Genomic DNA, 72,089 nt, shown 5'->3' on the forward strand with positions numbered 1-72,089 from the left:
TTGATATACCCCTGGAAAACTAAAGATTAAAAAACTTTATTTACAATATGGACAAGATTACTACAATCCATCAAAAATCCTTCTGTTGATATAACATCATCAATTTCATCATTTACTACTGCCATCAGAAAACTTCCCTCAATCCCCCTTCCTTTTACCGTCTCTTCCTAAATTAAAAAAAAACCGGGTGAGTCGATTAAATGCTATAATATTATAAATGAAATAATGCATGATGCCCCAGGGTAATTTGTAGATGTAGATGTAGATGTATTCGATGTGTTCTTATCATTGCTGTTGTTATTTCTTTTCGGACTATATCATTTTAACCTTTTTTACTAATCCCATGTAAAAGTTCTTCCACACTATTTTTTGATTTAATACAAATAAATAATAGACTGCAGAACGAATAGATTTAGAATGTCGTATATTCTGCGTACAATAGGAAACCATAATACTTGCGATAGCTCTAGGACAGCTATCTTCGTACTGGAAAATTTTTTTTAGATTTTAAATTAAATCGATTTTTCCATCACTAATTCGAGTGGAAGATTTAATCCCTTCACTGCCCATGCTCTCTACAGAATTATAGAGTGGGTATTTTGCACACAAAAAACTCTTAACAAGAAAAATAATAGTCGTAGATAGCCTATTCTACGAATGCATTTAGAGTAGCGATTTGACAAATGAACTCGTGAACATCTATCATTCAAGGGTAGGAAGATTCAAGATAGCTAAAACGAAACAAACAAGTCAAATGGTGGAATACCGTAAATCAATCTCAGCATCATCTCGGCAATGTTGACAGATGACACTTGAATTCCGGCCAAGCAAATTTTTTTCAAGACAAATTTCGCTTTTGGCATAGATGAGATAGGAACTGGTAAGATATTTATTTGCTCGAACGCTCTCAAAAACGGATACTTTTCTCATTGCAGCTGTAATAATAATTAAGGAAAATATATTCTAAAATTCATATTTAGCGATAAATGTGTACAATAGATTCTACATCTAAATAATATCGTGCGAGTCATCTCTAGGGTTTGTGACGAGTTGTTTCGAAAAAATGTTCAGCGTTTCCAGTATGTTACTCGAGTTAGGACGGGAATCTTTACAGGAGCGTAGATCGAAGTATAGGCTTTATTTACTTAGTAAATTTGAAGAACATATTTTCTCAGACGAAGTGAATCATATCCTTCGTTAATCGTCGAGCTATGGTAGGCGTGATCACGAGAGGAAAATAAAGGAAATAGACTACAAAATACAGAGAATTACAATGCCATTCTTTCCTCGTACTGATAAGGATAGCAACGATGTTTCGATGAATGAAATTAATAGCGTCACTCCCCGTGACGACTGATTGTATGTTTTCATTATTCCATTGTTCTAACCTTGGATGGATTTACTACGAGAATTAATAACCGTTGGCAAGTTTGCCATAAAATAAATTTCCACGTAATTTTTTCTCGTTGAGCGTAATATTTCGTTGATCGTGTGGCGTGCACGTGGAGATCTTTTTGCATGCTGCATGCTGGTGATATATCACCCCCTGCCAAACACCATACAGGTTGCTCCCAGGATATTACGCATATATATATGTAGATGAATTACGAAGGGCAAAGTTGTGACGATCCAGAGGATGCCGAAAATTAAGGGGGGAAAAAAATGAAATACCAAAATCAGTGGCTTCGTAGCCTTTCATAGCGATATTAACCCTTCCTGAACCGGAGTTGTTTGTTTTCCCGAGAGCCATATTTAGTGACATGCAATGGACTCTTTTTCTCATTCACTGACGTATTTTTGCCACTTCTCCAAATTTCGACCCCCTCCCGAGTCCAAACTTGTGAGAGGGAGAGGTTTCCATCGGCGCATGCCTGTAGCGTGTGACCCCTTTTATGGCCCCTTGCCGACTTTGGAAGCGAGCGTGTTATCCACACATGGGCAACCAGTTGAATTCACACAAGCAAACACACACACACACAAACAAAATTCACCAGCGTCTTTCCCTGCAACTATTCTTACTGGCACTGCGTTCTTATATTTCTATCGACACAATATCGCCTTTATACTTTAGCACCTGTCTTTTATATGAACTTGTCACTAGCATACTAAAGATAGGTTTATATTTAAAAAATAGAAATAAACTAGCCTATAGAAGTAGTTATCTAGGGAATCTATATTTTACGGACGCCTCCATACTGCGGTACATCAGATCATGAAAATAAAATAAGAGAGATAGATCGTAGAACAGATATATTTAGAAAGTATTTTTTCCGTTATCGATGGGACTCTACATCGGCAGCGTTAGGAGCTACAAGTAGATTAGTTGACTTGTAGTATAGCTTACTAGCGTGCATGCGTGCTCCTTGCTCACATTACGTGCTCCTTGATGCACGTTTCTGAATTTTCCTAGTATTTCTAACAGTACGTTTTGTATGTTCTAGCTTCATAGGCCTTATGGTAGGATGGTAGGATATCGATTAATCCCATAATAGCATACGTGCCATATTTAGCTTATATATTTCGTATTTCATATTCGTGGAAGTAAATTTTAATCTTCTGGTGCAAGTTTGTGATGCTACTCTCCTTGCCAAACACCTCTATATGTGACTTACAGGTTAATACGTAACTGTAGATGTACCATGATAACGGCGGCATTCGTGGAAAAAATATTGTGCGTAATCTGATAACATTAACGAGAAAATTAGAGCGGGGCGTGACCGATTCTGAATTAGCGCGAGATTGTTTTCTTCGCGCAGTATAATGTCAATTGTTTCCTTCGCTAGTATTTCGTATTTTTCAAAACTCAAACCGACATCTCGAGAATGAAAATTACACGTATATATTTATGGAATGGAGGAATTATCTCCGGAAATGTATCTAGGCAGCTACTCAACTCAAATTTATAGCGTGTGTGCGGAAGTTTGGTGTTCGTGCTTGGAAAAATGATCGACGACGTTCATTACGCGTATATTTTGTAATATTAACATCCCAGAGCTACGAAATTTGCATTTTAGAAAGATTTTCTTTTCATCTTTTTTTTTCTAAAAAATAACGGCCAATAAGCCTGAATCATACTATAAATTTCACGTCACAATTAGGATGGCTCCAGCTATTGCTTCGCAAGTACTGAGTAGGAGCATAATAATTTTCTGGATTACACGGTTATCCTTTACACGCCCGCGTTTTTTTATATAATGCGTAATATTTTCATAAATTTATTTATATTATGTGTGCGGGAATTGTCTTTTAAGCTGCATGCTGGTGTTTGGCCACACCGTGTTAAACATGCTAGAGGTGATAGATTTGCAAGGTATACTGCAGATAAGCAAACTTATTACATTTTCATAAACAATTTTCAAGTTGGGGTTCCCATGATGGATTCTGCTTTTGGTATTGCGTAGCCACCTATAGTGTTCTTGTACATAAATTCACTTTGAGTATTATATTATGCATTTTTTTGAGACGGAAGGAATGGGTGTAGCAAGTACTTAGCGAGGAGGGGATGTTGATAACAGTGTAAGAGGGTAGAAAGATGGTTAAACGAGGGAGAGGAAGGAAGAGAATAGCATTTTTAGATGGGAGGAAAGGGAGTAGGACTTATTGTGAATTCAATTATTGTCGATGAAGGGAGATGAGGCTACTAGAATACTTCTAACTACTCCACGTAAACCTACCATAATCGGTAAAATATTATACATAATAATTTGTTTCGTATTATTCAAGAGAACTAATTTCTCTTTCTCAACCGCTCTTATTTTGTCTTTTTTTTGTTACCTATTACGTTTTAAGCATATGCAACATTCTTAGAACTTTAGGGTACATAGAGTAAGCCACTATCGACAATTAACTGTACCTCAAATATGAATATTACACTATTCCACCACTCCATGGAAACCAACCTGAATCGGTAGAATACTTAAATACTTTTCACTTCACATTCCCACCCGCTCCTTCCGTAATAACCACCTACTACACCAACCTAAATTCCGTCTTCCTGTCTCTCAGAGATCACTTTTTCACAGACTCCCTACCTCCTTCAATGCCATTTCGAGTACTCACCCTTCCCTGGATCTTTCAATGCCCATGAGATTATTCAAGAGGCAGCTTCGAAAAGCCATCCTCTAAACCCCTTTTTTTCTTTTTTTTATATCCTTTTTATAGTTTATATTTGTTAAAGCTTCAGATTTTATGTTTTGTATTCAATGTAAAGGCCATTTTGGCTGCGTTTGAATAATTTAATAAATAAATAAATGCACCGTAAAAGGTCGTAGTCTTTTCCGGCGACAGATAAAACCTTCTCGGATTTGGTAACGGGTAAGTCTTTTTAAGTCACCGACATGTCTTAGCCCTTACTTCGATGAAGGGGTTTCTCATCGAAACGTTGGCCTGTATTTTAATAGCCCAACCGGTGTCAAACCCGAGGATATTTTGTCTAATGCACCGTAGCTTGGCTCATATCAGGGGCTCAGCTAGGAATCAAGGCTTGGAGGGGGGGGGCGGTGTTGTCCTTGCGGGTTTAGGCGCAACTAATACTTACGGGTATGGGGGTATTCCATACCCACCAGGGTAAGTGGGCGTTGCGGGGGCCCTTCTCCAGAAAATTTTAAGATTAATGGTTCAAAATGACTAGTTTTACCGCTTCATGAGAGATATTTGATTAATCCTTACGCTGTTCTATAGGTAATACTAATCCATTAAGTAAAATGGATGAAACTTATAAATTTCTCTGAGCTCTGGGGGGGGGTTTCTCCCAAAACCCCCCGCTCTCTGCGCCACTGGCTCGTATTGCATCGCTGTTTGATTCATCCCCGTCGAGACCTCAGTGGGCCTTTGGGGACGGTGGGAAGAGGAGGACCTTGTCGCGTCGTCGCACAGACGGTCGTGCCTGGCGAACCACGTGAGACTGCACAATGGATCAAGGGAACAACTGACACAGACGAATATGGCGCCTCCCCCCACAGCTGTTGCCTCTCCCCCTCCCCTCAAAACCCCCCCTAAAAGAACGCCAGCCGCCACTACCTCCCCCCCCCCCCGTACTCCTCAATACAAAACTCGACCTCCACTTCCCGCCGGGCAAGAGCAGACATTCGTTCCCTCCCCCAACTCCAATACGCGTCCTTCCCCGACCTTCCCTCCTCCCATAGCCCTTCCCGCCCTATGAGGTTCGTGGGTCCACGGTTGCCAACGCTACGGGGTCCTTCCGGATCCGTACAATTTTCACTGTGATCTCCCGCCGGAGAACTTCGTCGCTCTGCAAGGCCTTCGAGATCTTCCGGGTGGTGCGACCAGGTTAACGACACCTCATTACATCATCGATTATATCAGCGGTCATTCGACGGAGTTCCTTAACATTAAGATACCTAATAAAGAAAATATTTCGCAATATCCACTTAGAATTTTAAGTGATCACAACGCGTTTCAACGCTACTGCGTTATGAACAGGTACACTGGTTTTACAAGGTACAGTGAACCTGATGGTGAGGCAGTAGCGTTTAAATGCGTTGCAAACAATTAAAAGCCTTATTGACATTTCAAAATCTTTTCTTCATTAATACTCTTAACATGTTCCATAACATCTCGACTGAATATATAGAGATACCTCTCATTTCAGACGAATAAACAAATAATTTTTTTAAGGAAAATAAAAGACACCATATTCCTAGTAGATGAATAACCGAGCATTTGTTGTGAGGAATACGGGATATATATTTAATTAAAGAAATCACGGAAGGCCATCGATTAGCAGTCAACTAAAGCTTACGTCAACGTACTACTGAATATTTTATTAAGTGTCTGACGACAACGTTTTAACGAGTTATCCACACCCCAAATAAATATATCTTTTAAAAAACAATAACTGAACAGAAAATAGTTACTAGCAAAGGGTTCTGACTGAAATACGCAAAAATATTTCAGTTGAAATGTTCATGTACACCGACAGTATGAAATAATGAAATTCCTTGACCAGAAACGAATATTTGGTGAGTTTTCCCCAAAAAGGGCATCAAAAAGCAAAAAAAAAAAAATACGGCATCAAAATGGCTTGAAAAATCTCAATCTCATACTTTACATCTACAAAGACAGAAATTTCAATAGCACAGCTGTTGAAGCGAAATTTTCCGAAGTTTGTTGACAGCATCAAATTGAATTGTTGCTAAGGCAAAGAATACAGCAGATTTATCGAGATCAATCGGCGAAGAAAACGCAAATATATTGCTAAAACTTGAAAGATTACGTATTGTTGCTGGTTGAAGTGAATACGCGAATGTATAGATAAAAATAACTTCGACGGGTTGTACAAAATTATAAATTATATACGAAGATTCACGCAGGATATAGTGGAATTTTTCCATAGGGAAATAAATACTTGCAATATTCCAGGATTATGAAATTTAATCCGACCTAAGTTTCAACGTTATTTCATCATCTTCGACGTGATGTAGTAACATTGAAATGTAATTTGGAATGAATTTTATAATCGTGAGAATTGCAAGTGCTTGTTTCAATATGTATTCATAAAATTATATTACAAATCAAAGGAACATATATAGAACGTGGGGAAAAACGCCGTTTTCATTGATATATCCAAGGACGGTCAAGGATGTCACAATGATATTATGGTTGCGTCACTAATGTAAACATTGAATATCCCCATATTTTTCTCCTCCCTAAAAGAGCAACCAGTAGAATGAATCCTCGAGTGGTTGGCAGCCCTTACTCCGCGGTCCTCCTGGTTCATCCTCATCTTACCCATCCTCCGGCTGCCGTGCGCGGCCGAGAAAGCCGCTGCCAGGCTATTCTACCCTCAATTGCTCATCCCTGTATAACCCAACCACTCTCTTCTCCTTCAAACACTTTCAACCAGACTCCTCCTGAACCTACCCTCTACCCAGGGTCCTATTCTAAAAGGTTCCCAACCCCCATTTTTTCCACCACCCATCCGAACCAAAGGTAGGTACCCAACTGTGCACCGACTTGAGCCCTCTGGGGAACGGAATGACCATTCACAGCGAGAGCACGTTTTTCTCGCTCGGTCTGAGAATTATCTGGCTGCCGCGTGCTCTGATACAGCCGCAGATGAACCACATACCCCTCCCCTCCCACCGCACCTCACCCCCTGCCGTACACGAAGCATTATCACCACGCCTCGCCAGCAGCGTGGCTATTGAGTTCAGCCGAGCGGAGATCGAGTCCCGGGAAAGCGAGGAGAGACGATTACCTGTTTTTTGCATAATGTATTGATCTCGGTCCGCATCCGAAAGAGATGCATGCGATCAAAAAAAAACTTGCTGAACCGCAGAGAAAGCTAAAAAGAGCAATTCGATATTACCGATGGCAGAACTTATCGATCAAATTCGGAACAGAACATTTTCATTATTTTAAATATCTGTTTTTGCGGGTACATATTCAAGGGCGTACCCAGGATCATAACTAGGGGAGGCAAGCCATGGTCTACGGGATAGGGGCAAGCCAAGTTGTGACATGTGTAAAAATAGTTTTATTTTAGTTACATACCTTGTACTAATACATATCATTTTTCGTGGATTTAAAGAAAATTTGTTGAATACTTTCATTTCAATTCAGTACTGATTTTGGTTAAAGACTTTTGCGATTTTTGCTTCTAGGGGGGGCAGCTGCACCCCCCCCCCTCCTGCCCCTCGCTGGGTACGCCCATGTACTTATTAACTTTGAGCTAGCGATTCTTCAAACCATAACAACAAATTAAAAGAAAACTGTGCATTTACCCACCAATTAATTCTTGCGGTACAACTAGTTTCGACGCAGCGGCGTCATCATCAGATAAAAGATGTCTTGTACCTGATGATAACGCCGCTGCGGCGATTGTACCGCGAGAATAAATTGGTGGATAAATACATAGTTTTCTTATCATTTTTTAGAATGAACTTCCGCAAATTTGCGGCATAGACTGTAGAGATTATTCTTCAAACCATTTTTAATACTCCAGATTTTTATGCAACTTTTGATGATTAGATTTATGAAAAAACTCACGGAAAGTTCGCTTCTGCTCGAGAAACTTAATTACCCCCCACGCTGTTCGCATGAATGAATATTTGCTTAGAGATGTTTTTGCACATCTCAGACAATTTTTTTCACTTCCTCGTCATTCCTCTCCAGGAAATTGAATAATTCACCCGTTTCATTTTATTGCCAAAATAGAACGTTGTTTTTGTAGTTTTGTGTAGTTTTTCATTTTATTGCTCTGTAGTGCTTAATCTGTATTCAAACTTTAGTTATCAAAACAAAGATGACTTATAAAACTTAAGCACCACGGCAGAAAATATCACGAGGGAAAGTTAAAAACTAATGGGCAGTCAGACGTATCTCTTATTTCCTTGAGTTCTACGGGGAATAACATCTGCGATATCAATTCGTCGAAATGCTGTCCTTCCTAGACCAATATCAGACGCATACGTTAAAAGTCAGTGCTATATTTCAATACATATGAAGCCTTATCTGTTGATATTTCTATATATTTCTACCCTCGTGAAATTAAAATATTTATCTATCTGAAGATGGCCTTTGTTCCCTAGTTATTTTGTGGAATATATAAAGGCAGAAGCCTAGTGTGTACTTGCATGGGCCGTATTTAATTTCATGTGTTTGCTTTATTATTTTACATAACAATTGAATATTGATATCCTGAGGAAAATAAAAATGTAAACAGCAAATGGCAACTTTTTCTTTTAAAATCATTGGTATAACATTCCCACTTTCACCAACGGCGCAATTCGACGACGTCGCTTGAACGACGATTTTCCGGCGGAGTAGAACATCAGCGGGATAAGTACCTCATAAAAATTGTTGAAAGCTAATACATTCCAATTATTGAAGCCTCATTTCGATTCTTCAAACAACTACATCTACATCTACATAATACCCTGCGAGCCACCTCTAGGGTGTTTGGCAGGGGGTGATCAATCACCAGCATACAGCATGGTGGTGATTGATCACCACCATGCTGCATGTACGATGTAGTATCAATTTTAATACTAATAAACATAGGTGGATCTAGGGGAGGCACGGGGGAAAGGGGCCCCTCCAGAACCTTAAAAATATAGGGAAGATTTTAATGAAGTCCCATTATATTTGCGTTCGTTTTGTACTACGAGGTAACCTTGTGCCCCCCAGAACAAAATCCTGGACACGGCCTTGCGTGTGCCCCCCAAGAAAGAAATCCTGGGTCCACCCCTGCCAATAAATGCAATAGTCATTAAGGATTTCATCATCTCGTACTTGTACTGCACACTTCCTCCAGACTTTTAGCGGATTAAAAACATTATCATCTAAAATTATTCTCTAATATAAACAATGACTAGAATCAAGACAAAATGATTACTTAACAATTTCTTGCTCACGTCGCGTCGACCGTTAAAAAAGCCAAACTCCAATATATTGCCATGTTATAAAGGGATTAATTGGAATATTGTTCATTCCCTAGATCTCCTTTGCTGATGAGCTTGTTCAACGCATAATTCATTAAATAAGATACAAACAGTTGTAGTCCTTACAGTTGTAGGCTTGACACATATCTTGATAATGGCGTGTAAACGCTGAAACCGGCTGAGCGAATGAAATAGTGTGGATTCATCTACATCTACATAATACCCTGCGAACCACTTCTAGGGTGTTTGGCAGGGGGTGATCAATCACATGCAGCATGCAATTGGACTCCCAAATGCACACCACATTAATACTATTAATATATATTATTACTATACTATACCTATTGGTATCTTGTTACTCTGAATTTTCATGAAGTGAACTCGTCAACAATCGATATATAATTCATTAAAATTTGCAAAGTAAAGAAAAACTGGGCAAAATGACCCCACATAGATGGCAACCGCAAATGACGAAGACTGATCCCTTTCAAAAACCAGAACCAATAGCTCGCGGATCATGTAAAAGTTATTGCTCAACGGCTCGCCCATTTTCACAGCGACTTCCGTCTCAAAATTCCAGATATTTCAGCCCCCCACCCTCCCGGGCCATTTCGATTAGTCTCGAGCGAGCGCGGTCTGATTTCAAAACATCTCGCGATCAAAATCACACGTCTCGAGATCTGGGCACGGGGTTGCGTCAGCCGATTTTTCGTCCCCTTGACGACGAACCGTTCACCCCCCACGTCGCACAACCCCTGACACGCCAAGGGGGGGACATCTCATCCGCCCCGGAACATTTTTTAGGCACCCCAACTAAGGTTAAAAGGTTCTAACCCTGTCAGACGCTGAAACTCCCGTTGAAATATTTTTAACGTAAAATATAGGAGCATATTTGCATCAGCGTAATAACCTGCGATCCACAAATAAGGGTTTTTGGTCGGAAACTTTTGATAGCTTTTATATTATTTCCATTTATATTCTGAGAAAATATGAGATAAAATGCACTTTCAACAAAATTGATTACTCCAAGGGGTGATTCTAGAAATATATCAATAAATAGCACTAAACATCGAACCCACGATCCTGATATGTAGAATCTCTTCTGACTTAAGTATCCGAACACAGAAGAAAAAAGCTATTATTTTTACTGACAACGAAAATTAAAAATTTCTGCTTGATGATTCTAAAGATAAAAAATTATCCAAATCAAGAAAATACGAAGACCCAATCCAGAAATGAATATTTTTACCAAATTCCATGGAAAGATGGAACGAAATCGCAACAAAATAAGCTACATGAGAGCTACAGACTGAGGGCTTATTTACTGCATGAATTATGCCGGAACGTTTATCTGCAATTTTACATTTCAATAGATCATACGAGTAGCTATCAAAAGCAAGGTATTCCTTTTCAAATGCTTAGCATCTCAAAATCCATTTATGAGTGAGGTCAACCCATTAATTCTACATCTAAATAATACCCTGCGAGCCACCTCTAGGGTGTTTGGCAGGGGGTGACCAATCACCAACATGCAGCATGCAAGAGGACCGACACATACACACTGCACGGTCATAGAAATATTACGCATGTGTTTATTTATACGGGACGTTTTCTGGACGGTGTGGTATGCATGTGGGAGTCCAAATGCATGCTGCATGCTGGTGATGGATCACCCCCTGCCAAACACCCTAGAGGTGGCTCGCAGGGTATTATGTAGGTGTAGATTTATTTAATTCAACCCAAAACAGCACGAGACCAATTACTGAGGGGAGAGAATAGCTAGAGAATAATTTACTAATATTAAGCAAAACGTAACCAACAATGAACAAAACAATGTTCAACAGTATTTACAAATAAATAGCAAAGAATGGTAGACTTCATCGGGTGGTGCGAAATATACATGCATAGACATAACTTGCCAATGGTTAGTTAGTCCTATAGCTAATCCATGTAAGGTTAGAACTACGGAAGAAAAACAAAACGTGCCGTGAGTCGTCGTAGCGAGTGACGCCATTAATTCTATTTATTGAGACACCTTTGCTATCCTTAATAGTACGAGGGAAGAATGACATTTTAAATCTCCCTGTTTTGCAGTCTATTTTTCAAATGAGTAGGATATATTTCATGTCGTCTGTGAAAACATTATCTCCGAATTTAGTGAGTAAATTTAGCCTTTACGTCGCACTATTCACCCGATTGACATTCGAAACCATGTAAATATCCTACTTAAAACACTGGTGGCATGTAATGGAGTGCACGTGATCGGACACATTTCCACTGCTTGACGTGACAAGCAGGACACCGTGCACTGGAAAGGTCTAGGTCATTAAAAACACGCTCCAGTGAACGTGAAAAATCCCCCCAGAAATACAAAAATCCCGACTGGTGACTCTGCTTTATGAGGGTTCTCTCCGAGAAGTCTTCACTCGGCACCTCCAGGCATTCTCCCATCCGTCCCCACTTCTCCTGTTTCAAGCCGCTCTTCCCCTACCCTCAGTTACTTACTTCCTCTCCTTACTTGCTCCCCACGCCACTTCTCCGAAAACATCCCTCAACCAAGCAACCCCTCCGGAGCGGACCACCGCCACGGCAAGTGGAGTGCTTCCGTCTGGTCTCTCTGTAAGATCCCTCGACCGATTCCGCATAGCGAGGAAGGGTGGAAGAAAGAACTCGAGGCCTGTTTCAGGAGGCTTACGAAGATATTATTTTGAAGCGACGAATTATGGTGAACTCGCCGAGAACAGACGTAAAGAAATTATGTTAGAGAGTACTTAGCGGGGAGGAGATGTTGAAAACAGTGTTAGAGGGAAGAATGCTATGTAAACGAAGGAGAGGAAGGAAAAGAATAGGAATTTTAGATGGAATGAAGGGGAGTAGGTGTTATTGTGAATTGAATAGGGAAGTGCATGATGGAATTGGAGGCTCCCGGAATTCTTCTTAAGCTCTTCATAGGAACCTACCTTAATCGGTAGAGTAATAATAATATCAAAATATCAAAGGAATTTATCCATTGTTTCTGAAAACAATCGTAATCGTAAGATCCTCCGAAGTAGCGACAAACAGGTCGCGAAGCGTCGGGATATAATGTGAACTACTCATTAAGACCTGAAAAAGTTCATTTTTATCAACCATGAACGAGCGAGAGTCTTTGGAGAATGTGTGCGACGGTTAACCCCCTGCCAAACACAAACTGTAGGTGGCTTGCCGGATAATATGTGGACGTAATATACTCTCCCCAACCAACCAACAAGCCTTGGCGAAAAGCTTCCATTTAGTACGCAAGGGTACAAAGTATATAAGGTAATACTAAAATGGGACATAGCAAACCAAAATTTGTGTAACTGAGGAATTTTCAGGAATTCGATTTTAATGGAAGTACGCAAAAGGTACATTAATGATCCATAACAGGGAGACGTGAGGGCGATCCCTCCTCACGCATACTCATCTATTTCTAAATATTACCCTGCAAGCCACCTAAAGTGGGGATGAATCATCATCAACATACACCAGACGATTAAAATTTACTTCCACCAATAAGCCCTGCGTAACATGCACGTTGCATAACCTACTATATCCTACTTATGAAGTCAATCTCACCATGAAGCTAGGAGATGCAAAACATGCTGATAGAAACACAAGGAAAATTCAGAGACATGCATCAAGGAATATGTAAGTTAGTAGGCTGACTAACAATAAAATAACCTATTTTCATAAGTCCTAATACTGCCGTTAGAGACTACTAAATCTCGGAAAAAAGGTATTCTCCTTCTATCTGTTCTACAGTCAATCTCTCTTAGTTTGTTTTATGATCTTACCTACCGTAGAATGGGAAAATAGTAAACATGAAGTTGGTGTTAAAACGCACGTTTATATATCATCATGTCAGCTTAAAATGTCATTACATTCCATGGAAATTATCTTTTTTCTGAAGAGATTCTACGAAATCCCCATTAGATGAGAGGTATTACATGTCCTCCAGGCATCATTACAAGTCGTGAAACTCTCCCTTCCCCAAAAAATAACGAATTTAATGCGTTCTGACTAGTGTTCCGTAGCGGAGAAAGGTTATCAGACGCATCGAAGTTGCATTGTGGGCAAGGTTGGAGCGCCAGCTGCTGGTAAGAAAAATTTTCCGACGTGGAAGTCGGTCGGTCGCCGGTCGGCTCATAAAACCGATCCGCTGCCGCTTGGGTTGTGTCTGTGAGTGAGGTTCCGGGTGGAGCAGGGGAGAGGAGCAGAAGCCTACGTGACCGAATCTGTGAGACGTGTTTAAAAGGATTTCATTCAACTCCGTCTTCGTTCGCGCAAATGCTAGGCAACATAAACATCTCCACAACTAAGAAACATGCACTTTAGAGAAATTTTAGTTTGTTGCGATTAATCTAGGTAGCATGATTAATAGTCTCCATTGTGGAATTTTAAAAAATAATTAATTATGTATATAATTTTAATTAGTGATGAATTAAATCACCGCATAATTATTTTTAAAATTAAGTGATTAAAATCAAATCAACCGAGGTAGCTTTATGTATGTGCAAACTACTAGAAATGCATAACTGGTGATTTCAGGCTTAACTTTGTGAATATTCCCTTATGGAAAATGAAATAATAAACTTTGTCGCGTTCACTAATATATTTAAAAAGCACGACCTGAGTTTTTAAAAATATGGTTACCAGAAGATGAAGCCATGTTACGAAACCCGGTTCGTACTTTTCAAATATATCAGTGAACCTTACAAATTTCATTCTTTTATTTTCCTGCGAAAAATGCACTCTGACGTCAAAAACAAGGTATCATGAGTTCTTTGTTTCTAGAATACAGTCCTTGCTGAACGTGCAAAAAGATAAAACTATCTATTATTAAAATCTTAATTCTATGAATACAAACACCATACCACTATTTTTTTAATACCAATAATTATTTGTACACAGGAACATTATAGAGGTACTGAATACAACGAGGAAATCAATAAAGGAAATTATAAAAAATAATCATTCGTCGTTAAACCGCTCTCGAAAGGACAAGTAAGATCAGCCTCCTGATTCCATCGAGCCCAAAGTAGATAACAGCACTCCCTCTTTCAGCTATCCATCAATGTAAAAGCTTGATTTCCCAATTGACAACGATAAATGCATACATGGTGAATCATTTATGACATTTCTGCATTTATTTATATCCACACCTCCGAAAACAGCACAATTCGGCCTTTATATCGGGGCTTCAGATAACATTTAACAATCAAACGTGCACAAACATCACTGCCCTGGATAAGGGTAACTTAACCAGGCGGGAATCGAACGCGCGACCTTTGGGTTGGCAGGCGAGGACTTTACCCCTCTGCCCCCCAGGCCGGCTGTTTCAATCAAAAGGCTTGTTTAGAAGGCGAGGGTCGAGATCATCCTGAAGTAACTCACTACGCAGCATACTTCCTTAATAGGGGGTTGGAGAATCACAGTATTTCCCTGGCTTATTTGGGATCAGCCACGAAATTGCAAGCATCGAAATATTACGCCACATACATTTTCGTAGGGGCGCGCCAACAAGAAGAACGCAGGTAGACTTCACCCGAGTCAAAATCCAGGAGCCTCTACAAGTCAGGCGACTATAAACCAGTTCATTCAACAGCTGAGGGGGCATTCGCTTGCTGGCAGAAGAGAGATTTTAAAAAGTGAAACCACCTCTCGAAGCAAGGGCGCCGTGGCTTAGTTGGCTAAAGCGCCTGTCTAGTAAACAGGAGATCGTGAGTTCGAATCTCGCCGGTGCCTGAATTTTTTCCACCCCCTGATCGATCTCATAACCAAAAATTCTTAACGGGAACTTACACTGAATATATAATTTGGCACATGAAATTCTGTAGCACATTTTGAAACATTTTTATAAATCAATGCAAGACCTACCCAGGAATAAAATTAGAGGGGAGTAGGCCGTGGTTGTACAAGTTGTAACACAGAGAAGGTTACGAAACCAAAATTTCAAGAAAATTATTGCAGTGCTTTATTATCTTTCAACATTATTTGCTTGGCAAAAATATTGTTTTAATTGCATGTTCAATACTACAATCACTTTTCAAGGATTTAAAGAAAATTTGCTCAAAAATTTCGTTTTCAACTAAATTAAATATTGCTAAGTCAATATCTGAGGGAGGGGGACGGCTGCCTCCTCCTGACCTCCGCAGGGTACACTTATGCGAGCACCTACATCTACATGTTACCCTACGTACAACCTCTAGGGTGTTTGGCAGAGGAATGCCCGCAGGTGAAAATTGAAATTATTTTAAATGATGGATATAGTGTTTTCTCATTTCTCTTTGAAACCGTAAGGCATGTTTATGTAATTCACCTTTCCATATCTCACATCTCTTTGCCAATCATTTACTTCTCAGAGCTAAAATTCGTATCTTTTTCTCGTAAAATATTAATGCATTCCCATTTGTAGCAGAAAAATACGTAAAGTGTTACAGATATTATATTTGATAACAAGAAATTTTTATTTTTCCACACCTTCATCTCGTCCCCTTACGGCCGATTTCCGAATTCTACAATTACACAAATATATGAATATTTTCATCGTGAAAATGATCACCTGAGGAAAAATTGAGCTGGCTGGGAAAAAAATTAAAATATGAACATTGAACAAAATTATCTTGAAATGCATAGTGCCTAAGGGGAGCCTACATCCGATCACGAGAAGCTTTTGTCATTATTCGCATCGGATCAAATTTTGCTAATTAAACCGTTCATCGAACTCTAACAAAGATAATCGTTCAATTTAGAAAATCTTCCCGTTGTATGTCAGCAAAAGTGTTTTTTTACAGTATGATTTGGAAGACAGTCCTTCGTAAGAGAAAGCGACCAAGAGCTCCTCATCTAAAATAATTAACGATTGTAATAGTATATTCCACATATAACAAGAAGAATGGCTGAAAACCGAGACATTTTTAAAGCCGTAGCTACAAGTATACACCTAAAGTAGATGAATTGAAGGAAACTGTTCACAGAAATGCAGACGTTGCACTTGGTTACGCAGACGCTTTAGTACAGCATTGCTACTCATGACACAAGAATAGTCTCCATGCTGTCACGTAAATATGTTTTTATCCGAATATGCGCATAGGGTTAATTTAATTAATATCAGTCACCGCTCTCCGCGTTTCTTTATCCGAGAGGTAAGGTTTAAACCTAATGAACCTCAACTCGACAAAAAGCAGCTTACGTTCCTTGTATCTCGGAAACTGCTCCCTCGACAGTCGTTTTTGCTGACACATGTCTCCTCCGGAGCTATGGTGAGACAGCCATGCCTTGGTGCGCAAGCGTGTAAATGCAAACGATGCATGAAAAATACTCACTCGACGTCTCAAGATGATTCACTGTCGAGTGTTTTCTTTTCTTGATCTTATCTCGCATAAAAGCTTTGAAGCGAGCACATATCATCTCTCGAGTTCCGTGATTCGATCATGCCTCATAACACGACAAAATCAAAGCAGTTCGAGTGGATTCAACATTACCACTCTGTCGGCAGAGAGTAATTAAATCTTTTCTGTCTATATTTTGCAAAGACATACATTTTTTATGGATGTAAAACCATTTCCATTTCAATCTGTGAGCAACTCCTTAAATAAATAAATTATATTCATTTTATTAAAATGTATTATGACAAAAAATTAAATAAATACTCATGACACGAGAATAGTCTTCATGCTGGCACGTAAGTATGTTTTTATCCGAGTATGCGCATGCGCTGAATTTAATAAATAGCAGTCACCGCTCACCGCGTTTCTTTATTCAAGACGTAAGGTTTGAATACAATCGTTGAAGGACAGGTGGAAGGGAAAAAGGGCAAGGGACGGCCCCGAATGAGTTATATAGGACAGGTTATAAAGGATGTAAAAGAGAATAAATATGTAGCTATGATGAGATTAGCGGATAGGAGAGAGAAATGGAGAGCTGCGTCAAACCAATCTTAGGATTGTTGACTAATGATGATGATGAAGGTTTTACCCTAATCAACCTCAACTCGACACAAGACAGCTTACTTTCCTTGTATCTTGGAAACTGTAAATGAAAATTTATTTATATTTATTTTATTTTTATGTATTTAGCTGGCCGATGCTTCAAGGATTAAATTAATAATATACTTGATAGTTAAAAATTCAACATACGATTGTGAGCGCTCTGGCTAATTCAATACGCTTAATCCTCTACCATTGCGCAGCCTTAAGATATTCAACAATGTCCTTATGAAATGAGTTAACTTTCGTTTTCGCATCCGACCGTCACGGATAATAAAAATGTTTTTCAGACTCGTGGACAGTCCATTCCGGGGGAGTAAAACATTTTTACATCAGCTTTTTGTTACTGCCGCAGAGGAAAGGGTCAAAATAGATATTAAAGATCGGTGCCCTTGTGAGTGGCCTCCATTGCTAACGGTAGGTTTATTCTCCCGGAAGATAATTCTTCCAAAATGAGTTTTTGCTACAACATCATAGAAACGCACTATATAACAGTTTATAAATAAAATAAACCAAAAATCACATTCACCTCCAATAGCTGTCACTAAGACCTCTGTTGAATTATAATCTCAAATGTAATGACTATGTATTTGAATATCCCCCGCCATTACGCTTATATTATTACGTTGTTCTTTTTGTCCTTGTTTTGATGCATGTATTCCCTTCCAGTGTGTTTGTGATTTCATGATAATAGTGGAATAAAGCTTCTTGAGAGTAAGAGTCCGTTAATCCGTTTACAATGGCCTAATCCAACCACTACGCGACTCCAGCTACAACAACCTCATTTGCAATGGATACACTTGATGGTGTAAAGACAGAACGACATGAGAGATTAAATCGTTTGAAAAGACTATGACCATAAGTTGAGACCGTTTCCTCAAGTAGCAAAAAACTTGCAAACAAAGCTGTAAAGGCAATATTAAGCTATGAGCTAAATCAAAACACAGTAATAATAACGGTAGTTTATAAAAAATCAGCAATTAACCAAGTCAACAATTAACCAATTCGATAGCTGAAGGAACCGCATTAGAGAGTGCTAGAACGCTGAGGATTTTTTTTCCTTATATAGAACTAGAAACAGATCCGTTAACCCTCACATCTATTTGAAAACCCAAGTAACAGGGTAGAAATAAAATGTTTCCTCTAAAAATTTCTGCTCCTATTTACTGCTCCAGGTGCACACCTTTATAATCTGAGCCTTATTAGCAGAACAGTTTCAGGTCTCCTCTTTATGGAAGATGGCAAAATGACCTCCTCTTCAGCGCTCCACAGTGGAAGTAATTTTCGGAGGAGGCCCAAAACTAAATTAATTGATGATATGGAGCCAGTTTATCGTCCCATCCGATGGACTTAGTGCTTTATCTGAAGTTTCCCAAATTTAGTGTTCACTCTGAAAATCCCCCAGGATATGAACTCAAGTCCCCAAGATAGAAAGTAAGAACTGAAACCACCCCGCTCCTCCGTTGTAGATTAACTTTCCACAGACTCGCGTCATATGTATCATAATCTACCATCCCCATATCATTATCCTCGATTAACACATACGAATAGCCAAATCAGCATTGAAAATCTAATGGTAATACCTCTTTTATAATCAAGGTTATACAAAGTCGAGCGACTAAGGCTTCTTTTGAAGGTAACACATAACACTCTAAGTCCATAAAAAAACAAGCAGGTTAAATAATCTTTCAACGAGATCGAAGCACTGAGGATAGGAGATTTTAGTGGGAAGATTAATCTGAATCTAAATTCGGGCAATAAAATGATAAAATACTCATGCGTGCGTATATAAACCTACAAGCGCATGGAAAGTTAAGAGTAGGGTGCTATAATACCTCCATTGAAAATTTACACACATCTTGAAATTATATTCGACAAATTTTGACTTTTGTTTCGGCCAAACCGAGCAGAAATAATAAAGTCCCCCTTGTAACGGAGATAGAAACAAATAAAACCACTATTACGAATGAATTTTTTAGAAAATACATTTTTCAAATATGAAATTCTTTGATATAAAAATTAAAATGAATATAGCTACTACGCGCAATACATAACAGATTAACTTTATCCATGCATTAGATCTGAGTGTACCACTGCTTAGACTTAACACGATTGCTAATTTCGACATCAACTTTAAAAACAAAGTTAGAGTTCGTACAGACAAGAGCCGCCAGGTATGTGAAAATTCGGGTCTTGTTTCAATTCGAGTACAGTTTATTTTCCGACATCCGAAGTTATCCATATCGTACGGACGTCAAGTAGATTACGGTAGATAAGATCACGAAAATAAAATAAGAGAGATCTATAAGAGGGTATAATGGAAGCTTTAGTATTTACTTAAACTTATGCCAGTATTCCTTGCACGTTTCTGAAATTACCTTGTATTTCTAACAGCATTTTTTTCATGCACTACATTCATATGCAGATTGTCTTCAAAAGTAGGATAGCAATTAATCCCATAGCTTATGTGTCATATGAAGTGCACATGTTGCATAGTGCACACTAGTGGGATTAAATTTGAATCCTCCGGTGCAAGTTAGTGATTGTTCAACCCCTGACAGACACCCTAGGGGTGGTTCGCAGGGTATTATGGATATTTAGATATTATCAGAGAGAATATTTGCATTTGAAGAGAGAAAACATTCAAGTTCTTCTGCGATTGATTCGCTCTAATGAGAAATGCATCTCACTGCCCACCCCTAAACTCCGTCCTGCGAGACTTTTTCGATTCCATGAATCGGGTAAGTATATGCAGTGCCATTTTCCTCCGCCGTTGACGCATAAAATTCTGGCCCGCGCGTGCAGTCACTTTCGAAATATGTACCTCCTTTCCAATGATTGGAGCGTGGAGGAGCAAATGACTCCTTCATCTCACTGCCTTTTCCAGGGCGATCGCCGAAGAAGATGGAGGAGGAGAAGGAAAAAAAAGTGCTTCGAGTTCTTATAAAACGTGAGTGCGACGGCCTCAATTCGCGAAAAATGAAAGTTCGCTGGGAGTTCGTTCCTTGCAGCGCGGGCCACAGCGAAAGACGGAGCTGAAAAATCGCTCCGTATACCGAGACACGCCCAAGCGATAAAGCTATGAGAGAAATATTCCAATGGCAGGTTCAAAATGAAGTTAATATTTCCATCGCAGAAGACTCTACATGGCGCATATAGCTGCGACGACACATGAAACTCAAACTTAAACGTTGCATATACACATAGGGGGTAACTATGGGCGGGGATGTATCCCCCCCCTTCCCCCAAATCCTCAGAGAAATCAAAAATTATTTTAAAATCTTGTCTGGATTTGATATACAATAACTGCATTTAATAATGAAGGAGCAGGAGCAATTTTCACATTTTTAAATTTATTGGTACTACCGGTTTCGCTTTACAGCATCATCAGGTACAATACATCAAAGTGTACAACGTCTTAAATAGGAAAGGCAGGATGGGGGTGGTAAGACGGGAATAAATTTAAAATTGTGGAAATTGCTCCTGCTTCTTCATTATGTTCCGTTTCCACTCCATCTCGCCTGAAACCTCAGGTTATATAACTGCATCTGCTTTAAGTTAAATTTTAAGAGCCAAAATGATGTGAAATGCATTTTCAGGGATGTTATTTTTCAATTTTTTTCCTGGACTCACCGTTTCCAGAGGGATTAGCCCCCACTAACCCCCCTCCAACCCCCCAAAGCCCCCACATCCCCCCCAAAGCATATTTCTAGCTTACGCCACAGCATCTAAATCTACATTAATGCACCAGTGCAATTCAAAAAGTAAGGAATGCTTTCGTTTGCCGTCACTAGGCACCAACCAGTCGCGTATGTTTTGGTGTCCGTGAGCTTGGCACATAAGTCAGCGTCCAGCTGTCAGCAGCTTGCTACCCGTTTTTTCGATAAACAAAATTGAAAATGTGAGCTGCAATTGAAAATCCCGCCAGTTGCGAGGTGCGGTCAGTGATATCGTTTTTGTCGGCCAAAAACTTCAAACCGATAGAAAATTATCGTCATGTGTACGGATAAAATGTAATGAATTAAATTTCTGTCCAGAAATGGTGCATTCTGTTCAAAAATGGCCAAAATAACATTCACAACGAAGAGAAGAGCGGACATCCCTGCATTGTGACTGACGAACTGGTCGCTAAAGTTGATGATACAGTTCGTGAAAAAATCGTATTATCCTGCAAGACACTAAAAGAGGCGTTTGGCAGTGGGTGAGCCATCACCGACATGCATCAGAGGATTAAAATTTACTTCCGCTAACATGCACTACGCGTCATTGACGCTGCATACGACTTGATTCGACGCGTAGTAATTGATTCATGCATGTAATACGTGGCCCAAAAAAAATATGTCGTATAAATTCTGCGGTCGTGTACTGGGAAGTCCACATTCACATTTTTGAATGGCCTTTGTGCTTGAATGAAAGTGACCGAAAATGTTAAAGCACTGGTATTAAACAACGCAATGAGGGGAAAGAAATGAGGAAAGAAAGTGAAAGAATGGCCAATGAACTTCACTGAGCGAAGACCGTTCCGCTTGACAATCGTCTCGCTCTGGTTCTTCCGTGAAGCTAAATGGTGCGTTGAAAACAATTTTGCCGAATTAATGGAAAGTCTTTTTTCAATATACACATTATCGTTTACGCCATGCTGGCAAATTTCGCTTTCAATTCTTTTCCTGGATAAAATCAGACATGTGTTAGGGCATGACCGCATGTCTAGCCAAAGACATTCCATTTCAATTTTTTGCATTTCATAAAAATAAAATCGATCTAGCACATATTTAAATTTTGACACGTGATCAGATTCATATTCGATTACGATTAACCTGGAGGAAAATAAAATTTCCATAAAAATGGGTATATTCAAAGATACAGGGTAGAAATCCATCACAAAACCGCAAAATATAAGAATACATACTTGAGTGAATGGAACATATGTGTCCCTACACTCATGAATAAAATCCAACCGTCTCATGCATCGAGAAAAGGTCTTCAATAAATGAATGTCTTCCGAGGAAAAACATGATTTGCCAGCCAGGCCATGATTGCTCTCCGGACAGAAGGCATGCGTATCATCATTACCGGTCATCAACCTAAGAGGTCGGTTTGTCGCGGCTTCCTAGATCATTTTTTTACCGTCTTATCTCTTCAACTCTGCAGATTTACTCTTTGTACACCTCTTATTACTTTTTCTACGCGTTATGCCTCATTTTGAAGCTTTTTATTGCGTTTTTCCCTATGATACAACGCATCACTTCCGTTTGACCATCTGTTTTCGTAGGTAACGGGTAAATGCCTGGAAATGTAAGCTATCACTTTGAAACTTGCAAGGAGTGTGTAGAGTGGACCGTTGTATACATTTTCCTGCATGTAAAATTCGAAAATTTTACCTTGGAATTTTCTCAGATGTAATAATTTTAAGGTTTGAGATAAAGGAAAACGTTGACAAGGGCGGAGGTGATGCTACCTCTGACCTCTACCGGAAAAACTGTTTTCGTTTTATCGTGGTCTCTAGCTTGCGTTGAGATGTCTTGAACCTCCTTTCCGGAACGTTTCATTGTACATTTCAGCGGCCCTGATCTTCTCAGCAAGTCTTCCCTGGAAATGCGATCGATCCACTGTGTCGTCAATGTTCTGGTGATAAATTTTGGCATTCCAGTATTGTTAGTTGGTTGGTTGGTCAGTTGGTCGGGTGATACTATCCAGAAAAAAGAAATCTCCAAACCACTGGCGGATACAAACATGGGGGGCGCGCGCCCGAATTGCCGAACATTGCTCAGTCACAATTGCAGCTGTTTACATCATAAGATGACTTTGTTTTGTATACGTATACAATCAGTTTAAATGAAAATTTCTTAATATTTGCATGTAACTTGATTATTTTTCATTACGATAAAAGTATAGTTAGCTCAAAATATCTTTTGCGCCCTCCCCCTTGAGTTTTTTCTGTATTCGTCAGTGAGAATGACCCCAACAATGATACAGTACAGGGTAGAGAAATTTGTGAAACGTATTTTTAACCCTACATAGCTGATGCCAGTATGAGCAAAAAATTTCAATGATGTTTACGTCCAAAGCACACCATTTTTAAGAAGCAGAAACTTTGAGCCAAGATCTCCGTTTAGCCGGGAGTTTTCTCTGTTGCCCGAGGCTCTGGACAAATCATAGCTTCGAATACTTTGCTTGCCGGTTATCCTAGACTAGGTTTCACTTTATTCAGCTAGGCAACGTTTTCTGGCATTGCTGACTGAATTGTGGGTATGAATGAATGCACATGGAAGTAAAACTTGTGTTCGATTTTGTCACGTAATGGGAGGGCAAATTATGGAAAGAAGTAATGAAGGATCTAAGGTTTTCCCGGCAAATAGACTGGAGGAACAGTTCTCGGGTTTCCAGCCGGGTCCAAGGGTTTTTCAGCGCCGACGTTTCGAGGGCGAAGTCTGCCATCTTCTTCAGGGTCATTCACCCTGAAGACGATGGCAGACTTCGCCCTCGAAACGTCGGTGCTGAAAAACCCTTATGGAAAGATATTTTTAATTCCAGCTTTTTAGAAAAATGGAATTTTCTTGGCTTGAGTGACATCTCGCGGCTTGAGTGTCATTTGTAAAGCGACCCAACTCGACGTCTGTCTGGGCGAAAGGGAAGGCGCGGTTGAATAATATTTTGGTCCTTATCAGTCTTGCCGTGGAATCGTCATTAATTTCGTTGGCTCTAACAATTGCCAATTGAATCCGGCAAAACTACAAGGGGAAGTAGGGGAGACAATTTAAAAGATTTTTGTCCAGTACTTAAACATGAGATCGAAACTTCTAAGCTGCTGACCGATGGCAACGCAAGCATTTTTTAGGCTGCACATTCCGGTTACCATGAAAACGGTCTTTTCTTGGCTATGCACCCTTTTCGAAGTATTAGTTAATACTCTGCATTTCTAAGACTATTAAATAATTAAGGTTTGACGAAAATGTGCTATTTTAATAGCCTGAAACAGTTAATTTCAAAATTGGTGAAATTGCACATTCTTCTTGGAACAGTTCTCTGCCAGCCTCCTGAAAATCTCAACGAATAGCAACTTCGTCGTAGGCTTTAATGAGACCTTATAATTAGGGTTAAAAACCAAACACGATCGGTATTTGTGTTTCATGGAAAATATAATTATGTGAAAAGAAAGTAATTCGTACAGTTGAAACTAGCTCAAATCTCTTGTTTAATTAAGCTCAAGTGGACTACCACGCTCCCCTACTTAGCAAGTGATAACTCTAAAAAAATAAATTGGTTTTACTATACATATTTTCTTTATTCATCTAAGCAACGTTTACTGGCCTTGCTGACTGAATTACGGGTATGAATGAATTCACATGGAACTAACACTTGAGTTCGATTTTGTCACGTAATGGGAGGGCAACTTACGGAAAGAATCTTTTTTATTCCAGCTTTACAGCAAAAGAATTTTTCTTGTCGTATTGGCCGGTTTTACATCGTGATTAAGCGAAAAATGTCGTGAATATCCAAGTTGATCCCAGGGAAAGACAATCAGGCATCCGTTTTTATTGTGGACATAATGTGGACATTCGTGCATTACACAGGGTGGAGGAAAATTGTGTCGCGAAATTTTTAACGCTGTATAGCCAACGCATTAGGAACCAAAATTACCAATGATGTTTAGGCTGAAAACACACCATACAGAAACTATGGGCCAAGCGCTCCGATTAGTTTGTTCAGTGGCCGGATGCCTTGGACACATCATGATTAGTGATACGTGAAAATCGTATATGCGATGTTGATGCGATACACGCGAATAAATGCTACTTAGGCGCGATGACTGGACTTTTATGATGTGTAAACCGCAACTATGCCTTTTCTCTTCCCACCTCAGATTCTCTTCACGTGCCGAAATACTTCATTCACTAGGATTATTACACCCCACCCACCGCCGATTGTATCAGACAACAAATTTCTTTACTGCATCATGAATGGGTCCTTCAGATGCATTGATCTCCTGGCATTCTTTTCACTCCGCATTCCAGCTCGCAAAACCCGCAATACTGATCTACACCAGCCCAATTTCCGTCTGGCAATATCTCATAGATCCCCCTTTTACCGCTTACCTTCTATTTTCAATTCAATCTCAAATGTTTCTTCTTCTCCTGACCTCTTTGCCTCCCGCACCACTTTTTTTTTAATAACCAACTGAAAAGACTATATTTTTGACACCGACATTTTGTATGTATTTTATATGTTGAAAATGGTTGTTATTTATGAGATTATTTTTATAAATGTTTATTAATTATGTTTATATAATTTATTTTGTTTATAAACTCAATATAAAGGCCTTAGTGCTGTTTTTGGTGTTGTATAAATAAATAAATTTTCGACGGCAAAATTCGTAAATTTAGTGCCGGGCCCGCCCATCGCTACGCCACTGGACGTTGGGCCTTGCTGCTTCATAGGTGGTAACATGTATTTTCATCGCCAGCTACTACAGAGAACCCTGGTATCTTCAGCAATATAAAGCAAATATTTCCAGCGATCTGCTTGGAAAAAAACTGAGTTTGGTGATGCTGCGCGCCACACATTCTGGACACCAGTGAAGCACCATGGATGAGGAGAGGTTTTTCAGCCAGTACAATGTAGATGTGACTGACAGACGCAGCCGGTTGAAAGAAGAAAGTGTTGAAACTTGTTCCATTTTGATGTTCAACTGGTGTAAATGATATTCAGGCTTTTATATCATTTTTTATTATTAACTGTATTAGCCCGGTCAAATTAGCCCAAAAAATAGGGGTACCCTTGCATAAATTGCCAACAAGCTGAATATTTGCATGAACCTCAAGGATACCACTCTAATGAAATCCTGAAAAGTCACCATCGATCCCGTGTGTGCAAAAACTTTTATTCAAGGTCAAAGGTCACAAAAATGAGTTTTTTGCATTTTTTGGCCAAACGGTTAGTTTTGTGATAAAAATTGCTCAGATCAAAATTGTAGATCAGAAATTTATCTACAAAATTGTTATTTTTTTTCTCTATGATTTACCGTTTCTGAGAAAAAGCCATTCAAATGCATGCGAGTTACGCGTCCAATAATATTCGGAGAGCGCAACAATATAGTCATGCATATTAGGAAGAATACAGCTCCAGCCTACATTCGAATGGCTTTTTCTCAGGAACGGAAAATCTTAGAGAAAAAAGTGAAATCACAATTTTGTAGATAATTTTGTGATCTACAATTTTGGTCTGAGCAATTTTTATCATAAAACCAACAGTTTGGCCAAAAAATGCAAAAAACTCATTTTTGTGACCTTTGACCTTGAATAAAATTTTTTGCACACGCGGGATCGATGGGGACTTTTCAGGATTTCATTAGAGTGGTGTCCTTGAGATTCATGCAAATTTTCAGCATGCTGGCAATTTATGCAAGGGTCAATGCCTATTTTGACCGGGCTAGTATGCCTTATTCCTTGATATATTGTTGCTATACCCCTTAATTATTCAAACCAGTGGCGTAACGAGGAGTATGCTTTGGGAAGGATGAGGGGGGATGGGGAGGGCGACCTGCCACCCCCCTCCGTATGGGAAAATTTTGGAAAAATGACATGCCTGAAATACATTTTACTTAATTTTGGCACTTAAAATTTGGGTTTCATTAAGAGGTTACGTTAAAATTTACTGTATGTCAAAACTAAACAATATTTTTTTTATTATTCTTATTTCTCTGAGGCTTTGGGGGAGGATCTATCCCCCTTAAACCCCCCTCGCCCATAGTTACGCCGCCGACTCAAACTATTCCGTATTTTTTTTAAATAACTGTGTTTTATCACACTTTGTCGTCAACTACTTGTGGTACATTATGAAAACATCGATGCTACAAAATGCTATAAACTGTAATTGAAAGTGCTATAAAATTAAATTGAAAGTGCCATTTTCACGTAGGTATCTCTAATCATGATCTTCGGCAGGCGAGGCAATCGCGATCATGAGTTGTTCAGGGCATCCGGAATCAGGGCAAACTCACGGCTAATCGGAGCGCTTGGCTTTAAGTTTTTGTAGTTTATAAATGGTGCGTTTTCTAAGTAAACATCACTGGTAAATTTGCTTCCCATTGGCATCAGCTATCCAGGGTTAAAATTTCGAGGCACACCTTTTCTCCACCCTGTATAATATACATCTTCTTAAATAATTAGCCCAGTGGAAGTCTACACCCTCGGGGAAGAAACGCTGGCATTTCAATATTTGACGCGGACATTAAGCCAAAGGAAACATCGGTGTACAGTCTAGTGCTGCAATTTTATTTTTAATAAGATTGATTATTTTTATAAATGCCGCAAATTGAATGAGTAAACTTGTTATTTAATAAGAAGATACGATTCTTTCATTGACATGAATGCGATTAACCCATTATAACCCAGTGTTGCTTCTAAGCAAATCAAAAATTTATAAATTTCCGGCTCTATTTAGGAAATATCTAAACCAAGGATTACTTTGTGGTGTAAATTGTAATGACGAAATATTTAGCTGCCACATAATTATGGTTGAGTGCAAAATTTTGAAGTTTTCAAAATGAAAAATCTTGAAATTCGAAACTTCTCCCACAGACAGCTCTGGGTTAGAAAGGGTTAAAACGTCATCATCACTGGTCAACAATCCTAACATAGGTTTGACGCATCTCTGCACTCCTTTTTCCTACCAGCTAATCTTTTCATTGCTACGTATTTCTTTTCTTTTTACATCTTACATAAAAAATGTATTCATGCTAATATTCCATGCACATACTTATATTTAATGATTATTCTGTATTATTACTAATATATATTACTTTTCCAGTTTAAATTAATTCAGCCCAAATAAGAAATTGGAATAAATGAGAAATTAATGATCTCAAAATGTAATTATTCCTCAGGGATATCATCAGCAGTGCTCCTCATAATGAAATAACATGAGCAGAAACCGGTTGGGGCTCATCATTGCTTCCATGCGCAGCAACGAGTGTTTTATTCACGACGCATCCCAAGTAACAAAGGACCCAGTATTTGCATACGTAAATATATGCGCAATATTACGGTACAGCATGGCTCAGCATCAATTCGAGAAATCTTGCGTCGCCAAAATGCGCAGTCAATATGCGTCTTGAGGGAACACAATGGAGCCACGTCCAAGTACCATTACATATTCTGAGCGTATAGGGTGATAGTAAGAATGGGAGAGGTAGGTGCCATTATTAGGGTTTAAGGCCTCTACGCATTAATTAACTCTTACCGAAGGCAGAGACGGCTCTGCGAGGGGGTTCCCAAACCCCCGTTCACAACAACTTAACTTGGAATTAACTTAGCTCATTCCGACCAAAAACAAGTAAAATATTCCACCAATAACTACGCTGAATCACGCATCAATTTACAACTCGGATGGGAATCTCTGTCAGATCGTTGACTGAAAACTAGACTAAAGCTATTGTGTAAATTCTAGAACTTTCCGACCAAAATATCCATATTTTCCGAACGCCACCATAATATAATAATAAAATAAGAGAGACAGGATGTAGAAGAGACAGATTCATAATTTCGTTTTTTCCACGATCAATAAGAGACTATAACGACAGCGTTAGAATAGGTTAGTTGACTGGTGAAGTGTAGATTACAAACGTATGCATTGAGAAATGCATATTCCTGAATTATCCTTGAACTTTTAACGTCATGTTTTGGATGTTTTCGCCTCTTAGGCAGATTTCCTTCACAATTATCTAGCAACTTTTGCCATCGTATGAATGAGAAAGAATAATACGTTAGTAGGCGTGACATTTTTATGACCGTGTAGTGTGAATGTAGGAATCATGTTGCATTTTGCATGCTGGTGATTCATCACCCCCACCAGAACACCCCAGAGGTAGCTCGCAGGATATTATGCAGATGTAAGTAGATAAAATATTATTAAATAGGCACCTATTATGCATTTCAGTCATGGGTGATACTTGAATGAAAATTAATGCAGGTTGAAGTACTTTCAGCGCCATTCCTGGCTACGCGCCTAAATGTACCTATGCTGCACCCACGAGGCCAAAACGCCCCACCAATCGCGGAGAGAGCGGATCTTAAAAAAATACCACGTAAATATAAAATATAAAAACAAACTTGGGGGACGAAATTTAGCGCCTATACCTTATTCTATATTATAATACACGTTTATTGGTTTGGATCACAATAAGGTTAAGTTGTTAACGAGACTCCAATTGTCACCCTAAGGAGAGGATGTACTCATATGTGCGCGCCATCGCCTCGCGGTGACATTAGAAGGTGCACCCGGGGTGATCTCCCTAATCTATATGAGCGGTACGTTAGCGGGAGAATAGAGTAGACGGGGAGACAGACAGAGAGTCAGTGGGAGAGCGAGACACAGCAAGAGAGGAGACAATGAGAGAATAAGGGAGAGGGGGGCTTTTTTAAAGTGGTGAGCGTTCGTTAGGAGGGTGACACGTGCCAATGAGGAAGGTGAGAGAGGAGGGGGTTGAGTGATAGACAGGAGAGGGGTGGGGGGAGAGAGAGAGAGAGAGGCCGCCTCCGAGAGGAGGGTTTGACACGTGCTGCTGCGGTGACGGTTATCAGGTAGGATGCAGCGGAGGATGGAATTGTGGAAGGATGCAATACGGTGGTTTCCTATTATTTTTTTATTGCCTAAATCGAAAGATTATTACTCCTGGAGTACGTATTTCACGCTTTTAGATTTTTAAATGGCGATATCTATTTTATTTATTGACTAAATGAAAATCGAAAAGTTTCAAGCGCGCGAAAACGCGACGGCTATGCATGAATGCTGGGAAAAGACCGTGTGACGTCATTCTGGTTCCGGCTGCCGCCGTGTGAGGCCACCTTGGTGCGAGGCTGTGAGCGCCGCTACGATGCAGGCTGCTGGCAGGTAGAAGAGTACCCTGCTTGCAGATAGCGCATGACTTGTATAAGGATTATTAATACCTTATCAAACGAAGGAAACTTTCCGACCATAGGCAGGTTTAATAGGTGATCATTAAGAGATCTTTTCCCTGAGCTCGGTGCCTTATGCATTCATTGGCAATATGAAGATTTGTAGTACGAGATTCCCTGCGGTTGGATGAAATACGTCAGGCAAACTAAAAGGCCTATCTCCGTCAGACTGAATGAACACCGCAGGGATCTTAAAAATAGGCATTGTGAACAATCAGCAGTTGCAGAACGTGCGTTCCTTAATCCCTGGCATCATATTATGATTGATAAAGCAAAGGTCCTAGCCAAAGAAAAGCATTACTTCCCTCCCATCATTCGGGAGGATATTTAAATTGAAAAGGTGGCAGAAAACTTCAATAGAGATGCTGGGCATGGAGTAAATACCACTTGGAAAAGACTCACGCAACAGCACGCCAAAAACGGGATCCTTGACGCTGATTGGTCACTCTCCGGACTTTGTATGCATAGAGGGCCAATTCCCTAAGTGAGAAAGGAGTTAGCGGGTTTGAAGACACTAAGCTTAAACTACTGCAGCCATCGCGAGTTACGATGAGAGCAAGGAGAAATTTTTTGGCTCTAATCCGAGGGCTGACCCTCTTACATGGCACTATGCCATATTTTCACCATATGATTATTCGTGCAAACAGATAATAATAATAATTGCCTTCCCTTAAAAATCTATAGCTGAGCCAAAATAATTAAACATAAGGAAACACGATAATATTCAGCAACCACGGTCAAATTTTCAGGCATAAGTCCTTCGAATATTTTTTAGAATTCTGTTCAAATCTGTTGAGCTTCCAACCACAGACACCAATCAAACTTCAATTTAAAAAAATAAATAAATACTTCAAGTATTTACGCTTTCATACTAAATCATTGAAAAAATTCCAAATCATGAATGCACGAAGCAAGTGTTTACATTATATTTGGCGCGGTATTATTGTAGCAGGTGTAATTGTGAAGCGATTTGGAGATAATGTGTTCGCAAAATTGCGAAATAGACTACGAACCGAACTGCAAAATTCACAATCAACATTTTTTAGTTGACTCAATAGCATTCCCAATTCTTTGTCTCGCAATACATTGTATCACAATGCTTTGTCGCGTTAATACGATGAATGGTGACGATAAACCGGCGAGCAAAAAAGAAGTCACGTAATTTTTTAAATCTCTATGATGAAAAAATTGCATAACTGCATTCAGCACAACTTGCACCTCGCAAACAGGTAGGCAATCTATGTGACGATGTATTTTTTATGAAAACTGTAATTATTGCAAGGGAAATATTTTTACGCAAATGACAGTGATTTGAATCTTTGGCATCTATCTAAAGCTCCATTTCGGAATACCACGTAGCCCTACGCTGAAGCCTGAGGATTATATCTAGTTAAGAGGCGATAATTCCGCCAATGAGGAAATGCAATTTCATTGGTAATTTTCTCGGGGTCTGTTTGGTTATTGATGAAAGGAAGGCAAATTGTATGCATCTACCATATAAGAATACCGTTAGAACAACCTAAGGGTAGAAAGGAAATTCCGAGAGGCATTGAAATGAGACACAGGTGCAAAAATTGGTTTTCAGCCCCAAAAAAAAATTGGTTTTGCGCGGTGCAGAAAATAGTTTTCAGTAAAATGGTTTATGATGATAGTGAAAGGAAGAAATAGCCGTAGATAATAGACTTGCACGTAAAATCGTGTGGATGTGCGCCTTCGACAAGACTATTCCCAAGGTCTGCCGCTTTGCCTGGATCACGCTTTTCTCAATTACTCGCGTAATAGGCTAAGCCATTTTTCTTGGTACATCGCCAGACGGCAACGTTTAAGTATCACGAGATGGAATAGAAAAGGCATACTGGGGAGCTGGGATGAAATGAAGTACCGCGCAGGTTCTTCTTCGGTGGCTGTAAAGAAATTTCCCATCTTTCATCTCCCCGAAGCGGTTAATTACCGGTTCCGCAGGAGAATATTTCCAGCATTCAATGTGTATGGAAGGCTCTAGTCGGCACAGTGAAAGGCACAAATATAACTGGAGTATGCATGCTACAGTATTTTTTTGTAAATGAAAACTTAAAATAAAGAAAATAGAAAGACATTTTGCAAAAATTCAACTAATTATTACACCTAGACACTGTTAAATACATATATACCGAGTGCGCGTAAAAACTACAATAATTACTAAATAACAATTATGCTCTAAAGTTATTTTTTTTTAATTACACATAATGCTCTTTTTCTGAGTTTATTTAAGACGACATCGCCTTTACAAATCAATACATTAACTTTGAATGAAATATTTTTGTTTTGGGGGAATCGTTGACATTTTAATTGATACAGAATTTACCATCGACACATTACCCCGCAAGCTGTCTCCATAGGTGTGTGACTGGGGGCACTGTAGGACATTAGCCTTGAGAAATGAGAAGGAAATGCTGGAAAGAAATTACGAGTGGCATTTATTAAAGTCCTTTATGGTTCGCGGGAATACCCATATCTACCCATTCGGCTAAATATCTCTCCTAATTAACCGCTTTTATCGGACCTGTATATAGTGGGGCTGCAATATGATGCTCCCCGTGTCGTTCCAAAAGAAATCCATTCCCAACCTCACAAGCAATCCATGCCCAACGCGCAGCCTCCGAGTCTCCAGCAGCTCCAAGCCATATTCGTTTAAAATGTGTGCAATCGTTGGGACCTACGCAGAACTTGTTTCCCTTGGAAAATTTGCTAGGCGAGTGTGAGCATGCACGTTAGTGTGGATTATAGGGTTTTCAGTCGTTGTACTTCACCCCATTGACATCCTTTCTAAATTTCAAACCCCCCTCTTCCTACAAACGTATTCCTAAAAGTATTTTAATGTTTCCTTGTATTCACCAGGGAAAATTAAAATCGTTTATTATCTCCCTCTTCCCGTTCCCCCTTTTGTCGCCCAGTAAAAAGTGCAGTCTCGGTAAATTTATTTCTTACAAATGTTAAACGGCAGAAGAACGTTCATTTGTTTACATCTGTGCAACGCTAAAAAAATTCCCATACCGGGAATCGAACCCGGGCCTTCTGGGTGAAAGCCAGATATCCTAGCCACTAGACCATATGGGATATACATATTAGCTTGCGATAGAACTCTTAATAAAGCCTTGGAAATTTATTTTCAAATGAAATTCATTACGATGCATGGTTTAATGTTGCTGAATATAAAGAGATGCCATTATCGTAAGTAAAATCATAAAAAATTCTGCGGCAGTTTCCAAATGATGTGATCATTTCCATTAGCTGCCCATGTTTTCTTCACTATGTGAATATCTATTGGGTTTGGTTTAAGAATAGAGAGGGGTTATAATGTAAAAAATCTAAGTTACTTTGGAACATTTGAATTCAGATCAGATGAAGAGAAATTACATGTTTTTTGCTTCTTCCAACTTCTCCATTCACCACCACTCCAGGAGATCTGTGGATTTGCCTACAGTACGTGTAACAGAATTTTAAACTGTGTTCCCGGGGTCCCAAAGTCAATGGGATAAAACAATATAATGCAATTCCATGCCATATTTAAAAGGGACTACTTTGAATGCCTTCAAAAGACATGACTTTCTCCTTGAGAAATGTCTCTATAAAATTGGGGACTTAATTATGTATTTCTCAGTAAATATATTTTTCATTTTTCTCGTTATATATGTTGAAATGTGACGTGTTCTATGCATTCCTTTTAATGCCTGAGTAACAAAAAAATATAATCTCAAAAATCCCCCTACACACCAAGAAACATTCAAAAATCCAACTAAAAATGAGAATATTTTAAGTATCCAAAAATTACAGAAAACATTAAAACATTTAAAATTGCAAATATAAAAAGCTAGATGAAACATTCTCTTACCATAAGGGAAGGATTTCAAATAGGCCACGGTTTTATTCCGTTTATTCATTTCCATGCTAATTGTTAGCATAATTACGTAAATGAGTCAATTTTACTTAAGTCGGTTTGCAGGTTATTATAAAAACAATAAAAAATACTCAGCAAGCGACACAGTTCTCGCCGAAAATAAAGAGGTTTGAAATAAAATCACTTACTGGAAGGCTCATCAGAACTTATATTTAGAGTATGCTTCTCTACGGAAGCTTGGATAATAGCAGCAGCGGAGAAATCACGGGTTGAGGCCTTTGAAATGTGGTGCTACAGAAGAACGATGAGGAGCAGATGGGTCGACCGAGTAAGTAATGAGTAAGTCCTTAGAAGAGTATGAGAGTAGAGAAGCCTCATGAAAACCTTGCCAAGAAGACGGAACAACCGTATGTAGCGATTGCTACGCTGAATAATACTCTTGTGTTTTGCTGCATTGGAACGTTTATTGCCACTTCAAAGTACAGACTGCTCTGGTATGACGACGACGATCCTCAAAAATTACCGGCTTATATAGCCGTGGATAGTCCTGCTGCCGGTGAGTATATATACATCTTCAGCGGCGATTAATGTACGCAAAGTGCGTACGCGGGACAATTTCGACGATACAAATGTAAAAGGAACAGTTTAACCTTTCCAGTGTTAGTGAAGGAGAATGAGAAAGACAGGCTTCCAGTGAGCGCGTGCAAAAGCGCACTAACCGACATCGGAAGTCGGGAACGGCCCTGATTGGCCAAAAGCGTGCGAAAATTAGAAGTACATTTTTTTTTGATGGATTTTGAACATTTTTATCATTTTTTTGATGCCTTAGTATGCATTTTGTAAGTTTATTTTTTGCAGTTCTTTTACATTTTACCATTTTTTTTCTTTTCGAAAAATTTTATATAAATATTTTTTTTGCTGTATACAGACTGCTCTAGTAGCCGAGATGGCTTGCTTTTATAATAGCGGCGAACTCTCTCGAACGGTGCGCCGGAACTTCCACGAACATTCTGGAATTTCTCTGGGAAGAGAGAGAAAGAAATTCCTCCAAGAATCGAACGCGGGCCGTCCGATTGGGATTCGAACACCTATTTACCGATCCAACTTCATATTATGGCGGCTAATGTTCCACACGTCTTGTCTTAAGACAGGATGGCCACGTGAAGACAATCGTCGAGGGACAAGTGGATGGCAAGAACGGAAAATGAAGAACCCGATCAAAATATATGAAACAGTTAAAGAAGGGTGTTAAACAGAAGAAATATGTAGGTATGAAAATATTAGCTGATAGATAAATTGAGTGAAGAGCTGCTTCAAACCAATCTTAGGATTGTTGACCATCGATGATGATGATGATGACAGGTAGGCCTAACTACCAATGGCTGTTGACAGCTAACATAGGGGGCCGCTTGAAGACCTTTGAATTTCATCGAAGGGATGATAGTATTTCACAGCAGCTGCAACGAAAAAAAACTGCTTCACAGTATGCATAATGCAGCAGAATTCATCGCCAATTTCCTGAGTAAATATAGAGAAAGAATTTTCATCAGTATGGAATGGCGAAATATTGCGAAAACCTTGAGTGAAAGAGTCATTGCAGTGATTCCGCAATACGAAGTCACGTCAGCATTGGAAAGCGGATAACACCGCCCAGAGAGCAAACTTTGAGGAGTTCCATGATAACCACTAGATGTCTTCATCTTTGACATATAGAGCCCACTGCTTTTTATATATATATATATATATGTATATCTGGCAATAGCTTCATGACAGATTTTAAACCTTAAAGTAATAGTTCAGAGTTAATTTTGTGTCGCTGAAATCGATCCTTTTTTTCATCCCTCAACTATCTTGCACCATTCTCCATCGTAATTTTCCAAATACTCCTCCTATCTCTAGCTCATTGAAACCTCCATTTTTTGTTTGTAATTTGATAATAATGTTGAATATAGCTTTGGTAATGGTTTTCAAAGTTTTGTTTACTATTTGTTATTTGTTTTCTTTACCATTATGAGTCCTTTGAAATTGCCCTCGTGCTGTTTGTGGACTGTTATTAAATAAAAAATTCCAAGAATATACCCTTTTCCTACCATACCGACTGTCGCGGGTTCGAGTCCCGCCTGGATAGGATGCCCGTTCCAGGACATGGGTGTGTGTGATCGTATTTGTTGATTGTTTAAAATCCCGATGTAAAGGACACATCGCGCTGTTTTCAGGAGTAATTGATACAAACAAATAAACAAAGAGATGAAGAGGGTCCTCATTTTTGCCGAATATTTTTCTAAGAATTTATTTGTATTAATTAAATTATATATTATGTATGCTATATTTAAGGCGCTACGTAGAATAAGAAACGTATGAGTTAAGTCAGCTATAATTGATGCCAGGATTTTAAAATATTAGCAGGTTACGGCAGCGATTCTTCCGGGTTTCCTTCCGCGTTTATCCATTTTACTGGACAATATTTCGCCACGTTCCAGTTGACTGGAAGACTTGGCTGGTTCCGTTCGCAGAAAGCCAACTGGCTCGTAGTAATCATTACTCAAAACACGTGTCGTAGAGTTTGTGAAATTAGAATTACGTAAACAGTACGTACGCTATCTTAGTGCGTCATTTTTATCTCAGTGCTTTAGCCAGACTAGTAGTACAGTTAAGTCAATTAAATTTGGCTAATACGATACCTTTTGTAATATTTCATTTGATGTATGCAGCTATATATCATTATAATTTATGAAGCTTAGATGCTCCAATATTGTTTTAAAACAGATGTGAGACTTAGTGTGATGAGATTGAAATTTTAACGTATGGTTCATAATTCTTTCCGAAGGTCTGAACTAAAAACGTAACAAATCATGTGACCAGGGCCGCAGCTAGGAATTAAGGCTGGGGGGTTTAGGTGCGACTAATACCGTGGTGTGTGGGGGTATGGAATACCCACCAGGATAAGCGGTAGGTGCGAGATTAATAGATTACGGAATTTTAAGATAAATAGATCAAAATGGTGAGTTTTACGGCTTTCTGAGGGATATTTTATTAATCCTTACAGAATTCTATTAGTAATATCAATCCAATTAAGTCAAATGGATTAAACTTAAAAATTTCTCTGAGCTCTGGGGGGGTAGGGGGGTTTATCCCCCAAAATGTTGCGCTCGCTGCGCCACTGCATGTGACCGAGGATCTCTCCTCTCTGATGTGACTGAGTAGAAATATGCGTCTCAAGAACACGCCATCGCAGCGGTCGAAAGCGGAAACCACCGCCCAGAAGGTAAACTTTGGGCAAATCACGAAGATAGCCCGGTAAGGTGTGCACGCACGTATTAGGACACCTCGTTGATCACGAAAGGAAGAGTGAGGGAGACATTTTTAAGAAACCCCACGGAGAGGAAGTGAAAGACTATATCGCACGCGTACGCCCTCTCGTGGAGACCACTCTCTCTTTCTCTCTCCCTTTCTCCCTTAGCGACGCGTCGCCAAAAACTACCCCCGAAATGGAATTTTCGGACAAGGTCCCGCTCATGCTCCGTGTACGCACTACGCAACAACCCCCTGCTTTGGTATTGATTCTCCCTGCTCGCCGCGACCCCTCCCCATCTCCCTGTCTCCACGAGGAGAAACGCGTGCCTTACAACGAGAAGAGAGGACCCAGGAAAGGGAAAAGGTAACAGGATACGATGGAGTACCAGGCAGATGAGTCAGTTTGACCAGTTTCCCTCAAAATTCGTGTCTCCTGGTGAGAAATATTTACTGGTCAACTTAGGGGAGGGTTCATAATGCCTGCAAACGCGAATCGTAGCATCAACATCTTCATTTAGTGGCTTAAGTACTGGTACTTCAGTTCGAAACAAGTTGTACAATTAATTCAATTAAAGTTGGAGATACCTACACATAAATACGATACCAATTGTAATATTTCATTTGAACCATGAGGCCGTATATCACTTTAATGTATGATGCTTACATCTACATATTACCCAGCAAACCACCAATGCAGGTGTTTGGCAGGGGGTGAACTATAAACAAGATGCACCAAAGGATTACAATTTAATTCCACAAGCATGGAATGTGTTATTTGTACGTTGCCTGTGACACATAAGCTATGGGATTAATCTATATCCTACTTATGAAGGCCGTCTACCTATGAAGCTAAAAAATGCTGTTAAGGCCGTTTTACACCGGAACGTAATTGCGCAGGTTAGAACTGCATTGATTTTTCATTACGGCGCCCAATTACGCGAATGAACGAACGAAATTATAACGGGATACTTTGCCATCTCACATCCATGCATGCATGCGTACAAGCAACTCACCTCTTTACACGACGGAATATTGACTGCGTCTTCGTACACGCGTTAGATTGTGCAATTACGTGCTTCGAGTAAAATGGCCTTTACAGATACAAGGAAAATGCAGAAACATGCATTAATTCTTTAAAACAAGGGTTTTAAGAGCTACGGATCGATTAAATAAATAATAGCTACTTACATTAGGTAATACTTTACACTGCTAGAAGGTATGATCATATCATAAACTTCACAATGGTAATAAATAAAATATGCTCCACCTTGGACCCTACGCGTACGCTTTTATAGATAATACACCGCTATCATTCTACATTGATGGTGAGTTAAGGAGCCCCAGTGGTACCCATAGGGACTCCCAAAGGTATGGCAATGTTCGACTCCACTTATATGTAAAATTTATGAACAATGTCAATTTCTAAAAATGAAATTGAGTTATATACTTTCTCTTTACTTATTGCACGGTCACATGAATAGTAGACAATAAAATTAGATTATTTCCAGACGACGCTGTAGTGTGAAATCCGTAGCTATACAGATGAACAAACGAACGACCTTAATACAGTTAAGCATGGCGTGATGCTTGATAGCTAGAGTTACCTGTAAATTTAAAAAAAATCGTAGTAATGTATTTATTGAAAAAAACACCAAACAACATACTTATTATATTCAGGGTGCCCAATTATGAGGAATAAAATATCTTGGAATTAGATTCAATACATCCAGTAATAAAAATATTCGGGAAATAACAGGTCGAGCTAATCGTAAATTGGGATTTGTTAAAAGAATGGCGATAATGGCAGCGTTACTGGTTAGAAATAGAATAGTTGACTATTAGTGTAGCTAACTAATTTACGTACTTATTCCTTAATACATGTTTCTGATTTTGACTAGTATTTCTAACAGCATTTTTGTATATTGTGGCTTCATAGACAGGTTGATTTATCCCATAGCCTATGAAACATACGTAGCGTGCATGTTGCGCAGTGATATGTTCGTGGTAGTAACCTTTAGTCCCCATAAATGGTGTTGTGCGTGGTGGATGGTGGTGATAGCTCACCCCCTGCCAAACACCTCTGCAGGTGGCTTGCAGGGTAATATGTAGGGAAAGCATAGGCTATAACGCACAGAGAGTTACAGGGATAAAATGTTTACCTCTTTCACCTTCATCCTCTGTTGCCTTCACGTTCCCCTTTCACGAAGAGTGCGCCATTTTGTAAAAACGTACATTTTGTCATGTAAGTATTTAGATTTCAGAGCATTTTCTAAATAACCCCACCTTTCTGGAAGTATCTGGAAATTTTCGCTTGCCCCCCCCCCCCCCTCTCCCTCTATCGATTGTATCTACCCAGCAAACTCCTCGTCTACTCCCGAAAAGCTCCGATTCTACCGATCGGACCCTTTCTTCAGTGGTCAAATTCCCCAGAGATATTAGACTACGCCGCACGTCTAAGTCTTCACTTTACGTCTTCTTTCTTATGTTTCAGTCATCAATTTCCTCCCTTTACCTCCCTCCCTTAAACTTTCCATTGGTCACATACTTTTCCCAAATTTGTGGGTACGAAGACTTTCGCGGCGTTGATCACATGATCTCTGCATTTTCTTCGGGTTCTCTGCTCTGCTATAGAAAAATACGCGAACATAAGCTAGTTTGAAAGTGAGATCGACCATGCTGTCTCTATTTGGTCCACGCGATAACGTTGTAATTAACAGCATATACTAGTATCACGGACCATTCATAAAATAAAAGGTAATGACATTCTTGAAAACCTCATGTTTTTGTTTCATTTTATTCTTGAACAAGGTCAAGCGATTTAAATAATAATAGCATTTGTGCAAAGTACATCCTGGGTGATAAAAGCATAACAGATGACAAATGTAGAAGATTTTTTCAAGTACCAGAAACAATCCAACACATTATATCTGGTTGTAAGATGTTAGCTAATACAGAATAGTTACATAGGCATAATCAAGTTACAAAAATTATCCATCAAAAACTGGCCTACCAACACGAGTTAATAAATACCATGACTCCATATTATGAATATCACCCCGAAGCAGTGCTTGAAAACAGTTCATTTAAACTTTACTACGATTTGCCGATACAAACAGATAAGACTATAGTCAATAACAGACCAGACATAATGTTCATTGACAAGAGATATATAACTTGTTACATACCAGATATCGCTGTATCACTGTCGCATAACATCGAAAAGACAATAGCCGGAAAGATAAATAAGTAACAAGAATTGGTAATAGAAATAAAAAGAATATGGAACAGGTTTTTATAGCATTTTGTCATCTCTGCTACCAGTACCACCCCAAAAGATGCACAAAATAGTTTCAAAACACTCAACCTTCATCCAAATACATTCATCAAATTGCAAAAGGCTGTAATAATTTCAACCTGAAATATCACGAGAAAATTTCTCAACGCAATAGAACTGTAAAGAGTTACCTTGGTGAAACCCGTGCTCTATACTCTAAAACAACTAAGTAAAAACTGAAGAAAATTTAAGGAAAAAATATAATAATAATAAGATTCTTTCAAAGATTTTACAAAGACTTTTCCTGCAATTGGATGCTATTTCTTGTGGGTGAAGGCATTTTTTTGTAATGGAATTTATACTACTTAAATGAGAGATATTTCGTTTGTTGTAAAGGAAAATATATTATGTTGTATATTAACTGAGTGTTAACTCCACATAAATGGTTATGTTTCTTCTGTATGGATTGGTTGTATGGAAAAAACAAATCAAAGGTAAAAATACCAATGATTTTAAATGATCTACCTGAAAGCCTTAAATGTCTAAATCATTTGTGTGAATTAAAAAGGAAACTAAAAGAATATCTTAGCACAAGTTAGACATTAATCTTTCTGTACAAAGATTTTTTCTGCAATGGACACTATTAATTTGTGGGTGAAGGCATTTTTTTGTAATGGAAATTGTACTACTTAAATGAGAGATATTTGGCTTGTTGTAAAGGAAAATATTATGTTTTATACTGAGTGTTAATTCCACATGAATGGCGGTGTTTCTTTTTGTTTTTTTTTTGCCTGTGGACGCACTCAATATGTATTCTTATGGATAATTTTATGTTTACTGTCTGGAGCCACCTTAATTAGTCTAATACGGCACCTGCTGACAAGCCTTGATTGGCTTAGCAGGACCGTGAGGATGTATTGCTGCTAATGTTATAAGTTTTTTTCTGTTATATTGTTTAAAGCTATTGTTTAAAACTATTATTATTATCAACATTATATACATTATTTTTATTATGTAAAATCACTGGCAATAAAGCTATTATTATTTTTTTTTAATTATTATAAGAGTCCACTTAACCCCTCGAAATCGCCAATTAAGACATTTAAAAACGGCAAAGAAAAGTTTAAAATACAAAAAATATGCAATACACTATTGATAAAATGTCAAACAAGATAAACAAGTATATGTGGAAATTTGAGTGCAAAAAAAGATTTCTGTTTGTGGGAAAAAACATGAGGATAAGGGAGTAGTATCCTTCGGTGAAAAAACCCACTGCAGGAAAACGCCCAGAAAGAAGAAGGGCATGAAAAGTTATAGAGTGGAAGTTCGGCATAATGAAGTTAAAGATACTTGCACTTTTCCGCAATAATTTTAATGCGTGCAACGCGTTTTAGATCACCGAGCCATCGTCTGTTACAACCACGATCTTAGAAAAAGAGAAAGGTTACAACACTGGTCTTGTACCAGAATATGGCTCTATGAGCCGAAACGTGTCCTACGCATAATGTAATTGAGGAAAAGTGACTCTACTTTTCGTTTCAACTTGAAAAAATGTAACTCTTCCCCGTGAATGCACGTATGATTTTTTTAAATCACTAATTTATTTCTCATGACGTGTCCCACATTTGGGCTATTTATCTCAAACTATGGACAGATATACTACTAATGTATAGTATATCTGTCCACTATATATATATATATACTACATATTTATTTTATATTTTAGACTGTGATGTGATTAAAATTTTTGAAATCTATCCGATTTGTTTGGTTTCTTCCACTAATCTATGTGAATGGATCCATCGTGATTTCTTATAGTTAGCATGTCAAGAAATGGAAGTGTATTATTCTTCATATTCTATTGTAAATTTTAACTTGGGGGAAAAGTATTGTAATAATTTAAAATAGTGTCTTCTTGGAAGTGCCAAATACATAGCTATGCTATAAATCATTAAAATACCACTCCACGTCAAACGTTCTCGACTTATGAGAAAATAGAAACAAAAAAAGAAGAAGCTTTAAAGAAAAAGCCTCTTTACCAGCGGCGAAAAAAAATCTCAACGAGAAAGTGACGGGATTAGAAGGTCGTGAATTGTTGCTTTCCAAGAGTCTAGGAAGGCGACACGTGTCACTAGCATTGGATAGAGGAGAGAAGTAGTAGAGCGAACTAGATAGAGAGAGGTGGTCAAGCAGCACGGAGGCTGGAGAAGAGAAAGAAAGAAGGGGTGCGGCAGTGCAGCTAGGGGGTGCAGGGAGCAGAGGACGTGAGGTGTTGCCAGGGAAGGAGCAGATAAGGAGAAACGCTGATAAGCGGTCGCTGGTGGCCAGCGCGTGTGCGTACGAGGCAAATAACTCCAGCCTTGGTGGCCCCAACGACCAAAGCCTTGGGGCTCTACAGAGAGAGACAAGTAAAGCCATGAATCTGGATGGTTGGATAGCTCAAGTATTTATATACAGTGAAACCTGCCTTTAGCGGAACCTGAGTTAAGCGGAAACCTTTCTTAGCCGGAAAATATTTTTGGTCCTGGCGGTCACAATAGGGTTTTACGTGCATTGGTGTCCTCTGTTAAATGGGAACTGTCAAACGCGGAAACGGAATCGATTCCCGGGCACTAGTTTCTTCACTTTCTTTAACCCTTTCACTGCTGTGGACGTACCTAGTACGTCCGCACGACAGACTGCGGTGGACGTACTTTTTCTTCCTCCCTGCCATACGGTCAGCACTTCCACGAAGCACTTCGAAGGGACCCACTAATCCAGGACCCTTTCCTCGACGAACTCACCCACGCAAGACCGTCTCATCGGCCCTACCAGCGGGGGCCCTACCTCCGGAAAAGTGACCGCTCTGACTGCAATTTGAAAATCAATCAATCAATCCGATCATCACAATATGATTGTTTTCATCGCACTCCTGCCAATCAAGCAATAAAGTACTTCCACACAGCTCTCAAGCAATAAAATACTGCTTGAGAGCTGTGTGGAGGGCACTTTCAGTGCAGTACTCCGTCTGAAATAGGACTTTGATATAATGGCCATTTTCCGGTGGTCCGCAGCCACGTTTTGTTGCAAAGTTAACAAAATCGTTATTTTTTATCGCAGAGACACGGTTCAAAGACGTACTTGATTGCTTGATTGGCAGGAGTGCGAAGAAAACTATCATATTTCGATGATCGGATTGATTGATTGATTTTCAAATTGCAGTCAGAGCGGTCACTTTTCCGGAGGTAGGGCCCCCGCTGGCAGGGCCGATGAGACGGTCCTGCGAGGGTGAGTTCGTCGAGGATAGGGTCGGGATTAGTGACCCTTCGGAGGGTGTACCACACCCATCCTGGAAGTACCTGCTCCATGGGCCCAGGAGACGCATTTTAACATTTTCGCCGCATGTGAGGAGAAGGTTTCCGGAGATAGAACAGCAGTGAAAGGGTTAAGCACTTCATTCCTGTTCCAAACGCCGAGGAAGGTAGTAGTGCCACCTAAAATTTAGTCGTGTGAGTGTTTTTTGTGTCTTGCATTTTCTTCTATACTGTGTCTTGCCAAATCTGGGTTATATTTATGTTAAATACCGCATTGAAGAATATCAATAAGTATACATATATTAAAAATATTTATGTAAAATATGAATTTTGTACATTTTATACTTGAAAAATATAACTCTTCTCTATGATTATTTAGAGAGAGGTGAAAACAAACCATGGTTCAAATCCCGGAGTTTTCATAGAGACTGCTCGATTCCTGCTTGAGAGCTGTGTGGAGGGCACTTTCAGTGCAGTACTCCGTCTGAAAGCGTTGACAACGGATGATAAAAGAATTAGGCTGGGAGCCGCTAGACACTCGGAGGCATCTCGCTGAAATTAGACTGCTTGAGCAATTGAGAATAGATATCTTTCGGAGCGACACGGAGAACATCATATTAAAACACCACTATATTTCCAGGTCCGACAATAAGGATAAATTAATAGAGAGATTTTACCGAAAGGATAGGTATGGGAATTCGTTTTTCCACCGCGCAATTAAGGGATTTAATGAATGCTAGGAGGAACTTTGCTCTTGCATTTCCAATTGTTTTGTAACGACTGGTGTCCTAACACACCCCGCCACTTGTCAATTGAGGCAGCTAGCGGAGTAGTATTTAGATCTAGATGAAAAATTAATACTAACCAGGCTTCGGCATAAGTCTGCACAGTCTACACTTATCAAATGGCTTCAAGTGGACCACGGCTCAACTATCTCAAGCTCACGGTCCTATCCCATAGATATCCCATGTCGAACTTGAGGTTCCTACTGCAATGCACTCAAACAGGGCCTAGGCAGTCTATTTGAAAGCCTCTGCCTCTGGCGATATTTGAACTAGGTTCTACGCGGTGTGAAGCCAACACTATAGCCAATACACCCACCCAATCCCGTTGAAATAAATATTTCTAAGAAACGCCAACTACGGCAAAACCACCACGTACAACAGCCCGGCTAGCTCAGTCGGTAGAGCATGAGACTCTTAATCTCAGGGTCGTGGGTTCGAGCCCCACGTTGGGCGAAATATTTTTTCAATCGATATGTATACAAAATTTTCCACTTTTTGAGTGAGGTCCATTCCCTAATGTAAATATTCGTCCTCAATTTTAATTTAAGAGAGGTAACGGGAAGGGCTAATCTCAAAATACCCTTGTCTAACATTAATGGTTCTCGGGAAGTGCGATGATTGTATCAGAGTGATTGGCAACTGTCCCACGTAAGGCTCTTCAAGTACGCTTTCAATGGATGGTACCTCACATCACTTAATTCCGTGGGTGCCCAATTCAGGAAAACTCACCCCCTTCCAAGACAAATACAGGTGTTTTTTCAGGGTACCATACACTGATGCACATGCGTATTTCGATAAGTGGCTTTACTACTACCATAGAGTAAGTATATACTTACTCTAGGCTACTACTCATAGTCTATATCTACGTCTACATAATACCCTGGGAACCGACTCTGCTGTTAAATAAAAAAAAACTGATTTTGGCGTAAATCGGTGGAACGATGAAATGTTCATGGTGAAACAACACCCAGTACTGTTCCACAAACTTTTTATTATTAGTTGTCAACTATTTTCAACGTCTATACCGTCATTATCAAGGCTAACAGAGCACAATATTTGATGACCCTTTACATGAATTTGGACGTATAAACATACGGGCGTACGGACATATAAAACTAGTTGACAGCTAATGATAAAAGGTGTGTGGAACAGAACTGGGTTTTGTTTCACCATGAACAACTCTTCGGTGTTTGGCAGGGGGGTCATCAATAACAAACATGCAGCGTGCAAGAGGACCGCCACATGTACACAATACGATCAAACAATATAACGAAAAATAATAATTTACGTCCACATTCATGTAAAGGGTCATCATATAGTATGCATAACAACAAAATATGTTTTCACATTAATGAAAAAGCAAACTTGCAAAATTTATAAAAGAAAAAAAAAAAAAAAAAAACGTCGACTACCGTACCCGACCGTCTACCACAATCTTACATGTCTGTACCTCTAAATATTACCCTGTAAACTTACAGAGGTGTTTGGCCGGTGAAACTCCGTTCACCAAACCGATTCAGCCTTTTCGGACATAAATTGATTCCCGGAACCGTAAACAGGCGCATCTGTTCATCCGGAAGTGCTGCTCCAGAGAGACACGGAGACAAAAGCGCTGCGTCTCTCCCACGTATGACGTCATCCACGCACATAGCGTGAGAGTGACGACTGCCCGCATCTCTTCTGCCCACGGAGTTTGAGGTCGGCACGATCACAATAATTATGAACGGAATAGTACACAATCGACGGATCGCGCATTGAGGCATCCGAGAACTATCAAGGGAGGTAATAGAGGCGCAATCTATCGAATTGATCACTATACTCGCAATTGAAAGAATGCAATAACCCTTCAACTTTCTAAAATATCTAGGAGTCAGACTCAATAATGATCTATCTTGGAATAAACATAATCAGGAAATAGCAGGTCAAGCTATTCGTCAAATCGGTTTTGATAAAATAATACTGGGAAAGTGCGACGAAAAAGTGAGATAAATTAGCCACTTCTCCCTCAGTAACTAACTTAATTCAGTTTATTTAACTGAGTTATCGGTAATTGAATACTGGTGCTCGACGCAATATCAATACAGGCATGGAGAGCAAAAATTCATTTGTAATACCCCCACTGGAATGCCAGCAAAGCAGCTTAATAACTTAAGTATTCTTTAGCGCATGTTTCTGATTTTTCTTAGTATTTCTGATAGCATATTCTGTGCGTTCTAGCTTAGTAGGCAGATTGCTTTTTAAGTAGGATACAGATTAATATCATAGCTTATGCGTCAATTGTAGCGTACATGTTGCGTAGTGCTTGTTCGTGGAAGTACCACGTTTTAATCCGATGGTGCATATAGGTGATGGTTCACTCCCTACCAAACACTTCTGTAGGTTGCTCGCAGAGTAAAATGAAGGTGCAGATATAGTAGTTGCGCAATTCATTGAATTAATAACCACACTCGCTATTGAAGGAATGCATTCCAATGTCTAGAGTCGCTTCTGAGATACAGCAAATTTTGAGGTTTATCAAATTTAGATATGTAATTCAATCTTAGTAAATATGGCAGCAAGAAATGTGGCCATTAATTTTTCAGCATGAAATAACGCTTATTATAGATCCATCTTTCATGAAAATGAAAATGCAGATATTTTTTTATAAATACGGATGTAAATTTAGGGTATAATGGGTTGAGTTTTGAGGCGTTACTTTTTGGAATTTATTCATATTGAATGATTTCTACGCACTGCGTCATCCTCTGGACAGAGGATGACGCAGTGCGTTGAAACCATGGTAGTTAGTGATCTAATAAATATTTTATGTGGAAAAACATTTAAGTTTAATTTTCATTCAATATAATGTGTTAAGTTCTTGGTTATACGTTCCATTTACAACCAGTTCACGCACATTTCCGTATTGACGGAACGAAACTCATGCGAATCCATGAACCAAATTATAACATCTGGGATGATTCCTCAGATTCATCGAGCCTCTTTCCCAAGGGCATCTCTGCTATAAATAAATTCACATTTTCTAATGGACTAAACGATGGGAAAATATCAGCCCCACATATCACCTACAATACCTACCAAACAATGTAAAAAAATATTTCGAGTTTTGTGCTCTTCATATAGGTATGCTACCACCTTATAAAATGCTCAGCAGACCTCATGGAGCAAGAAAGACTGAAAAAACGGCAGCGTTTAACGACTAGGTAAGCGAGCTTAGCTTATAGTCAAGCATGGGATTTTAAATTATATATTGAAACGGATGACAAAGGCAAATACTACTCATTTTATTTCCCAGAGAACAAAACCATTTCCTGGATTCAAGGCCTTCCGAGTAATTTCACGGTGAATAAAGCATGCATAACGCCTCTTCTCCGAACCGTTAAGAACACAATGGTGGTCATCGCAAGGCCCACGTTTACGACGCCGCCAGAACGGTGATCAACCTACCAAAAGGTTTTCTCAATGAGATGGAAGGAATGGGTGAATGGCGGTGTCAAGGAAATACATTTAGGGGTCAAGCCTAAAAACAACGTACGATTAAATTTTACCAACACCTTTGTAAATAGAATACAAGCCTCATAAATAATCATTTATCAGTTAAGCTTGAATCACACGATACATTCACTTTTCCATCACCTGTCCACGCCAATAACCGAATCCAGACAGATCTAGAACTAAAGGCTTGGTACGTTATTCCTCAACAGTCAATATCATTGTATACATGGGCGTAGCCAGTGGGGGGTCGGGGGGGGGGGGGACCTGGCCCCACTAGAAACGAAAATAAAAGTTCAAAACAAAAGTTATGAACAAATTTTCCTTTCCGTAAAATATATGGAACTAAAATAAAAATCATTATTTTTTCAAGCAAATAATCATAAAAAATAATTAATTGCTGTCATAATTTCCTTAAAATTTTTGTTTCATTACCCTTTTCTGAGCAAAAAAGTTACAACTTGAGCGACCACAGCTAATTTTGCTCCCCTCCCCACCCTAGTTTTTATTCTGGGTACGCCCATGATGGCATAATAAAATCAAAGTGCTTATGTGTGGATGAGAGAAAACAGGCCGACGCGACTTCCGCCAGGAGAGTGATAGGAACAATTCTAATTCCATTTACCTACGTCGCGACGCGTCGGAGCACATTTACGGCGTATGATAAAATCAAGAAGCACAGCATCATTAAGAGATGAGTAGCCCTGACTAAAGCCTGAATCACACGATCATTTTTTCCAGTCCCTTTTAAGGTACAGCTCCAGCGATAGCTCCAATGATGGCAGAATAAATTACTATTTCACGTGATTCTTTTCCGCGATGGCTCGAGGGCTGGAAACCCCATCTAATTTTCCATCTCTCTGCACGTCCCTTTTTCCGTCGCTGAACCCATGCACCGCTGCTGTCGCTGGCACCAGGGGCGCAGTTAAGAATTAAGGCTAGGGGGGTTTTAGGAGCAACTTATACTTTGGGGTGTGGGGGTATAGCATACCCGCCAAGGTAAGTAGGAGTTGCGGGGGCTCTCCTCCAGAAAACTTTTAAGAATAATGGTTCAAAATGGCGAGTTTTACGGCTCTCGGAGGGATATTTGATTAATCCTAACACTATTCTATGCTTATTCAATTGAGTAAAATGGGTTAAACTTAAAAATTTCTGGGGGGTTTCATCCCCCCAAACCCCCCCTCTTCGCTGCGCCACTGGGTAGCACCGTCTTTCAGCCATTCAGAACGCTCGTCCGCTAGAAGCGATTTTTTTACGCCACGCTTGGCTTTTAATTGAATGGCAGTTTTAAAATAGCAAAGTGACGGAATAATGAATGGAAAAAGGAACAGCAGAAATGACCGTAGGCTTTAGGAAATGATGGCTCAAGCGATCACCCCTTTGGTCCCTAAAAACCTATCGCTGGAGCTATCATTCTGAGAGACAGAAAAAAATGATCGTATGATTCAGGCTTTACATCTTCCAAACAAAGCGGTTTAATTGATGAATCGAATAAAATTAATGAACATTCGCAACTTATTGGGGAGAGCGAAATAGACAAGTGGGTAGAAATTTCACTACCGATCGAGGGGGCTTACGTTCAAATACTTATTGGAGCATGATGATGTTAGGAAAACAGACTTCTCCACGTTTAGGATTGGTTCGGGATGGTGTGGAAAAGAGAATTCGATCCGATACGTGCAACATCGCGCGAAACCAGGTGTTTTCATTCCTACATGGGGATTTTTTAAATCTTTCAGATCGGCGGGATCAAATATTAATTCATTTTCTCCAGGAACGACGAATGATCATTCACTGTCCAAAAGGTTACGGGTTCAAAGCGTGGATGGGGGACTTTGGACACCATGAAAAGTACCCTTGCGCGGTGAAGTATCCCAAGGACAGACATTGGACCCCAAATACTGAATACATATTCATATACATAATACCCTGCAAGCTACCACTAGGGTGTTTGGCAGGGGGTTGGCAATATATATGTTATTCACACGCCAGTGGCTTGTTTGGGGTGAGCTCTATCCTGTCCTATTCAAACTAACTTTTGGTTTGAAGCATGGAGCAAGAGAGAGCAATGGAGGACCACCATATGAGTAACAGATTACCGAGATATGGGTTACCAGATTGATTCGGATACCAATGTCAAGAAAAGATTTCCGAGAACGGAAACGGTTATAGTGAGAACTTAGTTTAATCAGCGTGAATCAGCTCGTAGAAACGCTGCATCACAGCTGCCTGGAGTGCGTGGATGACGAAGGAGGGCCACTGGATTGCGTCACCCGTGTCGTCACACCCAGGCGGCGTTGACTGCCGAAGGCAAGTGCTGCCCCAAGCGGCAACTTAGCAGCGGTGACGGCGAATGTTCGTCTCCATTTCTCCCGCCGCCGCTACAAGAGAGTATAAAACCGGATTTATCGATGTATGCGCACGCCTGGTTGGAATTAAATGGTCCTTGCGTACGTCGTCAAAGTTCATGGATCTCGACCCTCCACAGCTGGAAAGGACAATGTTAGAAAGGGGGATTGGATGCGCTCGGGAAAGCGCTGGACGATTCCGTTGCTAATTCCGGATCTAAATACCGCAATATGATGTATTATTAGACAGTTTTTTCTTCCAAAACCTCTTCCTTCTTTTAAAAATACAATTTTCTTTTCTCGTCTCCTTTCGTTAAACCCTTTTTCTTAATACTTCCCTTTCAACAATCCCCCTCTCAGCTCCCAACAACTCGTTGGCAACCTTCTATCCGTCTTCATTACACATAAACATTAATTTCAACATAAAAATCAAATCAATAACAGTACTCATTGAATAAAAACATGAATATCAAACGTTAAATTGACAATGAGGAAGAAATTCATAAACCTTGCGTAGGGCGCGGTCTGGGATTCTCAAAATCGGTGCGCGGTGAGCCTGACAGGTAGATGACGGAAAAAATCCCTAAACCATCGTATTAAGTTTAACCAAAAATTTTCCAATCATCTCCAGGATGTACAGGATTTAAACAGCAAGGGAAAATACGTTTTTTCTGAGTTTTTATTTATGTTAAAAAACAAAACAAATCAAAATGTAAAAATCGCCCAGAAAAACCTATGCCTGTGCCTGTCAGATCTACCGCGCCCTACGCACGGTTAAAGATTAAGAGAAGGAAGAAAGTTATTGCAAAACGTGCAGAAAATGGTGGGTCTAATGAATATGTATTCTGAGGAAGTCCACCGATCTTCAGCTGTAAATGATGGTTTCCACTTACAGAGCCCTGTGTCAACTTTCAAGTAACCTTTATAGAAATTTCAAGAGAAAAATGCCTCGGCTTAAAAAAAATTCAAAGGAAAGACGATATTAAATGCATTAAAAAATCAATGTAACAAGTAATTACATCTAGATAACACGAAGGTAAAAATGATATTCCAGATTCGTGCGCGCGGTATGGCTATTTATTTAATCTGTGAGCGAAAATGAACCTCAACACATATCGCCGCAAGAATAAACAAGCAACTTTTTTGGATAGTTTATTTTAACTATTATTGATTGATTCCCATTAAAATGCTCAGTAGTACAAGCAGTGCGATTTGGATAAAATGGTACGGTTCATTTTGACTCAGAATATGATTGAATCTACAAATCCGATGAATGGATAGGAAAATGCAACGGAGAAAAATAGCGTAGTTGAAAGTATCACACTGATCCTGGTTGAATACCAATTGGAAAGAATAAGGGGAATCTAGGTTCAAATTTTGAGAATCCTAGATCGTTTTTCAAGACACAGCCTGGTATTATGATCCAGGAGTTGGGTAGTAGCATCCTGGTTAATTTTACCAGACAATGGCTTAGGGGTCAATCAAGTTTTAGGTAAAACCAGTATCTCGCGGTCGATTTATTTACTAAAATATCAAAAAACCCAAAAATCGTAGTAACCAGATTTCTTTCAACTACAAGGTGTAGTAACTGTAACCATGAATCTAGTTGGTTCATATTTCATTCACTGTGTAGGAAAATATAACCAGGTTACTAGTTATTCTTTTCAGATTTTTCCCGTGCACCTACACAGGTTAATGATTAGGCATGCTACAAAAATACCTACATTTGGAAATCACGTGTTACCATAGAGACGCTTGAATTGCCATTGCGAGGGATGAAGTTGGAAATGCGTGTATCTTGAAAAATACAACGCATAAGGAAAGATTCTCATGCAATGACTCAAACGAAATGCCTCAGCCTCTCCCATCACGAATTTCGCGAGGGGAGAGGATGAAAAAACGAATAACGGAACTGTATTACAAGGAAAAGTGAGCGGTGATTGAGGACGGCTCATCTGTACTCCGCACATTTTACCTGCAGCGGTAGATTAGACCGTACGTTTTTCCACACATTCCCTGACCGAGATCGTCTAAACTTCGCATATTGTTGATAATACAACGACAATAGGTTGTCTCTTGAATCTAAAGTAGCTATATAGTTGTATATGTCTGGTATCCATGGGCCGAGGTACGCAGCGGCCTCATCTTCAGGTACAAGTGGGTGCCTGAGGATAACACTGTTGCGTCGAAATTGGTTGTACCTGAAAATAAATTGGTAGAATATTACAAAGTTTTTCTCTTCATCTACGATAAAATTAACTTCTACAAGGTTAAGTGTGATACGATAGACATAAAGCAGAAAAAAATTTGATTTGTTTTGAAAAAAATGTTTACTAGCTGGTCTAGGCATATAATAGATATTAATGACCAAGTCAAAAATCAAACTTTCAGTTTAAATTTTCAGTTTTAATCTTGAGCTACCTTTACTTTTATCGAACTAAAACATTAATCAAGCCACGTGAAAAGTTTAAGAAATTATTATTTGAACTCATTATACGCGTATATAAGACAATACAATCTTACGATATAAAAAAGTTACAATTGTGGTTCGCTTCAATGCGAGTGGCCCCGCGAGAGTGAGGAAAGGGCGCCCCCTTCGCCCCCCATCTGAATTCGCCGTTGAAACTAGCAGAAATATCCCACGTACAGCTCGCTCGGGAACAACTACCTATACCGGTCATTTGCGGAATACAGACGTAGGGATTGGAGCACCTTTTTTCGAGCCCTTTTGACGGTCATAAAATGTGCGAAATACGGATGCAACCACTGAGGAAAGGGTGGACCGTTAAACGCATGGGTGAACAATAAAGAAAATGCTAAAATAAAAATAAAAACATGAGTCCTAAGGGTAAAAAAACAAAATGACGGAAATCACGAATGTTAATAAGGTGATGGTGATATTCGAGGTTAGGGCGACATACAAGAAACTACTGCTTCATATACGAACGGTGTAAATTCTTAAATCTTTCGAGGTCTTCCATAACAGAAACTGAACAGTGTGATGGCTTCATATTTATACGATAATTCAAGAAGGAGAAGAACTTTGTGAAACATACGATCTCAGTAGACGTTGTAGAACAGACAATCTCAGTTAATTTGTCTGTTATTCTGTAGTCTAAAAAGCTAGATGTGAGGAGATATGATACGCATAAACTATAACATTAGTACTATATAACACTCGTATATTAGTCGTGATATCTTTTTCACAAAAATAATTCAAAAGAAATTTTGGGTAATTAACTGATATCCACAATCAAACATAAATCCTTTCATAACCAAAGATTCTTCTATATGCATTTGATCGGAATCATAATATATACTGTAAAAATAACTCTTCCTATTAAGGATAGCAATAGTTATTAATAAAATTTATGGCGTAACTCGCAAGGACGACTAATTGCATGTTTTTATTTTTCCATTGTTCCAACCTTGCATGGATTTCCCATATGAATTGCTAACCGTAGGTAAGTTTTGCCTTGGCATGAACGTGGGTACCTATATATTTTTTTATTATGCGCAACATTTTCATGACCGTGTGGTGTACATGTGGGGGTCTTCTTGCATGCTGCGTGCCGAAGATTTACAAACAAGTTAGTGATGGTTCGAAGGGTATTGTGTCTATTTAGATGAACTCTAAATCAACTTCATAATCAAATAACATGAAAATGTTTCCCAATAATCGACAAATAATGAGAGAAGAATTTATTGTGAAATTGGTGGCAGATTACGCCAGTAAGATAACACGTACATTTTGAAACCCGATCAACCACGATCACTATTATTTTCTTCCTATTTCTCTTAGGAATATTTTACCAGCAGACCAGAACCCGTTTTTCGACACGGAGATCTTAAGCTAAGCAGATGGCCTCATAATTGGCTGATATTCAGGTCTGACCTACCCTACCCTGACCTAAAAATTATACGATAGAAACTTAGGGGAATGAGGAAATGTAGCAGAGGGGAGATCGTAAACGCTAGCACGCAACCACGACAACCTACCTGAAAACTTCAGAAAATAACTCTTTAAAAACAGGTGAAGAGAGTTTAACAAAGCTCATCTACTTGTATCAATCCAACTATTTTTCACATTACTCACCCAATGATAATTTTAGGGGGGGGGGAGACACAAACTGTTCACGTAGAGTATTCACCAATATTTATTCATTTTATGTCTTTACTGCCGTACGAAAGCGAACGTCAATCGCTCCAAAAGATTATCCCATTAGGTGACAGACTACACACAAATTCACTTAATTATATCTAATCATATTCTACACTTATTGTCAGGCGCTAAAATATTTTGTATTGCAAACATGGAAATAACACATTGTTGGAATGAATTTATCGATCACAACTGCAGCACTTATAGCTAACTTAATTTGTACTAAAATAACTCGACTATCTTAAACCTCTTATAAACCTCTGGAGTAATGCCAAAACTGATCATTTTATTCTCCACTACTCAGTTACTTTACATTATTTGGAAGCCCAAATGTTGTTTCTCCCTTTTTGTAAACGTAATTTAAATTTCGAAGCCCTGCAGATAGTATTGAATTTGCCAAAAAAATAAAATAACAATTAACTCTTACCAAAACTCATTACAGAGGTATATCAGTGTATCACTTTATTTAAGTATTCTGTTTCCCCGCGTGATAGCATGTAAGCTACAATTAGCTGATCCAGCTTCTACGACGGTTCTCGCCTACATTGCAATAAAACTACACAAATCAGTCTTTGGTGAAAACTCTTCCCTTGCAGCATGAACTCGAGTACGTAGCGAATATTGTGCAAAAAACATACATAGAGTTCAATTTAAATAATCAATGCAACAAATTACCATTGCTGTTATAAGCAAACATTAGGTTAAGCGAATAAATTCATTATGAGAGAATTAAGAACTTCCACATAAGCTTAGGAATGCCTATCAAAATACCGCATAAGATTGAGGAGAGGAGATATGAACTCCTCAATTTTTTTTGAAAACTTAAAGACAAGTTCAACGATCAGCTTAATGGAATAAATAATTCCGTACAATATGCCTTTACAGCTGATGAATTTTACCCCCTGATAGTAAATATAAATATTACATCTATAGGATACTAATAACTTTTGGATGTGGCGGAAACGATCTATAATAAATAAAATAAAAATAATGCACTTAAAAATAACGCGAAATCGCTGAAACGTATAGTGTCATAAAATAATGATAAGTGGAACTTGAAATATTTCTAAGACCAACACATAAATCTAAAGGTAAAAATAATTATTAATTGGTCAAAAAAATCCAGAAGATACACCGACCTCGTCAGAAGAAAAGTTCAATTGAACATGAATATACGAGAAAATTTACTAACAATCACAGGGCTGCATATTAGAATACAACATCACAAGTGCTACGAGTAAATAATTCACCAACAGAATACAATGCGTTCAAGGCAAGCCATTTCTGAATCACGCTCCCAAATTTAGCCAAGCTAGGAATTTTGGTTGAGATAGGTAGATGGTTAAATAGGCTGATACCTGAATTAGGTAGGGAAGATTGGTTTTAGTTAATCAGTATTGGTTAAGGAATAAGAAATTATAATATCTTGAGCCGCAGTAGTGGTAATTAAAGGGATGAAAGGGTTTCTCATTTGTGAACTCTCTCTCCCAAACGGGATTTCAATTCTCACATTTGGCTTACGCATGGTTTTAAGTAAAAAAAAAGTAAGAACACAAAGAACGAAGTGAGGACGAACGGCACTATGACGATATGAAACAGCTGTATGGAGTGAGTGGTCGGAATGATAGAAGACATTTGGTAGGAACTAAGCCAAAAACTAATGATGACGCAACCAAATAATTTAGATGAACAACAAAATTGATTAAAAAGAGGCGAGATGCATGCTTATCGACGGCCTGCGGTCATAGCACAGCGTTAATAGCTTACAAAATCTAACTTATAGACAAATATAAAATAATTTTTTCATAAAATGCGGGAAAAACCTCACTAGGCTACTGGCCACGATACGTTCTCTTATCGCACGAGTTTGTAAGTGACGCTATGCACTTCCTGGATGCCATGTCAAACAGAATTCAAGAAGGAATAATATTGGTCGAAGATTAGTTTGAACAGGGCGTGATAACGACTTTTAAATCAAACAAGTTTTTTTTTTTAAATCCCAAGAGTAGGAAGTAAATATTAGAAGAAAAACATGGAAGTTTCCACGGTATCCACAGGAATACATGAAAAAAAATTAAATAAAACTGATACAACACGAATTATAGGGTAAATGATTACATGAAGAAGAAAATTTACCAGAAAATTAAACTTTCTCAGCTTTAAGAACTCATAAATATTAATCATATTCAACCTCAGAACTACTGTTTCCGTCAGAATAACCCGGACGGACTAAAATTTCTCCACATACCCCGACCCACCAACCATTACCTTAATTCCTTCCCGATCATAGCATTCAAGTTCTGGAAAACATTCTCCCCCTCAATAAAATTCTCCTCCACCCCGGAATATTTTAAGAGAAAATTGTATGAATACTTAAAGTAGTAGCACCATTGTTTTGAAATGCAAGAATATTTGTGCTAACTGATTTGATTTTTTTAAACTCTTTGTATTCAATTTTTCTTATGTTCATGTTATGCTTATATCATAATAATTGTACCTTGAGCAGAATGCTGTCTGTACTTATGTTTTTGCTCAAATGAGTTTCCAATAGCATTAATAAAAGCATTCGTTCATTCACACAAGGCAAATCATATGGTATAATCCTCAGGAAGCAAATAAATGGCTTTGTTCAGTTGTGCACATTCTTTCCCAGGGTAACTAGCAGCATTACTTCCTCAAGGAGACGGAATATCAAATGCTAATTTGGAAATGATGTAGGTAATAAATTCTTCGTTTAGGCTTTCGTGGTTTAAGGTTGATAAAATAAACTTCTTCGGAACTTACCGCGTAGTACAAGTTTTCCCGACGCGACGTTTCGCGACCTCTGCGGTTCGTTTCTTCAAAGGTGATCAGGCTGCTTCCAGTGTAGGTTAAAATATATACTTTTCAAGATTATAACCCACACCGGAAGCAGCCCAACTGACCAGCAGGGGGTGCGAAACGTCGGGAGGTACCGGTACTTCGTGGTAAGACCCGAAAAAGTTTATTTTAAATGAAGTACATTTAACTTTTATTGAAACTGTTCTCCTAAAGTACTCATTTCAGGAATTTACCAAATGGCTAGGTTAATGCATTGAACACTTTGCGTGCATGAAAGCATTACCGTGTGTGCCTATGCAAACAATGGACCAATGAGATAAAAGTAAATTAGCTGAAATTTGATATGAAGTATGCCTCTTAGGCTAATCGCCAAACGCAATTTGTTCCTCACCGCCGACTCTCTTTTCTTTGAAAGCAATTGGTAGTAAGCGATCTTACTGTATATTTGAAACTGAAATTGCAGAAAATACCTTTCTGGACAAAGCTGTGAATAGCTAATGAGGCAAGAAAGTGGAATATCTAAGAACAACAATTGATTTTTAATTTCTTCCACAAAAGCTAAAAATTCAGGCAGAAAAAAACCAATGATGATTTTCGTGAGATGTTTTTCTTTAATTCAAAGTTAATTGAGAACATGAGACGAAACCACATTATAGTGGGTATTACTTGAAATATAAATCTCTTCTCACGAAAAATGAAAAAGCAGGAGCAATTTCCACAATTTTAAATTTGTTGGTACTACCGGTTTCGCTATACAGCATCATCAGGTGCTGTTGTAAAGCGAAACCGGTAGTACCAATAAATTTAAAATTGTGGAAATCGCTCCTGCTTTTTCATTTTTCACTATGTCAGGTTTCCAGTCCATCTCGCCTGAAACCTCAGATTATCTTCTCACGAACTTTGCAGCGGTTAAAAATAAGATTCAAACCTCGAGAGCAAAGGTTAATGTTAGAAAATTCCTCCATTACCTATTTGGCAGCAGCTGCAGCGGACCTTGGGTCAATGACTGACGCAATAAAAGCCACTTTGGACATAATGGGATTGCCTGTTTTGCTGAAAGGAATGGGTTGATAGGCCAACGGTCCAAGAGCTCCTCCTCCTAATTCTGCATCCTCAAGATGCTATCTTCAATTGGTAACCTAAATAAGTGAAGAACACTAGAAAAACCTCAAGAGCATTAAACATTTGAGTTTTGTAGAAATAAGAACTCAGTCTTTGAAAATTGAACGTCAAATTCCTCCCTAAATACAAAGTGTAAAATAAGACATCTAAGTATGGAGTAAAGATGATTGTAGGAAAAATATTATTATAAGATAATATATGACGCAAAGGAATTCCATTGGAATGATACCTAACTTTGTATGAAAGAAATTAAATTATGAAACTAAAAACCAAACATTTTTAAGAGAAAATGTATAAAAACAATATTAATAAATTATGATACTAGCAAAGTCCTTTCTTTCTATGCTTAATTTCTCAGGGGCATAACGCAAAAGACAGCAGGAATTATATCTTGACTACCGCAAAATCGTTTAGTTAATGATTAAAAAAAAACTATCCAGTTTCAATTGTGGAGAAATATTAGTCGGAATGTGAAAATCTTCAGAATGACTGAAAATACTAAAGTTGACTACACCGAACTACTAAATCTAATCAGATGGAAAAATGGACGGGGACAGAATTAAACAAAATACCTAGTTGTAAATATGTGCTAATCAATACGTCTCTCACTACTTTTGAAACAGTGATATTTTGCGCGACCCTGCTCTTCGCCCAATATCATTTCTTCATCTACATCTACAAAATACCCTTCGAGCCACCTCCAGGGTGTTTGGCTGGGGGTATCAATCACCAGCATGCATCATGCAACTGGACTCCCACATGCACAAAATACAGTACAAAAAACGTCACGCATACTAACAAATTATACTACTATATGCTGTTAGAAATAATAATAGAATTAAGAAACATGCATTAATTTTTACATAGGTTAGTTGGCTACACTACAAGTCATGCAATCTATTTATGAAATCTATCGCTGCCGTTATAATCTCTTATTGATCGTGGAAAAAATGACATTCGGAATCTGTCTGTTCTACAATCTATCTCTCTTATTTTATTTATATGACCTGATTTTCCGTAGTACGTTGGAGTCCGCAAGATATGGTTAACTTCGTCAGAAAAGACACTACTCTTGAATTTATCTAAAAGGTTTAGTCTATTTTTCAATCTACGGTCTGACAGAGATTCCGATCCGAGTTCATCTAAGAGACGTCTCATTACTTCTTCTTGCATGGTCATCAAGTGAGACTTATTAACTTCTTCTTGCATTCTATTAAATATGACATCCAGGAAGTGCATAGCGTCGCTTATAAATACGAGAGATTAAAAAAATGTTGTGGTCAGTGGCCTCGTGAGGTTTTCCCCGCATTTTATTTAAAAAATTATTTTATATTTGTCTATCAGAGTGTATATTTGTCTATGAATCAGAGTCTGAACGTTTTTACGCTACACTATGACCCCTTCGATAAGCAATCATCTCGCCTCTATTTATTTTTGCTTTTCAATCAAATTATCTAGTATCATCATCACCATATCTTACGAACACCACAATGCAATGGTACGTCGGATTATAAAAATAAAATAAGAGAGATAGACTGTAGAACAGATAGATTCAGGATGTCAATACTTCTGCGATTGATAAGGGACTATAACCGCAGCGTTAGGCCTTAAAAATAGACTAGTTGTCATGTAGTGTAGCCTACTAACTTATCTAATCCTTAATGCATGTTTCTTAACTTCATTGGTATTTTTTATGGTTTCAGGTTTATTTCCTTCCAAACGTTTTTTGTCACTCCGACCAACCACCTCATAACGTCTCATTGATTTTATAATCTACATCTAAATAAAAATATGTGAGCCACCTCTAGGGTTTTGGCAGGGTATGATCAATCACTATGCATTCAGCATGCAAGAGGATTCCCACACGGGTATAAAAATGTTACTCATACTAACAAAGTATACTTCTACATCCATACAAAGGCCAAACTTGCCTACCACTTAAAAAGGCAATCCACCTATGAAGGTATAATATGCTAAACATGCTGTTAAAAATTACCAATGAAGTTCAGAAACATGCATTAAGGAATGCATAGGTTAGTAGGCTACACTCAGTGGGGGTGGGGGGCGGCCAAAACCAGGGGGAAATTTTTATTGAAAATCAGGGTAATGGGTTTTAAAAAATTGTAACACTTTTCATGATCGAAAAACTTCAATTGTTAAAAAATATTTTTTAATCCATGCTTTTTCAATATTTTGTTTTCTTTTATGAAGGAAAATAATTGTGTTTATATATTTCGGGGGTGGGGCAGGAGCCACCGGAAACTCCCCTGGCTACACTGCATGGCAACTTTTGTATTCTTCAGTCATAACGCTGCGGTTATAGTACTTATCAATCGCGGAATTAGTAACATTCTGGATCCATCTGTTCTACAATATATCTCTTTTATTTTAGTTTTATGGTCCGACCTACCATTGTATTTTGGTGTTCGTAAGATATGGTGGAAAATAAACTAAATAATAGCATATTAGGAAACGAACGGATCAATTAATAGATTTCACATCTTCTTTTCTAAGGCCTTTGCAACAGAAAGCAGTAAATAGTACTAACATTGAGCAATTGGAAATTTTATCACTTGGTTTCATTATCATTAAATTAGCATTCTACCATTGAGAGTAATCGAACACACCATTAGCACTATTAGCGCAGTGATAGCTAGCGTCGAAACAAAACAGCGAACCGCCTAATGAGAGCTGATAACCTAATTCCAACCAGCTGGAACTTTCCCAATCGAAACCATTGCCATATACTGTAAACGGAGGGCAATTAAAAGCGTTTAGTAAACGTCATATCTATGATTCATTGAACTAATGTATTATGACTCATCCGGAATGGATAAATAAACACAATAAGGAAAATTTCACAATCATAATGACCCATTGAGAAATAAACCAGGTATATAAAAAAGTGAAACTGTGATTTGAATATTGTGTTAAAAAAACATTAAAACTTGATCACTATCAAAGCTATAAGTTATAATTATAATTTTATAAACAGTATCAAATTCACTAAAAATTAAAGAAAACCAGGGGCGGTCTGAGGTGATTAGGGGCCCTCGGCTAGGCCTCATGATGAGGCCGTCCTTCATGAGGGATTCGGGGATCATCTCCTTTAAAATTTTAGCAAATCCGGAAATGTGTTTTAATGATATTCTGCCTCTTAAAAACTATGTAAAAGTAAAAAATAGCAATTTTTAATACAGAGAAAAGTGAGAATTTCACAGCTAACAAAGTGTAATAACTATTATGGTTCTATTATTATTTTTAGTGAATTTATTCCTTGAAACTTCCTTGAAGCCAAAAAGAACTACAAAAAAACCTTTTTGAATAACCCTCTCAGAAAAACATCAGGTTCTCTTTTATCTTCTGGCAACTTTATTTTATTTATTTTTTATATCTTAATCTTCTTATTTATTTATTTATTTATGTCACACCAAAAACAGCACTAAGGCCTTTACATTGGGCTTATAAACAAAATAAATTACATAAATATAATAATGAACATGTAAAAAATTAATATCATAAGTAACAATCATTTTCAGCTTATACAACAGATACAAAAGGTCAGTGTCAGAAAGATAGACTTTTCACTTGGTTATTAAAATTAGAGCGGGAGGCGAAGATGTCAAGAGAGGAAGAAGTATTGGAGACTGAATTGAAAATAGAAGGTAGGCGGGAAAAGAGGGATCGTTGAGATATTGCCAGACGGAAGTTGGGCTGGTGTAGAAGTTCAGTATTGCGGGTTTTGCGAGCAGGAATGCGTAGTGAAAAGAAGGATAGGAGATCACTGGATCTGAAGGACCCATTTAAGATGCGGTAAAGAAATTTGATGTCTAATATCAGTCTGCGGTGGTTGGGGTGTAATAATCCAAGTGAAAGAAGTATTTCGGCACGTGAAGAGAATCTGAGGTGAGGTATGCGGTGTCGAACTATTGCTAAGAAGAAATTGAGTGGACGGTTGATTAATTTTAGTGTGGTGGGAGAAGCAGTTGACCAAATGGGGGAGCAATATTCGAGGATGGGTTGCACACATCCAATGAATACTGATTTTAAGGCACTCGGTTCGGATATCTCGCTCATGCGATAAAGGGTCCCAACCACTGCCATAGCCTTGTTAACAACGGTTTTTATATGTTCGTAAAAGGTTAACTTTTGGTCAAAAGTGACGCCTAAATCGGAGTGGGATAAGACAGAGGGAATGGGTTGATTATTTAGTGTATAAGTGGAGGTGATAGTGCTCTTCTTCAGCGAGAAAGACATCGCAGTAGATTTTCCAGGATTCACACACAACTGCCATTTATTGCACCATTTCTCTAGCGATTGAAGAGCAGTTTGTAAAACCAGGGAATCAGCCGCGGTGTTAACCCTTTTAAATATTTTACAATCGTCGGCATAGAGGAGAACACCACAACTAGAGGGAAGAATGTCATCAACAATGTCGTCAACGTAAAGAGCAAACAGAAGTGGGCCTAATACACTGCCTTGAGGCACGCCAGAAGAAACGGGTAAGTAATTCGACGAAAAACCTTCTATTAGAACTCTTTGGCTGCGGGAACTCAGGAAATTAGAGATTAAACATAAGAGAGTGCCATGAATATTAAAACGCGACTGGATTTTATGGATGAGGAGGGTATGATTAACAGAATCAAAAGCTTTAGAAAAGTCAATGTAACAGACATCCAGCTGGGACCTGTTTTCGAAAGCAGAAATTATATGATGGTGCAGTATAGAGAGATTGGTCAGGCAGGACCCCCCAGGAAGAAAGCCATGCTGCGAAGGCGATATGTAAGGGAGAGTGAAATGAAGTATGCGGTTATGGATAATGCGTTCAAAGATAATAGATAAAATTGGTAATATTGAAATGGGTCGATTGTTCTCAACTATGTCCCTAGGGCCAGATTTCAAAATGGGGGTTACATTTGATTTTTTCCATTGAGTAGGAAAAATTCCAGATGAAAAGAACCTGTTGAAGATTTTTGAGATTGGAATGCAAAGACTGGTAGATGTACGTTTGAGAAATAATGAACTAATGTCATTGGAACCAGTTGATTTCGCCGTGGGCAACGACGACAAATAAGATAACACTTCTGGAGGAGTGGTGGAGACAGATCCGAGGGAATGAGTGGAAATAGGCTGTACAGGAGGGAGATAGGTGTTCGGAAGAGAATGGGCGAAATTGGAATGAAAGTAATTGTTGAATGCTGAAGGCCTAGAGTCCCCTGTATACGATACACGACCAGCAGATAGTGTGCTAGGGATGCGAGCTGTTCTTCTTTTCGCCTTAACGAGGGACCAAAACCTTTTAGAATTAACATTAATATCGTCCAAAATCCCTTTCACGTAGTTAGCGTAGTCACGGCGAAGAAGGTAGCGGGTGTGGCGACGGAGGTTTGCAAAGGTCTCACGGGTCTGAGGACTGGGGTGACGCTTACATAGTTTCCAAGCGGCTCGTTTATTTTTTAGCGCTAAAGAGGTTTCTCGGGTTAACCAGATGGGCCGCTTCTTCGACACTCGTCGCAAGGGGACGTAATCCGCGATAACAGCATGAAGAAGGTCATAAAATAGTTGAAGGGCCTCGACAGGGGACCCGCACTCCAGGAGGTCCCAAGGAAGAAGAGAGAGTACGCGGTTAATGGCTGGCCAGTCCGCTTTGTTCCAACACCGGAAAACCCTGGCAGGCGTTAATGCACTTACAATACAATAAAGAAAACGAAAGGAATTGATTGCGATTCCTGACCCACCATTAGTGTATTCATAATATACAAATTATTTGGTTTTAGAAATCCCAGTTTAGACGAATTTTAATGTTCAATTTCAACCTCATTTGAAAAAAGCCAGAATGGTGCCCATGCGATGCCACTCCACGTGATGTCACAGGGACCTAGATGCTATACGAGTAGATAGGAGTTTTACATCGTCTGAGCTTACCAATGCATGCATGCGGCACAGACTGCAGGGAAACATCTCTTAATAATTACCTGTTAAAATTGCCTAAGATCGGAAAGTTTCCTTCGTTCGATAGGGCATTATTAATCCTTATTTAAGCCAAGCGCTACCTGCTAGCATCGTACTCTGCTACCTGCCAGCATTCTGTATCGTAGCGGTGCTCATAGCCTCACACAACGGCGGCCGAAAGCAGAATGACGTCACACGGGCTTTTCCCAGCATTCATATTTAGCGTTTCTGCGAGCTTGAAAATTTTCAGTTTTCATTCAACCGCGAAAAATAGATGTCTTCATTTAAAAATCTAAAAGCGTGAAATACGTACTCCAGGAGTAATAATCTTTCGATTTAGGAAATAAAAAAATAATATGAAACCACCCTATTAGTACCTTGTAAATAAAGCACCTGTTAAAAAAGTGTTATTTTCTAACTGCAAAAGAAAACTTTGGTTCAAGTAATCTGAGTCTTTTTTTAATTCTATCTTTCATGCGTTTCAAGGTAGACACGAGCGTTGTGCCTCCCCCCTCCTTAGGATCAGTGCCCTCGGAGATCGCCGTCCAACCGACCTGGCCAGACCGCCCCTGAACAAAATGATTTTCACCACACGGAGAATAAAGTGTGGGTGCTGTTTAGGTTTAGATACTAATACAACGTGCCTATCCTTGCTCACCTATCAGACTCTTCTGCACTAAAAAACATAATCAGCACCAACGCCTTATTCTTCAAGTGATGAAAAGCTATTTTATTTAAAGCTATTATTACTGTTATCATTAACTACCTTTTTCCTCAAGGTTTACATGCTTAATCGTATATTTGATACGACATCCTATTAGTGATCTCTGCAATAATATGTACGGCTGTACAATAAATTCCAAGTTTACAAAGAGTTTTTTCATTTCTTTTTTTATTTTTTGCTTGCCTGTCATCATTGTATAACTGAGTCTATTTCGTATAATGAGTTTATCACTGTATTTTATCTAGTTTTTGAATTTAAAAATATTATTATTTGAGATATCCTAGGTGTTTTCCTAGTTATGCTCTCTGCAATAATAGGTACTGTATTATGAATTCGATTTTTTTTATTTTTTTATTTTGCCTGTCATCATAGTATAACATAGTATTCTATTGTGTATATTGAGCTTGTCACTGTATTACTAATCTAATTTTTGAATATCAAAATTGTATTAATTTGAAGAATTTTACTTCATTATTTCAGGGGCGAAGAGTAGCCCACGATAATAAACGTTATTATTACATTTTTATGAATGCATTTTATACCTATTGTTTCTGGAAAAAGCGTGCTATTTACATTTTTTATTTATAAAGTATTTTCTACAGCTGTAAAGCTAATTTCTCGTCGAGTATACCCTTTCTATTTAGCTAATTTTATCCAAAAACCGGTATAGTGATTCACTGAGTGGAGGTTCTCCACACCGACCAAGAACCTGGAGGAAAAATAAAAGTCTTCACTTGGATCCAAAGCGGACGACAAGTCTAAAAATGGTTTCGACGAATATGCGAGAGACTGGTTCGGCTGAAAACAAGAAGAAAAACGAGATAGAAGTGTCATAAGTCCTTCCTGAATCCTTATTGCAATTCAGTCCCCGTCCAATGAGAGGTCCTTCTTAATCAATAAGGATCAGACGCTGACAATGCCTAAAAACCGGGTGGACAAATGTTCGAATATCAACCTCCAATGGGATGCGGACTCACCAGAGAACTAGTAAGGTCATCAAAAGCCTTCAGATACCCAAAGAGGAAAGGATGAGCCAACTTTGTTTTGGATGCCCTTCTTTGGTGATTTGAGATCATAAACAAACTTTGGAGTTTTCGCAGAAACAATCTGGGATTCACAAACCACATTCCGACACAATGTCCTTCGAATCATTATGATAAAAGACAGAATTCATCAATTTTTTTAGGGTAAATTGTATTCCGATCAGGTCCAATTTGGTCATTAAGAACGAATTCCAATGGGAATTCCATTAAATCGGTTTAAAATCGTGTTTTTAAATTTATGTGACTTGACGTATTTAAATCGTAAAAAAATATCTAGAGAAAAATGAAAGGTTGGCATGTGCTCCCGATTACTAAGGGCGTGGTGATTTTTAGACTACCCCACGAATGCATAACTTTTATGTAAGCATTTTACGGAATATTCAATCATAGCTCTCGCCTGCGTGGTTGGAGCTGGTTTCTTTCCACGCGTACATAGTCACGTTGCCGATCTAACGCGAGGTAAAAAGTGGAACAGATGTAGATTAATGCTCACGACGATCGTTTCCTTTCAATTGGTTTGATAATGTGTCACATATGGAATTCAAATGGTCTCGATTCGAATCAACAATGGAATTGGAACAGTGATAGCAATACCGCACCAGCAAAGTTGAGGAATGAGAGCATGCTGGCAATATCCAGAAAATATTCGAACAGCAAGGACCCAAAGTAAAATAGATGAATAGGTTTATTTTTTCGTTCTAGAGCGTCCACTGCTTATAATATATACTATCCACACACCAGTGAAGAAAATATAAAACGCCTGATATTAAGGCTTAATATTTCAACACTTCATAAACAACTCCGATTATTACCAATATAATATCACACAAGCATTTACAATATCAATATAAAATTAATATAATTATTTACTAAACATACACTAGAATATTTCAACTTTAAGCAGCAACCTTGACCTCTGCAAATAGCTAATAGGAGACCTCCCAATCCAATCATATAAACATATTCCATCAAGTATGAGAGCATCTTTTTTTTCCAGTTCAAGCGAATACACATCTACATTCCACGGTGCGAGCCACCTAAAGGGTGTTGGGTAAGGGGTGGCTAAATACAAACATGCTTGCTGTTTCATTTTGTATTCCCCGCATTTGGGTAGACACCAGAGAGATACATCATGGAAAAATACTTGTGAATTGATAAAGGAAAGCATACTTTTTCAGATTAATATTTGTTAAGAAAAGTGAAAAAACTACTTGCATCTGGTTTTTGCAAATTTTAAGCATTAATGTCACAGATAAATGACTGCAAATATTGGTAGTAAATAAAATATTTTAATTAAAATCTTTATAAACCACCTCCGTCTTTATATCCTGGGAAAACATACAGATCGCCGCAGAGGTAGAATAACAGTCAGCATAGGCGGATCTAGGGGGGGCACGGGGGCACGTGACCCTTAAAAATAAGCAAGATTTTTTACGGCCGCATTATCATTGTGTTCCTATTGTATGACGAGGTATCCTTGTGCCCCCCTCAGAACAAAATCCTAGATACGGCCTTGCTTGTGCCCCCCCTCCCCCCAGAAAGAAATCCTGGATCCGTCCCTGGCAGTCAGTCAGTTGATTAGCTCTCTAGGTGTGGCTACAGCTGGTAATAAGATGAACTAGTTACATAAATAACACAATTACGGAATTCTCCCGATGAAAATTTTTATATTACTCGTAGTATAAATGCTATTTTTTTCCATAAATGCAACTGCTGTAATTACCAAGAGCTAAACAAATTTTGAATATAATCAAGCTGATAACCAAGCATCGATAAAACAACTAGCATATTCATTGATTTATAAACTGGAAGAGCAGTTTTTAGTGCAAACCACTCGCCAAGGTAACATTCACATACATACCAAGGTATAAATAGCCTAATTATAATGGCAGAAACGATCACAAGGATGTGATTAGGGAAGCTCTGCAGAACCAATAGATTTAAGATGCCGTTTTCTCCGCGTACAATAAGCGACCAAAATACACGCTCAAGTTTAGTCCTCGGATAGCTTAACTCGGATTAGGTAAAAAAGCTGTACATGCATAGTTAATGACTTACTGTAATTGTCAATACGAGCTATCTGCACGATTTCTTGGCATGTTAGAGGGCATTCATTACTTGAGGTGATTTCGGCAATTTTTAGACCCTCCCTCCTCCCTTAGTGAGATATCGTGAGATTTAGCACGACCCCCTAACCCCCCCCTGTAATCCCACGTGAGATTGTCCGAAATGCGAATTTTCAATGTAAATACGTTAATCTACGCTTCATTGGGTTGGATTTATAAAAAAAACAATTTGTTTAATTATTTTTATTTAAGATTAGTTAAGACTTGTATTTGCCCATTTGAGTGCCAACCGATTTTCCTGGTATTATGCTAAAAGTGCCGAGGCATTTTTGCTGGTTTTGCAGTAGGTTAGGAAAACAATTAGGTCACAAAAACAACTGAAGGTATATATTAAAAAACTTTAGGAAAACTTTATTATACGTGGTTTCACCTTTTTAATGTATTATTTGACGGATTTTTGGTAATATAAGTTAATTTTTATAATTTAAAGAAAAAAGTTAATGTTAAAATAAAGTGAATATTGACTATTGAATGATTAGTGAACTATCAGCATCTAAGAGTGACATTGCAGGAGGAGCGCTATCCCGCTCCTGGCACTTTTCGCGAGAGACACTCTGAGGTTTAGGATTGCTAAGATCGTAGTCTATAACCACATTTTGCAATGTTTCTTGCGGAAAAAATACTAAGTGATACTTACGAGTATGTCCCCCACGTGAAATTAGGTTAAAATTGGTATGACCCCGTACCCCCCTAAATACCTCACCTAATTAATTGAAGCCCCCTAATTACTAATGTATGAATTACGTACTATGCTAACTTAAATTTTGTATTACTTACTACCTGTTACATTATTTGCATGGTTGCATTTTCGTATCCTTAGCACTTTCATATTTTATGGTCTGAACGCGTGTCGTTGTCCTGTGCCCGAGAAGCGAGCGCGTATCTGACCAGGATGAGTGCTGCATGCCTAGTAAGGAATCACCCCGTGCCACACACCCTGGTGGTGGCTTGCACTGTACCTCGTAGATGTAGATACAACAGCGCTTACAGCTGAAAATTTCGACTCTCCGATTCTTCTTCCCTCAATGAAACCACGTTAGTCTTATCTCTACTCATATCACACTAGCTATCATTCTTCCCTTTATCACAAAGTGTGGTATTATTTTACCCTTTCCTCAAGCTGAATTCATCTTCGGATGCTTCCTGCAACTGGGGGCGCCAGGCAACAGAGAAAATCCCTTTCTTCATCTTCACCACGACTCAGCATCTCCTGAGCTTGCTATTGTCAACGCTTATCTCCATGCGGGCAGCTGACGTAGCTCCACGAGCCACAAAAGATATTCTGCTGGTACCGAACTCGGACAAACATCTCTCTGAGGACGACGCGTGGAAGAATAAGATGGTGAAGTCTCCAGACAATATCTTCCCAGAGAAAATGGATCCTACCGCACTACTTTTCACTAAGGTAAAAAGCGGTGGCCCCCAAATCTAACGAAATAAAGGCAGGTTGCGCTTTCCCAAACGACAAGTTTCGCTAATCTATCCATCATTGTCTCTAGGAAAATAAAGCTCTTTACTCGAAAAATTATTTTCTATAAAAGAAAACCTAAAAATGAAATATTATGCGGTCATAAGAAACGTTTATGCATAATTTTTAGATAATATTTTTAGAATTATGTCATAGCTGCTAAAAATCGTATTTTTAAAGACATTACAAGAACAAAATGAATCTATCTATGATACATAATTATAATTCGTATTATCAAGAAAAAGATGCACACCGTGTTTCCCATGACGATTCGGCCCATGTAAGACATATGCTAACATTGGAACTAGTAAGATTTGAACCTGCAATCCATCTATTCCATCAAAAGCGACCACAGACAAGCCGTATAGTAAATTGCCAATTTCAACTTGTGAACAATAAGGGGGTGAATATATGTTATATATCGTTTTTTATGAGAATAAATCACACAAAATTAGCTAAACGCTAAGGAAACGTAGAGAATAGTACAGTGATTCAACCACAGCTCAATCGAAAGATAAACGAATGTTTATTTCAGCAGAAAAGGAGATTTTTGATAGGTTTTAGATTGATCCTTCATATTTTTGTAACAGTGACTTTGACAATACTTATTTAAGCGTTGCATCGAGGATAAAAATGGAAGATGTATCTCTTGATAAATTACCCGATAACAGAGTAGAGAGGAGAGCGATTTCGATGTTCGAGGTGGCCCAAAGAAGAGAATTGGCCACCCTTCCCTGAATGTATAAAAATTCAAACGGTTGTAACTTAGAATGGGATGAACTCCACCCTCACCTATGCAAAAACAATCTTCGGGTCGAATCACAGAGTAAGCGACTTCACTTCACCGCGTTTTGCTATAAACATGTTCCTTTTTCTGGAAACTACCTGGGAATTTAAATATAACAACTAAGGCACAAATTAAGATTCTCGCCTCAGAATATAAAAACTGCTGATAATAACAAGAATATTACAACATTAATATTGAGTGCAACATCTTTATAAGAGACTGCTTACGTGTTCATTACAATATATTGATAGAATTATCACAAATATAAAACGTATGGTCATATCGAAACCAGTTTATTGAGTACTTAGCTAATCCATTCTATAAATGAAATAAATTCAAGCCATTTTCATGAAAAAAACGCAGAGACTGGCTCATATATCTTGAGAAAGCATTGTTTTAAAGATGAGAGCATTGAATTTATAAGAGTATGAAAACCACTCATTTGATTTATGACAACAGTGGATGTCTTATGAGTTAGCAAAACATATTTACAAAAAAATTTAACTGTTTTTCTTAATTTGCTCCGTCACTGGGAAGCTCTGAAATTGCTTGTCCTGAATCTTACTATTATTTATTAGTCGTCATCCTTAAATGATTTGAAACAGAGGAGTCAAATGTTAAAGCCAATTAAATGGTTGACGATTCCACGGCAGGACTAATAAGGACCAAAATATTATTCATCCGCGGCTTCCCTTTCGCCCAGACAGACGTCGAGTTGGGTCGCCTTACAATGACACTCAAGCCGTGAGATGTAAAGGCCTTTCGCTGTTTTTCATCCTCTGCACTTCCGTGCAGCGTTTGATGTTTTCTGTGAATTTCACATCGCGCGCAAAGAAAGCTCGCACACACCTGCAACTTTTCCCCGTGAAAAACAACCACTTACGGAAGTATTTTTTTTCGTCAGCCAGACGAGACGGCGAAGGTAGTTGCCAGGCAAATAAGGCCAGTTGCCGGTGCTTTCAACGTCTTGTCGGTACTAAAAGGGCTGTGGCTTCGGCAGTCCTAGTGCGTTTGCTCATTTACACAACGGTCAATAAACTGTCATACGATTAATAATGGGGCGAGGTGCTGAATATATAGGGTGGAGAATAATTACGACAAGAAATTTTAATCCTGAAAATCTGATGTCAGGATGAACCATATTTACCAATAATGA

General features: G+C 38.7%; 3 non-coding genes across 3 annotated transcripts; 2 read left to right on the top strand and 1 right to left on the bottom strand.

The window, feature by feature from the left end:
- The first annotated feature begins 15,096 nt into the window (after positions 1-15,096).
- On the top strand, positions 15,097-15,170 carry Trnat-agu. Its single transcript has one exon. It is a non-coding gene; the product is annotated as a tRNA-Thr (tRNA).
- An 18,223-nt stretch (positions 15,171-33,393) lies between these two features.
- Positions 33,394-33,465, bottom strand: Trnae-uuc. The gene has a single exon. It is a non-coding gene; the product is annotated as a tRNA-Glu (tRNA).
- Positions 33,466-45,272: 11,807 nt separating this feature from the next.
- On the top strand, positions 45,273-45,345 carry Trnak-cuu. The gene has a single exon. It is a non-coding gene; the product is annotated as a tRNA-Lys (tRNA).
- Positions 45,346-72,089: the final 26,744 nt, after the last annotated feature.

The sequence above is a fragment of the Ischnura elegans genome, chromosome 9, assembly GCF_921293095.1.
Source record: "Ischnura elegans chromosome 9, ioIscEleg1.1, whole genome shotgun sequence".
In the NCBI taxonomy this organism is placed as follows: domain Eukaryota; kingdom Metazoa; phylum Arthropoda; class Insecta; order Odonata; family Coenagrionidae; genus Ischnura; species Ischnura elegans.